The sequence below is a fragment of the Prunus dulcis genome, chromosome 8, assembly GCF_902201215.1.
Source record: "Prunus dulcis chromosome 8, ALMONDv2, whole genome shotgun sequence".
Taxonomy (NCBI): Eukaryota; Viridiplantae; Streptophyta; class Magnoliopsida; order Rosales; family Rosaceae; genus Prunus; species Prunus dulcis.
The window spans coordinates 950,459-1,007,312 of NC_047657.1; the positions used below are offsets into that span (position 1 = coordinate 950,459).

The 56,854-nt window shown below is 35.3% G+C and overlaps 4 protein-coding genes across 10 annotated transcripts; all 4 read left to right on the plus strand.

Annotated features, from left to right (window-relative positions):
• The first annotated feature begins 497 nt into the window (after positions 1 to 497).
• On the plus strand, positions 498 to 2,780 carry LOC117637649 (pentatricopeptide repeat-containing protein At1g43980, mitochondrial-like). 2 transcript variants are annotated; one of them, XM_034372586.1, is made up of 2 exons: positions 498 to 2,488; positions 2,525 to 2,780. In XM_034372586.1, exons 1-2 carry the CDS (start codon positions 736 to 738, stop codon positions 2,644 to 2,646), a joined length of 1,875 nt encoding a protein of 624 aa, XP_034228477.1. In that variant the 5' UTR covers positions 498 to 735; the 3' UTR covers positions 2,647 to 2,780. The 2 variants fall into 2 exon arrangements, with proteins under 2 accessions (XP_034228477.1, XP_034228476.1); XM_034372585.1 differs by having other exon boundaries at positions 498 to 2,780.
• Positions 2,781 to 4,330: 1,550 nt separating this feature from the next.
• LOC117637979 (inactive protein kinase SELMODRAFT_444075-like) lies at positions 4,331 to 10,782 on the plus strand. 2 transcript variants are annotated; one of them, XM_034373052.1, is made up of 11 exons: positions 4,331 to 4,502; positions 5,027 to 5,160; positions 5,699 to 5,796; positions 6,715 to 7,064; positions 7,781 to 8,233; positions 8,362 to 8,522; positions 9,330 to 9,403; positions 9,510 to 9,657; positions 9,783 to 9,932; positions 10,248 to 10,362; positions 10,519 to 10,782. In XM_034373052.1, the coding sequence occupies exons 1-10, from the start codon at positions 4,331 to 4,333 to the stop codon at positions 10,323 to 10,325; spliced, it is 1,818 nt and encodes a 605-aa protein (XP_034228943.1). In that variant the 3' UTR covers positions 10,326 to 10,362; positions 10,519 to 10,782. The 2 variants fall into 2 exon arrangements, with proteins under 2 accessions (XP_034228943.1, XP_034228942.1); XM_034373051.1 differs by lacking the exon at positions 10,519 to 10,782 and having other exon boundaries at positions 10,248 to 10,450.
• A 12,702-nt stretch (positions 10,783 to 23,484) lies between these two features.
• Positions 23,485 to 30,691, plus strand: LOC117637494 (ACT domain-containing protein ACR3). 4 transcript variants are annotated; one of them, XM_034372394.1, is made up of 10 exons: positions 23,485 to 23,827; positions 24,082 to 24,149; positions 25,081 to 25,193; positions 27,155 to 27,285; positions 27,665 to 27,710; positions 28,074 to 28,188; positions 28,387 to 28,454; positions 28,708 to 29,328; positions 29,760 to 29,864; positions 30,115 to 30,691. In XM_034372394.1, exons 4-10 carry the CDS (start codon positions 27,215 to 27,217, stop codon positions 30,457 to 30,459), a joined length of 1,371 nt encoding a protein of 456 aa, XP_034228285.1. In that variant the 5' UTR covers positions 23,485 to 23,827; positions 24,082 to 24,149; positions 25,081 to 25,193; positions 27,155 to 27,214; the 3' UTR covers positions 30,460 to 30,691. The 4 variants fall into 4 exon arrangements, with proteins under 4 accessions (XP_034228285.1, XP_034228286.1, XP_034228287.1 ...); XM_034372395.1 differs by having other exon boundaries at positions 27,177 to 27,285; XM_034372396.1 differs by having other exon boundaries at positions 23,486 to 23,827; positions 30,139 to 30,691.
• Positions 30,692 to 44,574: 13,883 nt separating this feature from the next.
• LOC117637380 (F-box protein SKP2A-like) lies at positions 44,575 to 48,729 on the plus strand. 2 transcript variants are annotated; one of them, XM_034372259.1, is made up of 5 exons: positions 44,575 to 44,784; positions 45,492 to 45,841; positions 47,057 to 47,405; positions 47,502 to 47,643; positions 48,113 to 48,729. In XM_034372259.1, the coding sequence occupies exons 1-5, from the start codon at positions 44,590 to 44,592 to the stop codon at positions 48,484 to 48,486; spliced, it is 1,410 nt and encodes a 469-aa protein (XP_034228150.1). In that variant the 5' UTR covers positions 44,575 to 44,589; the 3' UTR covers positions 48,487 to 48,729. The 2 variants fall into 2 exon arrangements, with proteins under 2 accessions (XP_034228150.1, XP_034228151.1); XM_034372260.1 differs by having other exon boundaries at positions 44,699 to 44,830.
• Positions 48,730 to 56,854: the final 8,125 nt, after the last annotated feature.

Here is a 56,854-nt window from a genome sequence, read left to right on the forward strand (position 1 = left end):
TTTACAATTTATGTTAACACTCCCCTCAAGTTGGTGCATAAATATCCAATGCATAACGAGTTGTAAAACACATTGTTTGTCATTGTCCTAGTCTTGTTGAACTAGATTAATGAGCAAACTAGAAGCTGCAGTATTCTGCTTCAACACTTTACCTAGCAACTTCTTGCCATGTCAAATGACAAGATGACCTCAAACATGTGTAAAGCTTGATGTGGAGCTCCTGCCAATGATATATATTTCTTGCTTAATCAACATTAGTGTACCATTCGATATTTAAATGACATGCTTAGAGTTAGAGAACATAAATTATTTCTCTAGTGCTGAAGATGAAACGAAGATGTAAAAGATTTAGGTTAGGCTAATTGATTAGGACAATGAGCCCGTCCCTTTACCAAAAAAATCTAGTGAACCGTCTACTTTTGGACCCAGATTTGACCAGATTGGTTTTTGAACAAATATCTCAAAAAAGTACGGCGACCTAAACTTGACAAAACTAACCGGAGACAAGACTCTGTTTTTCTTGCGCTGGAGGGAAACTTACCGTTGAAAGTGTTAATGCTTTTCACATTCAAGGCGTTCCCAATTGGTTCGTTCCCGATTGGTAGCTACGTCGATGGAACAAGAAGAAGTAGACCCAGCAGCAACATCACGTGCACAACGGTACCGTATCACTGCTTAAACACTGCATTGCTCAGAAGCAACAATTTCTGTATTTTATAGAAGCACTGAGTTTGCATGCACTCATTTTCTAAGCAATTTCATGGGCTTCATAAAACCTCACTCTCCTATTATTCTCATCTAATAGATCACTGTTTGTCACTAAAGTCTTTAAATTTTGCCAAAGTTATACATGCCCAGTTGATAAAAGTGGGGTTTAACAGCCATACTTTTCTGGGTAACCGTTGTCTCGATGTTTACTTTCGGTTTGGTAACACCCTGTACGATGCATTGAAAGTGTTTGATGAGATTACCGATAAGAATATTGTGTCTTGGAACATTTGCTTGAAAGGGTTCTGTCGATTTGGTGAGCTTCAAAGGGCACACAATATGTTCGCTGAAATGCCTGTTAGAGATGTAGTTAGTTGGAACTCGATGATTTCAGGTTGTGTTTCAGGTGGGTTTTTTGATAATGCATTCTGCCTTTTCTCAAAAATGCAAATCGCGGGTATGAGACCAAGTGAGTACACATTCTCAATTGTAATGTCGCTTGTGACGTGTTCCTGTCATGGTAAGCAAATTCATGGTCGTATGATTAGGAATGGTATGAATTTATCAAATTTGATACTCGGGAATTCTTTGATTGACATGTATGGAAAGCTTGGATGTGTGGATTATGCTTTTGGTGTGTTTTTCACTATGGAGGAGGTGGATATTATCTCATGGAATTCTTTGATATCGGGTTGTCATAGATCAGGGTATGCAGAGCTGGCACTAGATCAGTTCTTTCAGATGAGAAGCACCAAGCATTCACCTGATGAGTTTACAATATCATCTGTTATCAACGTTTGTTGTAACTTGCCTAATTTGGAAAAGGGTAAGCAAATATTTGCTTTCTGCTTGAAGGTGGGGTTCTTATCTAATAGCATTGTATCAAGTGCTGCTATTGATCTGTTCTCCAAGTGCAACAGATTGGAGGATGCAATCCGGCTCTTTGAAGAACTAGAATGGTGGGATTCAGCTGTTTGCAATTCCATGATTTCAAGCTATGCACGGCATGACTGTGTGGAGGATGCTGTGCGGCTTTTTGTGTTGACCTTGAGGGAGAACCTGAGGCCGACCGAGTTTACACTTAGCAGTTTGCTTAATTCTGCGTCCATTTTTCTTCCAGCAGAGTTGGGTAGCCAGATCCATTCTTTGGTTGTTAAGTTAGGTTTCGAGTCAGATCCAATTGTTGCTAGTTCACTTATTGATTTTTACAGTAAAGTTGGATTAATAAATTATGCCATGAAAATCTTTGCAAATGTGGGTGTGAAAGATTTGACATCTTGGAACACGATGATTATGGGCATGGCTCACAATGGTAAAGTATTTGAGACCCTGAACGTTTTCGAGGAATTGATTAGTGAAGGCATTGCACCAGATAAATTAACACTAGCCGGTGTTTTATTAGCTTGCAACCTTGGGGGTTTAGTTGATGAGGGAATGACAATGTTTTTATCCATGGAGAAGGAATATGGAATCGTACCTCAGGACGAGCACTATATGTCTGTTGTGGATTTGTTGAGTAGTACTGGTAAACTCAAAGAAGCAATAGATATAGTAGCAGAAATGCCTTACGAACCTAGTTCCATGATATGGGAATTGATTCTTCGTGCTTGTGTGATTCATGGAGACTTTAAACTCACTGAAACAGTTGCACAGAGGATGATGCAGTCGGAAGCACAGTCATCTCTACCTTATTTAGTGCTCGCTCAAGCATATGAAATGCGAGGAAGATGGGAAAGTATGGTTCGAGTCAGGAAAGCCATGAAACTTAAAGGTGTGAGGACTGTGATCGGATGTAGTAAAATTGGGATACAGAACCATGTATATACTTTTAAGGCAGACCAATTACAGCCTCACAGAGGTAAGGACATTTATTTGATATTGAGATTACTCTGTTGGGAAATGGAAGCTGAAGATTATACTGACAATTTAACAAATTAGTGCTAAGAGGAGAAGAATGAAGAAAAGCGGCAGAGTAAGAGTTCATCTTGTTCCTATTATTTTATATAGTTAACGAATATATTTTTTCCAATCTCATTTAACCATAGTTATATAAATTGTTTTGGAATGCCAAATTTGTACTGCTAGAGTTGTGCTGATATGTTACTAAACCAATATGCTAACGAAATGTCCGGTTCTCAGACGTAATTGTTTTTGCAGTGAAAGTGGCCTGACTGGTGAGTAAGGAATTTCTTGTACCATGCTGTAGTTCTGTTAGCATTGCTTGTATCATATTTTCCATTTGAAAATAAGAAATTTTACAGTAACAGATACATGCAATAACTGTGGATATAAATTCTAACAAATGGAAAAGGTTTGGGCACACCGCATCTTCCATGATGCTGCGATTTTCTGATAAATCACTGCAGTATAGGAATGTTAAACTCAGTTCCCCAAGCAAGCTCGTGCTTTAATGACTATGAGACGTTGATACATATGGGTCCCAGAGCCCAAAGCTGCCCATTTGGAATAGAGATTCTTAGGTTTATAACCTCTTTTTTTTGCTGGTCATTGACCTAAGTGTTTGCCTTTGATGAAGGCTTTAGGCGCAGCAGCAAATTGGAACAAAATATTAACATGTCTATTACTAAAGCAGCAAAACTTTGAAGATTCTGCAAAAGAGAGATGATGGAGGTGGGGGTTACACTAGAATTTTCACCAATCATCTGTGGAGTAGAAAGGACCATCAAAGTATCAAACCATTTTGATGCTCCAATGTCCTCTCGGGCACATCGATGAAATTGGAACCATTACAGAAAACAAAAATAAGCATGATCCTAAATTCCCATGGAATCCATATGGATCCTTTCGCATCATTCACATTTTCTCTAAAAAATATCCATGTACGGATTAGTTAAGTTTGTGCACCGTTTATGAAACATTCTAGAAAAAATCAGCATGATCCTAAGAATTGTTTAAACTTTTTTTTTAATTTAAATTAATTAAATAAGCAAAACAAGTTATCCATAATGGATCATACCAATAAACAAAGAGTAGTTAATTAAAACAAAATTAACCAACTAGCCTTTGGTTTCAAGTTCGATTCACATAAATTGCACAGACAATCTATATTTGTGATGGGTGAAAAAAAAAAAATTAAAACTGTGTAGTTTTAAATTTATACATTAACATTATACCAACAAAAAAAAAAAAACACAGCAGGACATGACTGGGTCAGTAATCAAAATTTAAAGATAAGTCTCCAATGCTTGATGGAATCATTGATTTAGCCGACACAGCGCTAGCTGTTAGAAAGCATAAGCCAACATAATGCCCAAGTTCCTTGCTTTCATCTGATTGGCCGTATTGAAGACAGCAATTTCGCGCCATTTTTTGGTATAATCAGAGAATATCCATGGAATTTATTCCTGGGCATCAGGCATCTACTCTCCAATGCAATAGCACAGAGAAGCTTTGAAATTAAAAAAAATTGAAAGAAATTTTTTCAGGACTCTGAACAACACTTGCCATTGGCCATGAAGTCATAATCTAAAAATGGGTTTCTTCAAGTTTAAATTTTTAACCCTTTTGGAAAATCATCTTTTAAATAGCATTTTCACCTCCAAAACATTAAAAACAAGCTTCAAATTCCCTACCTTGTTGTGGTATATTGTAAACAGTGTCCATGGCAAGCCCAATGACGCCGTCCCATGTTGTTATTGCCTATGATGCGACCAGGGACAGGGGTGAGCTGGAGTTTAAGCTCACTGTCGATAGTCTTCGAATGAGGGGTGACATTTTACATTCAGGAGATACCATCATTTTCCTGGGCGTCTTGCACAGGGTGGTTCACCCCAGTAAGTGTTTGATGAATTGTCTACATGAACTAGAGTTGTTCTTAATTGGTTTTAAATGTCTAAATTTGTTATGAATTTCATTTTCACATGATTGGTTGGTTGGTTATGAAGATGCAAATAACATAGACTTTATATTATAAATTTCGTCTTTAATTTTCCTTTCTGCATTAAAAATTTTCATCACCCATGTCCTTGAAATTTCTTTCGACAAAGCTGATTAATAATTATAAGAGGCATAACCACATACTGGAAAATCTTTATCATAGGGAGCAAGCAAGTCAAATAGACCAGAGACAACTTTGCCACCATTGATCCTACATGCACCTTCAAATATCTTCTATCTAATTGTGGTTCATTCATCCAATATGCATCTGTGTCCATGAATATTCTGCAATTGGTTTGGTGGACGCTCTCTCATTTTATCTGCAGCTGCAATAACATTAATATGAGCAAGAAATTCTAAAAGTAAGTGTGCTTGTTGCTGATATTTAGTCTCTTTGCTTTTCTTGCCTTTGTTGGAACAGTGGGATATCATTCAAAACCATCCCCAGAATTTTTTGGAACAAGCATTCGTGCAGTGGAGGAAGAAGTTACAAAGAAAGTTGACATGTATGTTAACATGCTTCTTCAAAGTGCGGAAAAGTGTGAAGATCAAGGGGTAATATATTCTCTGCGATTAAGAATTGCTATTTTAACTGTTTGATGAACTTGTGCTTTCATTATGTTCCTCGATTGGTGGAGTGGTTTACTATCTCTCAACCAGATGTGTCTAGATCTTTGGTATAGTTTCTTTCCAAAGTTGCAAAAAGTTATTTTCATTTTACCTTCTTCGTGCTAGAAAATCTTCCAATACGTAAATATGACGACATTCCTAACCTAAGAATTTGAGCTACATGTTGTATCAGAATCTGAAAGGTCGGGCTACCTTAGTAGACATATTCTATTACTTTGCAACATTATAATCAACATAGTGACTGTAAGGTGTCCATTTTTTTCTTGGTTTCTTTCTGACTTCTGTCACTATACCAAAAAAAAAGAGAAAAAGAGAAACTGAATGATGCTGCTCCAATACTGCTTTTGTTTTTGTGATTATGCAGAGTTTCCACTTTGTCACTGTTATATAAATTAAGAAATTATTTTTTATCCTAAATATATTGCTATATTGTTCACCACACTAGTTTCCATGCTATATTCAGGTCAGCGTTGAAGTCAAAGTTACTGCTGGTTTTCCCATTAAACAGGTTATTTTGCAAGAGATTATGGCCTGTAATGCAGCTTGGGTTGTGCTTGATAGGTAGTTCCTTTTTCTCTATTTGCTTATGAAAACCATTCCTTCAGAATTCAATTCCTTTCACCCATAAATTTGATTCTCTGCCCTTTAGATTATTAAGGGAATGGTTATTAAAAAAATTAAATTCGAAGATGAGACTAATTTATGATGGATCTTTCAAGTTTAGATCTCTTATCCTGTACTGCAAATGGAAACGGGTTCCGTGTCGTTATAGTCCTGTAATTTTTCCATGCAATAAAGATCACTAGAATATGGCCCGGTATATAAATATCGCCATGCTCTGGCTTTCTGGTACATGGTTTAGAAAGTACTCCAATTTAGTGTTGATGGTCATTGTGTAATATGAATGGGTACTTTCAGATTTTCTGTCAAAGATTAATTGCCTATTAAACTAAGAATCCACTGAGGCGATATTTTTGTTGAATCGAGTAAATAATTGTCGTCCTTGGTGTCAACCCAAAAGTTAAACCTTCAATTGGATCAAAACTGCTCATATAGGAGAGGTTTTCTCCCACATTTTTATCTTTTAAATATCCTTAAACTTCTTTGGTGCATGACCTCGGACTCCTTACTTCGTTGCATATTTCCATCAATAGTCTTGATGACTAATGATATTTATGGATTCTTTAGTCATTAAAGTATATCACGTTTGTACTTCGTTATTTTCTACATATACCTTCCCAGCTTATGTTGCAATAATATATATATATATATATATATATATATATATACACGCATATATCTGGAGGACTGAAAACAAATAACAATTCCAATTTGTCAAAGAAAGCCTCCCATTTGTCTTTGTACCATCCAACTGTCCATTTGTTTCTATATCCCCTGTGTGTGTTTATGAGCATGCCTCTGTTAAATTCTCTTTCTGTTTTGAATTAGCTTAAAAAAATAACTTGCAAAGTTTAACAGGCACCTTAGACGGGATTTGAGGTTCTACCTTAAGCAGGTACCGTGCAAGGTTGCAATAATTCAAGATAGCTTGGCTGTGGATATTGTGAGACCTCATACAACAGATGATACTGATACTATAGAACACAAATTGTTTTATTCATTATCCAAGCCTGTTCCGCCATTCACTTGTCCAGGTAATGGAAACAATGAGCACTCATCCATCGGTTGCCGAAGCTACTCTGTATCCGTTGGTGCACTGGAAAGCTCTGATATGCTTAATACCAACTTGATGACTTCATCCACATTTAAGCTACGAGACTATAGTCCTTTGTTGGATCTAGCGTCTTCCTCTAAGCAGGAAAATTCAGGTCAGAAGCTTGTCATAGTCCTTTATGCATATTATAATGCTTTACAAACTCAAGACATATATTGTCCCTTCTGCTATTAGTTTTTCGTCTCAGCTGCAATGTCATTGCATTATGCATAGAATCTGAGCCAGCTTTTCTAGAACTTTACTTAATGAGTTTCACCATAAGACACAAACCTCCAAAAAATATCAAATTATCAATTCATATCGTTTTTTGGCTTCTTTGGATATTAAGTTATAAGTATCACCAAACTGGAGAACAAAGTTCGTGGGTAGCTTATCAAATAAGTTTTCCTTTAACTTCTCCCTTATTTTAAATTTACACTTTTTATGAGGTTCCCATCAAAACGGTCAAGAATGCAATGATATTTCATCACTTCGACGACATGGATGCATATGGTTTCTAGATGGACTCTCTAACCATCTACCATTCAGTTTCAAATCACAAGAAGGTGCTGTAGTGGAATTTTTGCATAATCCACCGGAAGGATGCAAGAAGATATGGCCATGATTCTATTATAACAAACAAGTGCTGAATGCCTTACATGTTTATCAGAGCTTAAAATAACTCGTTGCATTAAGGTGTTTTCAAGGGAAGATATGATTTTAGCGATGACCAGGGTTATAGATCAATCCCAAAAAATTTGGTACATTGGCTTCAAATAATGTGTGTGTGTGTGTGTATTATTATATGGACTAATATTTTCTGTCTTCCAGGTGCAAAAACCAAAGGAGACAATAAACACTCCATTGTTCCCCAAATCAACCAGAAACAAGATAAAAATGTCTTCCAACACCGATCTTCAGAGGCCCCAATTCTTTGTTCCATCTGCGGAACAAGGACTGAAATGTATATCAAAGATTCTATGACATTCAGCTACTCAGAGATACAGCTAGCAACAAATGATTTTTCAAAGGAAAACTTATTAGGAGAAGGTGGATACGGTCATGTGTATAAAGGTGAGCTCAAGGACGGACAGCAGATTGCAGCAAAGGTGCGGAAAGAAGCAAGTCAACAAGGCTTTACAGAATTTCACTCTGAGGTCTATGTCTTAAGTTTTGCACGCCACAAGAACATAGTCATGCTGTTGGGCTATTGTTGCAAGGAGAATCTAAATATCTTGGTTTATGAATATATTTGCAACAACTCTCTTGAGTGGCACTTATTTGGTAAACTACTGTTAAATTTTTTTCCCAGTACACTTTTTTTTTTTCGTCATTGTTAGTTCTAATGCTGATACCATATAAACATGATTAGTGGATCTTCTTTTGTTAATTCTCTGCGGTTATTTTCTTAGATGATAACGCAGCAGTCCTCGAATGGCACCAAAGGCATGCTATCGCCATTGGAACTGCAAAAGGATTGCGTTTCCTGCATGAAGAATGTCGTGGAGGTCCTATAATTCATCGAGACATGCGACCAAGCAATATACTTCTTACACACGATTATGTTCCCATGGTAAATTAACACACAATACTCTTTATGTTTGTCTTTTTATGAGGCCCTTCAAGGAAATCCATAATACTATTTTCTGTTTCAATAAATGATTAATTATTATACTTGAGATTTGGTTGGTGGCGCTAGTTATGCTGATAATTCAAAAATCCTTTAGTAGATTTGTGACAAAATCTAGAGCCACCTGCAAGTAGGACTCGTAGGAATCATTTTGTAAAGTTTTCTATCTGCGAATAGTCCTATGCTAATGAGCAGCATGAAACATCTCTTCTCTTCCAATTCTTGACAAGTCTACTTGAGGGAGGATTGATGCATAGAAAAACAGGGGTGGCCCCCTATTTTTGTTTTCCTTGCCTGGCTGGGCCTTATTTTGTTTTCCTTCCTCTTTTAGGAATTCATTACGTAGACCCAGATTAGACTGCAAGGTTCTTAACATTGCGCTTCTTCAAAGTTAAATTTCATTTAGAGCTTATTTTGTTTTGAACATCATGACTATGTTGTAAGTGTGAATTGTGCCCTTTCTAACTCTCAGTTCTGAGTGCCCATTTCCCGATCTTCAGCATAACATTTCAATGCAACAATTGATTTGTCAGCATCTAGTAATTTCATTTTATTTTACAACGAAGGATAACCCTGTTTCTCTTTCCTTTTATGCCTTTTGGGCTTCTCCCTTTGGTTGGTTTGGAGTTCAAGCTTTCTTTTTTCTTTGAAAGTTAAAAGGTTTTGGTTGCAAGCTCTGAGTAGTTCCTACAAAAGAAACTGAAGAAAATAAAAACTATTGAAGCTAACAGAATGATTTTCTACACTTAGTTAGGTGATTTTGGCCTAGCCAAATGGAAGATGAGTGATGATCCTGTGCAGACAAGGATACTTGGCACATTAGGGTGAGGACTACTGTAAACTTTTTTCTACATTTGAGTATCACATTCCAGAAAATTGCTCTTGGTAATTTTAAATAAACAAGCGCAAGTAAGCCTCTTGTCCTTGTAGGTACCTTGCTCCAGAGTATGCAGAGAATGGTATTGTTTCTGTACGGACAGATGTATATTCATTTGGCATGGTTCTGTTACAACTAATATCCGGACGCAAGATTATTGATTCAAAACAGAAAGAAAAAGATGAATCCCTACGGCAGTGGGTATGTTGGGCTTCAAGATGTGATATATATATATATATATTTTATACTCGCTGGCAAAAACAGCTAGAAGTGCTAATTCTCTGTTCCAATCTGAATAATCTTTGTCTGTTATATGGAAATCGTAGGCAGAACCAATAATCCAGAGGCTAGCACTACATGAACTCATTGATCGTCGTATTGGAGATTCATATGACACATATGAAGTGTACCTTATGGCTAAAGCTGCATACTTATGTGTGCAAAGAAGCCCTGAAATGCGTCCATCAATGGGAGAGGTAATTAAATTTCATCTTTTGGATTTTTATTGCATTGTGCCAACTAAGTTGGAGGAAGATTAACTGATTTCGCAAGCTTCTCAATTTTGAATGTCCACGCATGCCTTTGTTTAGGCTATCATGCACATTAGGGGCTGATATATATACTCTAACCTAGTATAACAGCAATGTGATTCACATGTGAGGGCCATCACTTGAAATTCTTTGTGGTGAATGTAGTTAGAAATACCAATGCCTAAATGGAGACCCTTGTTTCATCAAAGTTTTCTGCCTCTATCCTGCATTTATATATAAATGAACGGTTTTTCACTGCAGGTTGTCCGCATTCTTGAAGGCGAAAATGACCATTTCCACCACCTAGGAGAGCACTTTGTACCTCATTATACAAAGTGAAGGATACAACGACACAGTTTATTTTCTTTCGCAGATGGTATTGCTTTTTCTATTTTTCTATGTACTGTTTGCTGCTTCTCATGTACTTTTTGATTCCTGTACATATACGTTGTAGTCATGGAAGTTTGAAATATGGCACTGAACGAATGCCTATGTGAAATTGAACTAATGCTTCACTTTGGTTCTGTCCCAGTTTTCGTACCATTTTGAAGGGAAATGCGACCATTTCTACATCCTAGGATAGCAAATCTATCCGGAGGAAGACAATGGCACACCTTGCTTTCATTTGACAGCTGATGGTTTTGTTTTTTCAGTTTTCCGTGGAAATGGTTGTATCTTCTCATGTGGTTTTGTCATTCTCCTCTTTAAGGGCCAAGTGGTTTTGGTTTTTTTATTTTCTTGGTTTTGGACAAAGGAGGCATTGTTTATAAGGCTTTGAAAATGTAAACAAGTAGTAAAGTATGGCTTAGACAAATAATAAGTTTCCCTTTCTGATGCCTTATCTAAGAATATGATCCTTTTCATCTAAATAATGGCCATGCTGACATCAGTATACTTTTCTTCCAAATTTTATGGCAAAGTAATATCTAAATTATTATATCCAAGATTGTGTTATTGTTGCCTTGTAAATCTTAGCTATTATTTACTCACTGAGTATTCCATATTAAAGCCTCTCCATGTAAATAATAACCTTTATGGAAATAGCCTAGTTTGGGTGAATCACGTTAAATTATTTGTGTTCTTTGTGATTTTACAGTAGCCTCGTTGATCAATTTTTTGCGTTCAACACAATCTTCAAAAGTTTGATTAGTTTTAGTAGCTAGAGAACAATTACATCTTAAAATGGGGCGTTAGCACCGAGTATGTAGCTCAAGTGGTTAAAATTCTCAACATCGCTTGTATAAAAATAAAACAAAATAAAATAAAAGTTGTGGCTTTACGGTGATCATAGAAAAAGGGTTATGCATTTTTTTCCCCATATTTTGGCTAATCACCAAAGCTACAAGGATAAGACTCGAAAAGTACCATTATATCGATTGATGATAATGAAATGTATGAAGATTGTGAGCAGCATATAGATATCACCACAGTTGCATGCCATGCCACCAAATTTGGAGAATGTGTTGTCGTTTCAAGTGGACAACACTGCATGGATATGGATGGATGGTGATGTCAGTAAGAGTATTAATGACATGTCCTGTGCTGCGATTGATTTCTACGTGGACCTCTTCCTCTCCATGGGAAGATTGTCTTCGAAGGTTCATGGCACCAATTGTTGTGTAGTTTGGACCAAGCAATAGTATTCACCACAAACTGTATGTGGGGAGGTGGAATATATCATTAGGGTTTTGTCACGAGTGTACGTACGGATCATCATTTGGCGTGTGCCACGAGTGTTGAAGAGGGCCAACTCGAACCCAAAATGTCAAAGTCGTTTCGACTCGATAGTTTATTAGGTAGTGTTTGGGTCACGGGCTTAAAATCCATGCCGAGCCCATGGGCCCACGGCTCGTCTTGTTTGAGCCCAATGTGGACCAACCAGCCTAAGCCAGCTCGTTTTATATTTAAAAATATCATTTGTAAGTATTTATTAGTGACCATCAATTGAATGGACCCATGTCAGCACCTTAAGAAGCGAGGGGATGATAGCTTACGTAGCCTTATTCCAGCAAGCCATGTCAGCACCTTATTCATAGCAATCTAGTCAGCCATACTATTTTGTTATAGGTGGTTAGGTTTGGTTAAGTCTGTTTTAGTCAGTGTAGGGAAAATCACATCTTTGGTTTGTGTGTGCAAGTCGTATAATCCATTGGTAATAAGATCTTGAGTGTTTCCGCACAACAAACCCATGTATAATATTTATAAAAGAATATAATTATAAAAAAAATGAGGAAAATCAGATTATTATCGAACTAAATCAATTATCCATAGTTCAATAATAAAAATATTTATTTGTAATTTAATGGTCTCAGATTTACACTCTAATAACACCTCTGAAAACATCATACATAATCCGTTGAAAAACAGCAAAATATCTTGGCGGAGAGATACTTTAAGTTGCGCCCACATTGCAGATTCCATGCATCATGTTTTGTGTCAAACATATCAAATTTACAATGTTGTGGGGGCAATCATTCAAGATCTAAGCAATTGTCAAAAGACAGATTTTAACATCATTGTCTTCAATAGTCAACTCAAATTGCCTCTAGGCTTTATGCACTCAAATTTCAATGCTCATTTTATGTTATGGCCTGAAATTAGCATAAATCCCAACTCGGCACTAGTTGACTTAAAATTGAGTAAAAAAACACTAACAAAAGAAGTAGTGGATTCAAAAGCATCCAAAAAATGGGGAGCAAGAAAAAGGAACTAGCACTTTAGGAGGTGAGAAACAATATGATTAAAGGCGCACTTCAAATTAAAAGAAAGTTAAGGTTGATTCCAACCAAACCAAAACCAAAGATGATGGATCTTCTAGGAATAATCTATATGCTTCATTAATTTATAGGATTTTTTTTAGAAATGTCACCTAAACATATACTTCAGTTTTAATTTGTCATCTTAAAGAAAAATTTAAGAAAAATGTCGCCTTAATTTTTCAAAATTCATGATTTGTCATTTGACTTTAACGCAATCTAATTTTCCATCTATTTCAAAAGGTATTTCAGTCTTTCCATTTTCAAGAGTATTTTAAAATGGAACAATCATTACAAAAAAAATTAATTAATTAATTAATTGTATTTGAAATAAATCTCACCTACATCTCATGTGCACCACCGGCGGCTCCAACCAACTCCGCTCAAATTGAAACTAAGGTATAAGTTCAGGTGACATTTCTAGAAAAATTTAAATTGGTTATGAAATCAAGGAGGAGCCTCATATTTAAAGCGACTGGAGTTCCTTGACCTACAAGGAATCCCAAGCCCATTCCAACTGGGAGCCTAATTTCAAAAAATTAGCAAATCAAAAACCTCATCCACTCAAGAGCCCAATTCACATAAGGAAGCCCAATTACAGCTGGACAACCTAACAATTAATTCACATCTTCTCTATGCCACCACGTGTCATGCAGAAGCTAGAGGGGCATTTGTGGAAGCAAAATATCTCAGACCCTAGGTCAAATAATTAAGCCAATCAATTTGGGAATTGTTTGACCTAATTATGAGTTACTTGATTTAATTGGGAGTTATTTGATTTAATTGGGATTTATATGATTCTTGCCTTAATTAGGGATTTGATTTATCAAATCCCTAATTACACCAATCTCTCCAAATTGGGGAAGAATAAGTTCTTGCCATTTGTGGAATTATTCTTTTGAAGCCTTCGAGGCTCCTATAAATACATTGTTATGTACAAGGGTTGAGGTATGTCTAAATTTCTATCTGAAACTCTGCAGAAATTCTCTCTCACAAACCCTAGCCGCCATACTCTCTCTCTCTCTCTCACACATAAGGCTCAGGCCACCACATACGGCTCCAGCCACCCCATTCTCACCCTAGAGAAATCTTCATCCTATTGTTTCGATTTGTTTTGTAGAGAGAAAGAGAAGCGAAGAAGACGATAGAATCTTAGACGCATATTCTTGTGGGACGAAAATCGCTCCCATAATTATGTGGTGGGGACTTCACACCTTCCAAATGCAACACAAGAAAATCACCAAAAGAAACTATGATAGAGGTAAAGCCAAGAGAAAGCTACCACATGGGTAGAGTAAGAGCCCACACGGGGGCAGGACACATTATTGTCCAAGGAAAATAGGGACATAATAATCGGAAGGGGCATCGAATGGTCACTTCACCGAGAGGCATGTTCTGAAATTCTCTCATTCTTTTAACTGTTTTTAGTAGTTTACCACTGTAGTTTCTGTTCTCCATTTTCTTGGCGTCTAGCTATAACATATCACACACAACCAATGTGCTCTCATTCCTCTGACATTGATAATCAAGATTAAGTCATGTCTAAGAAAACCAAATCTACAAAGAAGGTTAAAGAAAACTACTGCCCCCACTGCACTGAAACTACTACCCCTTTCAACAAAAATTGTTTTTTTCTCACATCAACACAGCTCATAGAAATTTGGATGCATACTTTCAGTGCAATTTCATATTTAAGAATCAAGCTAAATTCATGGACCCGGAACTTTTGATTAACTTCAAGGTTTTTCATTCAAACAAATAGAGGAATTGATCATTTTTGTTTTCTTATGTAAGATGACGATTATATCCTTGAAAATGTGATCACGTCTACACAACATGATCATTTTAGACCGAAAAATTTGACAAACTTAATGATAGGTATTTTCTAAACATAAATTTGAAGTCCAAGAGGGAATTTAGAGCCCATATATATATAATTCAAAGTGGGTCATAGAACTCAGTTTAAGGGATATTAACTAAATTTTGCTACTGTAACGATGCAATTGTAGTACATAACCTTGAGAATATATAAAAACTTTGGGGTTGCACTCTTGCATATGAGGAGAGCCGAGCGAAAAAATTAAGGCTTAGATTCTCTTCTTCCATGTTTGGTCCTTTGCCGTCACGAACCTATCAAACTGCGGGTCGCTGCTACTTGCTGATTCCGCATAAAATCTCTGTCTTATCTAGTCTGCTATCGACTTTATCCTTATGATGCGGTGGTGGTTAGGCTCTAGGGGCGTCTTAGGTGGATTGTCTTCTTCTTCCTAGTGATACAACGATCTTGCGCGACCTTTCTTCTCTGGATTGTTGTGCTTATGATCCAGGAAGGATTTTTCTGAGAGGTTGTGGGCTTGTTGTTTTGATATAGGGTTTTTAGTGCTTCTGGATGGATGAAGGTCAACATCGTCGAGCTGTCTTTAGGTCAGCGATTGGTCATCACTGATAGGAAAAATGTGGGTATGGTGATCAGAGTTTTTTCATTTCCCGGTTGTTTTGTTGGCTTTTCTTATAGTCTTGTACCTGTAGCCTATCAAGTGCGTGGTGCTTTTGGGAAGAGTTTGCTTTGCTTCGATGATTTCCTAAACTGGCCGAGGAGACCAGCCTTGAGGGGTCTCCATAAGCTCCCTTACTATTTCTAGTTGGAACATTTGTGGGCTTGGCATCCAACTAACATTCGTTGACTTGAATTTTCTCATCTTCAGGTTAAGTGGTTGAGTCTAGGGTGTAGTGCTTCTTTCAAAAACTCTTGCGTTGTCCATAGGACTATGGTTGTTCTTACAGGCAGTTTTTTTAGACAGTTTTTGGAAGCGTTGGTGTGCTCCCTTAGATTTTTATTCTCTTTTATTGTGTTTGTTCGTTATGTTTTCTTATTCCGCTGTTTTGAGTCTTTGCAAGCTGATTAATCCCTACACCAAGCGAATAACTATGATTGTCATCGTATGAGGTTTTCTTTCACAGGTTATAGAAGGAGTTGGTGTACTCTTATGGGGTCTGTCTTTATTGCCTTCTCTGTGTTTTTCTTCGTGTGTTTCTTGTGTCTCTGACCCTTGGTGTGTTGAACAACTCTTACGCTAGACAAAGGACTATGACTATTCTCATAGAAGGCTTTGTTTGACAGTTTGGGATGCGTTTGTGTGCTCTATTGTAGGGTCTCCTGTTTTGGTCATCTACTCAGTTTTGGTAGTTTGTTTTTCCTTTCAGGTTCTTTGTAGCAGTCTAAAGTGGCCTAAGTCGGACTCTTTTGTTAGTCCATGGCACGTGTGGTACTTTTTTCTAGCACGGGGTTTGTCCCATGTGGTTTTCCTTGGAAGGTTTTAACGAGGTCACTGTATTCATGCCGATCTATGTATGCCTATTATGGTTTATGAATGACATCTTCTCTAAATAAATAAACCTTTAGAATATGAGTAATTCTAAGGAGATCGCATTGTAGTGCTAAATATTGTGGCATAAGAACATCGTCACATAGTGTTATATAAGAGCATCCACAATGGGCTCCCTAAACCACATCCTTAGACAAATTTTAGAGAGAAATCATAAAAATGCAACTTCAACCATGCTCCCTATCCACTTCCTAAAATAGGGAGTCCTCTAAGAGCTCCTAAATCTGAGGAGAGAGAAAGAATTCCTAGTGGCTCCCTATAATTTAATGTTGTTTTATTTAATGAGTATTTCAAACCTTTATTTAATGCTAACTATTTTTTATTTTATTTTTTAATAGAGATGGACCAATCAAAAAAGAGTTATAGCATTTATGACTCTCCAAATTATTGAGTATGGTTGGAGTTGAAATTTTTTAGAGAGCTCCTAAAATAACTTTCTTATATTTTTAACTAAATTTTAGCTAAGAAATAGAGAGCATCATTGTGGATGCTCTAACATAATTGAATTGGCATTGTCTCACGTAAAAGTTATTTGCATTAGGTTCATGTACTTGAGGAGGTTTGGCGACGTCAGTGGACTAGAGCTTGGTTATTTTTACAAATTTCTTTTTTCTAATTTGGGCCCACTAGAGCACACCCATCCACCCCTTAAGTCATATAATTAAATATTAAAGGGTTAAATATTTTTTTGGTCAATGGATTTTACATGAAAATTCAATTTAGTCACTAAGAAAAAAATTTAGCCAAATTGGTCATTATGTTTCCCAAAGTTTACAATTTATAGATATTTCGTTATCTTTTGTTAAATGTAGTTTTTTTTTTTTAAGGAATCACCTTCAGTCTTCTTCATCTAACTCAACGAGTTATAGTATATTGTGCTATTAGAGTTTAGCAAATTGGGAGAAATCTTATGTTGAAATAGAAATTGTGAGCTATAAGGAAAATCAAAATGCCAAACCAAATTAAAATGAAACCAACAACTTACCAATATATTTTGGTGCTATATCACGTTGATTGTGTCCCCTTGTCATCTAAAGTCACAACACAATTCTCACGCAATTGATCCAGGCTTCAATGTAACACCCAATTTGTGACCTTATACCTCATCATTTCGATTCAACCCAAGATTTCCCCCCATTTTTGAAACCCTTATAGCACAATAACCTAACTCATTGAGTTAGAGGAAGAAGACTTGAACGTTCTTCTTGAAAATATAAAAATAAAAACAGCACTTAATGGAAGTTAACGGAAGATAATAAAATGCCTATAAATTTTGGAAACACAATGACCAATTTGGCTAAAAAAAATTATGAGTGACCACAATGAATTTTTGTGTAAAACCCAAAAACCAAAATGGTATTTAGCCTAATATTAAAATATCAAATAGAATGTGGAATTTGTAACATTATTATAAGAATATTCTTTGGTCTCATGGCTTTCATCAAATTATTCTTTTTTCCTTTTTCTGATAGATTTTTATAGGTCATCTATTTGAATAAAGAATGTATTGCGTATAAGTTATAACAGGAATTCCGAGCCTCTGCATTTATAAAGTACACATTTTTGTGTATTTCAAAATTTCTGGATCATCCAAATAATCCAATGCTTATAAATTAGCCACATCAGCTGGGATAAATTTATATTTTTTTTATTCCAAATTGATGGTAACACCTCTCTCTCTCTCTCTCTCTCTCTCTCTCTCTCTCTCTCTCTCTCTCTCTCTCTCCTTCCTCTATTTCTTTTTCGATCTTTTCATTTGAAGCTTGAACTCCTTCCTCTATTTCTTTTTCGATCTTTTCATTTGAAGCTTGAAAAAATCAGAGTCAAGACCAAAATCTTCAGCATAACAGAAATTATGTGGATTGAAATTCCTGCGCTCGAAAAATCAATTCGAGCAGTATCTTGATTAAAAGCTATCAATTAGAAGAATATTGATATGCTGCAAGGTAGCATCTAATGATTTTTTTTTTTTGGTACTTACATTTTCTATAGTTTTTCTAGGAAAACAAAAATTATATATTAAATCATATAAATCACGCTAATTGTAAACACAAAAAAAAAAAAAATTGTAATTAGAGCCATATTATTCATGAAAAGGTGAATTTCATTTAGAAAATGCTTCTCTTTTAGAGACAAATTAATGAAAAAGATTAAAATTGATATTGGGACAAATTTTGACACCAAATAAAAATATGAAGATCTATGACTATGCCTATTGGTATTGGTATGGTATAAAATTGTATATTTATTTATTTATTTTTAGTTTAAAATGTTTGGCTATATATGTTTAATATTTTTCTCCCCAAAATCTACCATGGGCTACAGCTCCGGGTAGCCCTTGCACTAGTTCCGCACGTGAATCCCAAAGGCAAAACCAACGAACACAAAGTCCAAAAGGCTGGAACTAAGAAAGAAAAATGAACAGTTCGAAGGGATACAAACAAAGGTACATATGTGAACAAAACACTAGATAGAACAAAAAATATAACACCAGAAAAAGCATGGACGGTCCAAGAAGCTTTAGGTCGGCTCTCAAAGGCGAGGAGGAGTTTGAAGAGAAACGGGGAGGATATAGATGTTTGAGACGAGAGAGATAAGAGTAATGGCGTCAAGTTACCATAAATTACCCTTATCTGGTGTGACCAAGTTATAAAAATTGGATTGCTTGGACGATCCAAACATTGCAAAGTGCGGGTAAATACGTAAACTCTAAATGTGGAGACTCAGGATCCCGTACAACAATAATCATGAAAATAATGAAGCATTATTGAATCAAATAGAAAATAAGTTGGATTTATTGGCCTAGTCGCGTAAACGGATAGAGTTGAGGGTTTCTCTAATATGTATTTTGAAAGTGATTCATTCAAGATCGTTTTAGTTTTTCAGGCTGCAATGTCGGATATACCTTTTATTGGGGATGTGGTGGAGGATGTCAAGTCGTGTTGTTATAGGTCACTAGAGATGGCTTTGCTCATATTCACTGCAATGTTCATAGGGTAGTCACCGTTTGACTTGTTTTGCTTCACATTGAGGTGATATAATGATCATCAGATATTATTTTACTCTTTGAAAATTTTAGTTATCCTTAATCAATAAATTATGCCCCTTTTCTTTAAAAAAATGTTATTATATTCCAAACCTAGTATATCAATAAGTATATATGTACAATACAATTATACAAATCATTGTGATGAACAATACGGAGAACGTATATCAACCATGTGATACCGACTCGTATTTGAAAAGACAAAAGCAAACTTTAAGAACCTATGAAATTGCAAACGTTGCTGAGGTTTTGATGGCACACAGTCACGCTAGCTATAGCCTAAGCCTATAGGCGTGGGAATTTGATTCTATTTCTCATGGTGCACATCAGCTAGCTAACTTTCCATATCTGCACAAATTGTAAAGGATAAAAAGCTCAACTTTATTTTCGGTTACACATATAAAGCCGAACTTTAACGATCAAAAGAATGATCATGTATTCTTCACCAAACTCCTATAATCGATTGTGCTCTTCAAAAAAAAATATAATAAATAAATAAATAAAGTTTTTTTTTAATTATCACAAATGGTCTCTGAAGCTTGTGAAATGATCATTTTCGTCACTAATGTTTCTTTTTGTGACACTAATAGTCCTTAAGATTACCCTCCACATATCAAAATGATCATTGTCGTTAACTTTTGTTGAATTTTCTGTTAAATTGCTGATGTGACACATGTATGGAGCCCACACATCCAATAGTATAGAGCCACGTGGCTTTAAATAAAATAAAATATATTTTAAATATTGTAAAACTTAAAATCCATAAAGGTTAAGACTCTAATATTTTTTTATTAGTTTTTTTTTTTTATACAATCGATATTTTATTTTAATCTAATATAAACTACGGGAGAGGGAGATTTAAACTCGGATGCAGAGTGGAGAGTACATTTACTTTAGCCAACTTGGCTAAGCTCATGTTTGTATTTTCTTATTAGTTAAGTTTAGGAATACTCTGAAACCCTATGAGTATTAGTAGGGATTGATTTGGTTCAGTAACCTAACCGAGATGCCCACACCAATGACCAATCGATCGGCAGTCAAAATGGCCTACCATCGAACCACAAAAGGTCAGTTACCGATTGTTTTAGTGTCGTTCAGTTTCAATTGGTAGCGCTCTGTTTCAGGATCTGGAGCTTGTCAGTGTGAGAGAGAACAATGGTCGGTGTAGTTTGGAGCTTGTACTACGAAGATGAGAGAGAGATCAAGACATATAGAGACAAAGAAGAGGGAGGGCCCTATTCTATTTGTGTTGCATTTGGTTGAACTCATTTTTTGGGTTCACGTTTGTGTAACTGGCTTTAGCCTTCTATTTATGGCATGTTATGTCACAGCCCACTCCAATTAGAAAGATATTTTCTGTTTTGGCCTAAGCCCTCAGGGTTTTGGTCCTAGGCTTAAGCTTATGATATCTTGCCCAAAACGTGTCTTTCTAGGTGAGATGACAACTGCTCTTATAAGGCACTTCACTTTTCCCTCCTTAAGCGATGTGAGATTGCTCATTGATCTTGCTTCCCAAGCTCATGGGTCTTACATGTTACTTATCCGGAATCGATATTGCAATTATTCCAATTTTTGCTTCTCATGTGTTTACTAACACGTGAGTATTGGAATGAGGATCCCAAACCTCTGCATTTTGGTATGAAAGGTACAAGAGAAATGCAAACTAACATTGGAGCTACAAACCCTCACACACAACCCCCACCTTAATTAACAATGTACAAAGGAGGATCAATTGCCCCCACTCAAGAAGTTGAGTATTCATTGATTTACCCAATTTCTCATCCATTGTACAAGAGACAATGACTAAATTGAAGACAAAGTAGCAAAGACACCTACATGTTTGTTGACATTAATGCCTCAAAGGCAATTAAGTTATAAAGGGCTACTTAATTTACTTTTGCATTTCCCTGTCTAGGAAGTGGTCCACTTCCATTTTCGTCTAAGCCATCCATCAATGATATAATAATCCAAGTGTGAGGAGTTCCTTTCACAACAGTAGCCTACCATCAAATACCATTTTTAAAAGCCATGGAAATCGGACGCAGACACTAAATGAACGGTGCATGTTGAATTGATCCAACTTTGCAGACATGATATATTTATGCAACATTTTCCTTTTGCCAAAGATAACATACTTATATTGATTCAAATAAGACATTCAAATTCCTATGGAGGAGTTGGGTTTAATTCTCGAATTTGGTGACTTTAATCTAAATTCTTTGACTTTTGTGACACATAAAATTGCATTTCTTTTTTGATTTTCTGACATTATTATAATGTTTTTTTATTTTTTAATTTATTTTATGTTGTCCGATTATGTCCATAGTATATAATTCAGGTTAGAACCTCATAAAATAAATAAATAAATATTAAATTTAATGATGACTTTAATTTGTGTTGTTTCTTTATACATAAGCCATTTGACTTTTTGAAATCTTACCCCAATCAACAATACACTATTTGACTATATTTATATGTCATGGTAAGGAACTTATTTGGCAAGTTACTGAATTGTAATTAAAACGAGAGAATTTATAGACTATATTCATTTCGTCTTGATGAAAATCGACCTATATCTAAAAAGCTCTTTTACTATTCCTATCAGTTTACATTATTGGTGGTATTTTGCTGTAAATACATTCTACAAATAACGACAACATGAACAACGGGCACAGTGCCAATTTATCTACAACATGTTCTTCACCAACCCGCCTAGTTGCTTTTTTTTTTTTTTTTTTTCCCCCCTCCCTTTTTTCGTTAAAAATAAACCTAACAATAACTGAAAATTTTAATGTATCACGCATTGGGCTTGCCCTTTTAAACACGTTCAACTTTAGCATCTGCTTAGAAAAGTCAACTTCGTTGCTTATGCATGCATTTTTCACTAAGAGCTTTGGCATCTGCTTAGATAAGTCTATTAAAAATAGGGTATATTATTATAGATGCTCTAAGAGATTTCGGGTTTTATCATTAGTATATGAGTTGTGCTACCCATAGCTACACCCATGATATGTTAATAGGAAAGAGGATATGGGTTGGTCACTACATAATAGGTGAATCTTATGTTGATTATTTGTAGTGGCGGATCTAAGATTTAATAATCGGTTGAGTGAAATTTACACACTAAATTCAACGATACGAGTGAACAAAGTCGATCGAAGTTTTCTAAGGCCCAATGCCAAATTCTAAATTGTGGCTCGTCTGTACGTACACTCAACACTAAATATGTAATTTTTAAAATAAAGGGAAGAACACTTTTGGGATTAAAAAATATCATACAGTCATTTGAACTAGAGTAAATCATTCTGACAACAACAAAAAATCATTCCTTTTGGGCTTAAAAGAACATATTAGATAATTTCTCCAACATTAAGGAACCCAATTCACAATTCAAAGCTCTTATTTCAAAAGCCCCAATTCAATTCAGAAATCCTAATTCGACAAGCCATAAATTCAATTTATCATAACAAACCAAAATTCTACAAGAGAGATGCATCAAAGAAAAATGAGAGAATGAGGAAGAAGATGACTAGAAAAAAAAAAAAAATTAAAGGAATGAGAGAAATGTGACGGGGAGAAAGAGAAAAAAGAGAAAATATTTATTGTTTAAAGGAAAGTTTCAGTCTACAAGAAAAGCATGATGTGAAAAGTTTCAGTGGAACAAGTGAAGCGTACTCTGTAGTACAATAAAGACAGAGATAAGGTGTATTTATTTATTTTGGCTAGGCTTTTTTGGGCAACAACCCACTCTACTCTATGGGTAGAACTGCCCCTAATTATGAGGTGCCTTTTAAATTATCAAGCTTGGACTAATTTCTACATATGTTACGATAAAGGCTTTTGTTGATGAGGGAAACCTAATTGAGACATATTCCCTAACTAGCAGCCTTATCGTTTATGCTCCCATTGTAATTGTGCATCATATTGTTGCTATTGGTTTATTCATAATGGTTTGTTGTTTCACAGATTAATATCTTATGTTGTATGAAAATCAATCATATTAAGACTTACACGAATGCAAGAAATAGAGAAGTGAGACAGAAAATGAAGACAACATATCTCAACTCCCAACTCAAAAACATGCTTATAAAATTTGGTGGGTGAAGCAGTGGCAGGAACTGTTTGGTGGCCGCGTCATTTATCAACTTAATAAAACTCCTTCAACAAATTTAAATGATTGGATTCATTAATTTAATATTTAAAAGGCTCTCCACCACTATTTGCCACGCCATGCCCAAGTGTTCCTTTCATTTTTTATATTTTTTATTTTAAATAAAAACAACATCCACAGAAGAGAGAGAGGAGAGAGAGAGGAGAGAGAGAGTGGTTTTCCAACGTAGAAAAGCACAGCAGAGAGAGAGTGAGCCACCACAACAAACAGACACTGCTTTACAACACCACCAACGCACTCTCTCTCTCTCTATATCACCCTCCTTCCTTCTCAATTCTCATAAATTACTCTCCACACCACCTCACCTTCATCTCTCTCTCTCTGCACCACCCTCCTTCCTTCTCAATTCTCATAAATTACTCTCCACACCACCTCACCTTCATCTCTCTCTCTCTCTCTCTCTCTCTCTCTCTCTCTCAACTTTCATCATGTAAGAAGCCTTTCAATTACTCTGCATCCAGTCTTGGACTACTTTCAGAAAGGTAACTGCAATTTTTCTTCTTCTAATTCTAATTCATTTGCTTATGAATTCATTGGGTAGTTTCTAGTTTTCCCTTAAAGAGACAAGAACAATATGTATTTTCTTAAGCTCTTGAGAATTTCAACACTAATGCTAATGCATGATGCTCTGCATCCTCTATATTTTCAAGGAGTTCAATATCAAAATAGGGATGTTCAGTCAATTGGGTTCTTTCTATTTGTCCATTTTTTATGTTCTTTAATTTTGATTTTGCAGGTTTGCTTCAGGATCTGGAGGCCATTTTTGCTTGAGCTACAAGGGTGAAGAACAGAAATGTATGCCTGGTATGTAATATTTTCTGAATTTGCAGAGTTTCAGCTGTTGAGTTTTGGATTGATGATAGGTTATGGTGCAGAGAGCTTACTCTCTCACAGCCTCACAGCTCGTTCAAAAGGAATAAGGACAAGTGGAATTTGTCTTGCAAAATTTTACTCTACGCCATTCTCTCTGATTCTTCTCTGTTTTTATAAATATTATTTTGTTTTTTAAAATATTGGAATGAACGGTCTCGATCCATTGACATCTTTCTCGGGTGGACTGATACTCTTGGACGGTGGGGATTCGGATGATGGTGGATAAAGTTTGGAATCACATCTTTATGTCACCTCAAAAAGTTTTTTTTGTTTTGTTTTCCGCTTGAGGCTCTTTTTTCCTTTTTCTCTTCCAAGTTTAATTTAAATTTATTTGCACTTGAATTTATTTGTTATTTTTTAATACAAGCGATAGTTTAAATTACAAGAGAATGAAGGTTTTTACACACACACTATCACGGTGCTATGGGTATTCGAATTTGAGACTACTAGTCTACAAATCAATACCCTTTTTCAACTAGGCTAGACTCTGTTGGCTTGAATCTTTTTGTTATTAATAGAGAAGAAGAAATTTGAATTTAGAATCTCTTTCAACATTCGGAAAATAAGTTATGTGCAATTGAATTGAGGTTCTTCAATTTTATCAAAATAATATTTATGAAGATACGCTTATAAGAAAGCTGTCGCTAAGATGAATTAACTATAATTGGATATCAAATTCATCATAAATATATATACATGTATATCAAATCGTCGTTGATAGAACTCAATTCCAATTGAAAAACTAAATTAGGTAATTAATGTGACTTATTCATGTGTGGTTGGGTATGTGTAGCAATAGTTCATTGTACCCGGCTGAGACGTAAGCAGCTGCAGTGTTGATTCTCAGTCATTTTGTTTGCAGTAATTTGTACTAAGATGTGAGAATGCTTATCAACATCAACAATTAGGGACCAGCCTGGGTTGATTCGATTTCTATCTAGAAACATCCCCTCCTATCTCTTTTGCAGCTGCAAGGTACTCCCTCTCTCTCTCTCTCTCTCTCTCTCTCTCTCTAAAATGCTTCGTTTTAACCATGATAGGACAAATCATTAGGTACATAATGATAGAAAAAGGTCTTAAGCTGAAGGCCCAAACTTGTGGGCCAACACACATCTTGAATACCACCACATTTGGTGGCCCACTTGATGACAAACTCTACAAATATAACCGTATTATTGATTTTTTCAGAAGTTCTTTTAATTTGGTTTGCATGTATATCAAAAACGAAGAATGATGAAACATTTAAAATATTAAGGGAATGTTTGGTATCTTATTTAAACAGGGAATTCAAAAACTTTGATTTTTCTTTAAAACAAGGAGTTATTAAATCTATTTTTAAGATTCAAAAACTTATTTGGTATGCAACTTGAAAACTGTTTTCAAATCTTAAAAATTTGAGAACTTATGAGTTATTGAAAAAAAACTGAAAAAACTGATTTTTTTTTAAATTTAATAATTGGGGTGTTTTTTAGTTGTTCTTGAGTTTGAATTTTTTAAAATAGGGCTACCAAATAGGTTTTCTTTGTTTTGAACTCAAATTCTGTTTTTGAGTTTAAAAGGTTAGATTCAAGTTGAATACCAAATAGGCCCTAAAAAATACTCTTATTAATGAAAATATTACAAATAAATTATTCATAAAATAAAGATAATATAGTAATTACCAATTTTTTATATTATATTTTTTTTAAATAAAAACAAAATCAGAAGATGAGTCATATTTTCATCGAACACAACTAGACCTACCTGCTAATTTACAAGTGATTAGAAAAGTTACCGTGTTTGGTATGTGTATATCAAACCAGTAAGATCCACCATTCTAGTCAAATTTGCAAAATTCCAAAAATTTGGAAATTGGAATTCCCACGACCCATCATGGGGTATTACTTGAACACCAAGATCATCGTCCCCGGAGATAGGTCATTATGGTATAACATTAATGGTAACTTTCTGTTGAAAAAAATTCAATTTTCATGTATTGGTTATTTTGGACGCATGGAAGAAACGTATTGTTTTGGCAAGTAATGCTATTATGGAATGCTAATGTGGATTACCAGTAACACGCACGCACACACAAATACAATGCATACTTTGGTAGCATAAGTTTTTTTTTTTTTTTCTTTCTCAAAAACAAAATTTGAATTTTTTTGTAATGACAAATCATTGTACAACGAGGCTTTGACATAGATGAAGAGGATATGGTCAAAATTGTGGTGATTACTTTCCATTTTGACATTATGCATTAGTGTTACCATCAAGTTAAATAGAACGTAAGACTTACAAATTTACAAGTGATTGGCAAGTTATTACCATATTCTTTTTTGCCAATGCTACAAATGTGGCTTGAAGTTGAAGTCAAGAATTTTTCGAGGAATTACAAATCCTAACAACTAAGCGCCCATTTGATAATTATTTCAATTACAAATTCATTTTAACTAAGGGCCTGTTTGATAACAATTAATGGCCTGCTGGCCTGTTTATTTGAAATTTAAACTTTTTATGCAAACAAACAAAAAAATACAAATATGCATTTTATGGTATCTGGGTTCTTTCCATTTTATCTTACCTTCTGAAAGGAGACGGACAAAACAGGAGAGGATCATTATGGTATAACATTAAAACCTTCACACTGTCTCTTCTGAATAAGTAATGTTGATTTTCAAGGGTTAGGTACTTTGGCTTGACAAAGGAAGATGTGCATGTCATGGCTTTCTTTTCTTTTCTTTTTTTCCAGAGAAGGACTTTTATTAAAGACGAACGCTTACCAATAAGAGATACAAAAATACAATGTGTAATGTATTTGCATATTTTAGCAATTCAATTGAAATGAGTATCACCATACAGGATACCTAAATTTGGTTATGTTTGCTTCACAAGTTTTTTTGCACGTGTATTCATGATTAGTGATGCTCATTTAAATTCTAACTTGGCAATGGCAGTCTGAATTCTTCTGTGTGACAGAAAGGAACTTCGGGTTGATTGGAGAAGTTGTGACTTAAATGGCTAGAGTTTGCTGGCCATACTTTGATCCTGAGTATGAGAACCTGAGCACAAGAATCAATCCCCCAAGGTATTGTAGTCTCTGCATGAACAATTTAATCAAAAGTCTGTTTGTGTTTCACAGTTTCAGTTAGCTAGTGGTCCCGTTGTCATGATTTTAGTAGGAATTTCATTGTTAATAGATTAGAATGTGTTGCGAATATGAAATCGTTCGTCGCGCTTTTGTAAACTTTGCATTTCAATATATAAAATGTTGGGTCTATACTCAATTCATTGCCAATTAGTTTTAGGTTGGATACTCAAACTGTAGTGCTCTGATACCATCAGCGCTTAGCATTTTCCGGTGCTAATAAGTGGTGATGAAATGCTGAGACTAATGAGCACATTTGTTTACATTGTATATATATCATCTTTTAGTTATTTCACATCTCTACATAAATTTTTTGCAGGGTATCCATAGACAACTCTAGCTGCAGTGACTGTACTCTAGTCAAGGTGATTTTAACTTATAACCATAAGACTTGCTGTTGACACCTGGTTCTTGCAATGAATCATGGCATGGTACCTTAAATTAGTTTCCTGGTTTTCACACAAAGAGTTAACTTGAAGAATTATACAATGCCACTAGCTATTTGCCTGTCTTGTATGGAAACATTGCTTTCTCTAATTAATACCTGGTTGCAGAATGAAATTTAGAGGCAAATTTAACTTGAAACAGAACATATGCCTTCGAACTCCTGCTGAAAAACCGTCCACAGACAGGATTTAATTTGCTTCATTTTCATGTTACATTCAGTGAACATATATTCCAGCCATCATGTTGAAATTGGTGTGGGGGGGTATGAAATGTATGTGTAGGTCGATAGTGTCAACAAACCCGGAATTCTGCTTGAAGTCGTGCAAATCTTGACAGACCTTGACCTCATAATCACCAAAGCCTACATCTCCTCTGATGGCGGATGGTTCATGGACGGTATGTAACTTTTTGTTTAATAAGTTTTTTGTTTTTTGTTTTTTTTCTTGTTAGTTATTCTCCGCTCTGGAAAGAAAGTAATTGCCATGTGAAATCTGCAGTTCTTGACTTAAACTCTTTAACAAATAAGAATTTGATTATCCCATATCTCTCTCTCAATGTGAATCAAATTAATATGACTGTTTCTTTGATAAACAGTATTTCATGTCACGGATCAACAAGGAAAAAAACTTGCAGACAGCAAAACCATTGACTACATAGAGAAGGTATGCACCTTGGTGGTTCTTTTTTGTTTTGTTTTTTTGGTGAAACCCTTGATGCTTCTTTCTTGCCACATGCATTTCTGTGCATGTATGAAATTTACAGCAATCACCTGTATGAAAATCCGCTTTATCCCGAAGTGGATTTAATAATTTTCGTTACTAGAAAATGCAGAGGCTTGTAAAACCTTGCATTAAGGGTTTGTTTCATGTGGTCATATTAAGAGCAATTGTTGTCTATGATTTGTGACATGCATAGGCTTTAGGACCAAAGGGCCATATCACAGATGTACTGAAGGCCTGGCCAGGAAAACGGGTTGGAGTGCACTCTGTTGGTGATCACACAGCCATTGAGCTCATTGGCAGAGACCGGCCAGGCCTCTTATCCGAGATCTCTGCTGTCCTTGCCAATCTTCACTTTAATGTAGTTGCTGCTGAAGTATGGACACACAATAGAAGAATAGCCTGCGTTGTGTATGTCAACGATAATTCTACATGCCAACCTGTGGATGATCCAAACAGATTATCTACTATGGAAGAGCAACTCAAGAACATCCTGCGTGGGTGTGAGGATGATGAGAAAGTTGGTCGTACAAGCTTCTCTATGGGGTTCACCCATGTTGATAGGCGGCTACACCAGATGTTGTTTGCTGATAGGGATTATGAGGGTGGTGGACTAGCAAATGAAGTTGATGACTATCCTCCCTGCTTCCAACCGAAGATCACGATTGAGCGTTGTGAAGAAAAAGGATACTCAGTGGTCAGCGTCCGGTGCAAAGACCGCGCAAAGCTCATGTTTGATATTGTATGCACACTCACAGATATGCAATATGTTGTTTTCCATGCCACCATTTCATCTGATGGACCGTACGCATCACAGGTATATGCATTTCATGCTCGTCTGATGGCCTATACGCAAGTTCTCCAAATTAAGTTTCTCCAGCAGATCATTTTTAAGTGGTTGCTTTTCTGTTTTCTTGAAATTATTCTCTGGATTATGAAAAGGAAATATTCTTTCATACAGACTACATCTATGATATACTTATATGTTAATGCAGAAGCTCATTAATTGTTACTATAATGTGCCCATCTGTGATGATCAATGAAGTCTGGTCACACCAATGTAATCTGGTATCTTGAGTTTCAAGACTGAACTCTGATGCTAAGTCTCGAATTCATTAGTTTTCTATTGGAATCAGTACTGGTGTGTTGTCTCCCAATAGATATAAGAAACCCGTTGAATTCCCATGTCTTGAATCTCCTTGAAGATTTGATTAAAGTACTTGAACTGATGCATATAGTTAATTGCAGGAGTATTTTATTCGTCACATGGATGGTTGCACCCTTGATACTGAAGGAGAGAAGGAAAGGGTCATCAAATGTATTGACGCTGCAATTCGGAGACGAGTAAGCGAGGTTAGTGAAAAATATATCCACATTTAACGCTCATTTTAGCTTTGTTAATAGGATAAGTACAATTTACAAGTAACGTTGTATGCTTGAGCTCAAGTGGCTAACAAAATGAGGGAAAAAAAATGTCTTTAAACAGAACAGTTCATTGACTACTAAAACTTTTGTAAATTTTTCCACTAGTCAGGATTATATATTTGTAAACATTAATGGATAGCGAATACAACAAAGACATGCTTTCTTGACCGTTTTAAAGGTATCAAATTACCATGAAATTCAGGATCTAAGGCTAGAGCTATGTGCAAAGGATAGAGTAGGCTTGCTATCTGACGTTACAAGGATCCTGAGGGAGAATGGGTTGTCAGTAACAAGAGCAGGCGTCACAACTATTGGGGAGCAAGCAATGAATGTCTTTTATGTTAGAGATTCTTCAGGCAATCCAGTGGACATAAAGACGATCGAAGCACTTCGTAAAGAAATCGGGCACACAACGATGTTCAATGTGAAGAAAGTACCAACAAGTTCTAAGGCACCTGAGACGAAGGGATGGGGCAAGACAAGCTTCTTCTTTGGGAACTTGTTAGAGAGGTTCCTGGCTTGACATGATGTCCATATGAACGTAAAAGGCACATTGAAAATGTATAGAAGAATAAATGTGTTCAGTAAGTTATCTGAACACAGTTTCTGCATTTGTACACTTTGTATAATATGCATGCTTGTAACTTGTAACTTTTGGTCTTTGCACAACGCCTTTCTTTTTTCACTTCTTTTTGACATTTTGATTGTACTCCTCCTCATCACTATTATGACGTACAAACATTTAGCTTTCTTAATTTCTTGTGTTAGGCAACTACTCTGTTCAACCACAAAAACTTAAGCTAATGTATAACAAGTTGGCGCCCTTCCTCATATACATCTCATTCTCCATATATAGGCATAACTTCATCAAACACCTTACAATTATTATTATTATTATTTTAGTATAAGCGATTGGAAGAGGGGGGGTTTACATATGGGTGATATGGAAGAGTTCAACCAACGAGTCTGACCAAAATATACCGATACAACTAAAATACTCTAGACAATAACCCACCTATTTTATTGCATTTAAATAAAACCCAATTTTGAATTGGATGCCAAAGTGTTCATATATTATGACATATTTACAAATCATGCCATCAACCCCTCTTTGTTGCTGGACATTTTTTTCCTTAAAAAAATCCCTTAAATTTAGGATTTCAATAATGTTTTTAACTAGTCATTCAAAGTGGTTTCTATTTTTTTAAATCCATCAATTTCCTCTGGGAGTCCCAATTTGAACCCGTGCATTAATTAGGGTTGACTATTTCTCTTTTTTCTCTTTTTTCTCTTTGATAGTTGTGACATAGCATATGTGTAACAATTTTTGTACACTTAATATATCCAACATATCTAGGTATATTATAATTTTCCAATATACGTAGATAGGTACATTATTAATATACAAAAATATGGTTATATTATTTATAAGAAAAAAATAGATTCATTATTGAATATGGTCCATTATAAGCAAATATACGTAAATAGGTACATTATTTAGTATACAATAGTACATTATTTATAAGAAAAAATAAGTGTACAAAATATTGTAGGTAAAAATAGGTATACAAAATATTTGTAGGTTCATTATTGAAACCATAACAATAGGTACATTATTTATAAGAAAAAATAGGTATATAAAATATTTGTAGGTAAATTAATGTTCCTACAACAAATTAATTTCAAATCCATAACAATTATTAAATTTTGATATAAATAAAAGGAAATAACTAACCAATTAATATGAAATTGAAACAAAATATGATCAGGTTGTCATATTTGGAAAAACATACCAATTATATATTTTGTTTACAAAATATAACCAATCATAGTGTTAAAAAAAAAAAACATAATAGGAATATTAGAACCAATCAATTTAAAAAACATACGACACTAATTACACACCAAGTTTTAATTATATAAATAAATAAAACTCACCTTATGCAAAATTGAAACACCATTATGACATTGAATAGCAAACAATTTGTTGGAAAAAAAAAGGTTAAAATGCAATTAGGGTATTTTGGGAATTGAAAAAATATAACATTTACTATGTTAGGTTTGATTAGGTAATTTACTTAAGTGGATCCTAATTATCGAGTTTTACTTATAAAAAATTGGGTTTAATTTAGAGATATTTAGTCAAATACCCATTCTTAGCACTAAAACTATAAATAAACCCTACACTATTTAATTTCTATAAACATACCCCAAAAAAACCCAAAAAATAATAGCTGGCCCTATTGAATTTAATTTTAATTATTAAATTACTTTGATACCCCATTGAGTGTTTTGGGCTGTTTTATGAGGTTTTTGGGTTGGGTTTGTTTTAAGAAATCAATGGCAGTTTTGTAATTTAAAAGAAGTTAAAAGCCTTATTGTTATGTTGTAAATGGGTTTTGGGTGTGTTTCTAAAGTCCATTTCATATAGGGTTTTTTTATAATTTAGGCTCCAATATTGGGTATTATAGTGAATCTCCCTTTAATTTATAGAAAAATAAAAGGATGGGCTGTGGTAAGAAAAAATGAATTAAAGGGTAAAACCCAAATTTACTATTGATGGGGTTTCAAAAAAAGGGAACGTACTAGGTGATTCAAAGGTTGACAGTATTCAAGGTGTCTGCTCTAGACCTTGGAAAATTGCTACTCCTCTGGAGAATATTCATATGCTTAGTCGATATTGTGAGATCATTCATTATCAACATGTTTTTAGAGAGGTGTGTGCAAGTTTTTCCTGCTCTACTCTTTGGATGTTTTAGGTGGTTGGTGTTTGTAGATGCATTTCTCTGTAGGTTTTCTATTATTTTGTGTGTGTATATATATATATATATATATATATATATATATAAAACAATAATAATAAGAGGAACAAAAATAGGAGAAAGAAAAAGAAAAAAGAAAAAGAAAAAAGAGAAAAGAAGAGAGTTGGGCATATGAAGCGGAGGAGAGGGAGAGGGGAGAGGTAGAGGTAGGAGATTGAGGCACGGGCTGGCTTAGAGAGAGGAGGAGAAAATCTTCTTTTTATGTTTTGGGGAGTGCTAGCAACTTTCTCTCTAACCTTCTCATTTGGACCTTCTCTCTTCTTCTCATGACAAGTGTCATTTTCCTTACACTTAAAACAATGTCATTAATGCATCACACAAACTAATTTTTGTTTTCCAAGTTTACCCTTATTAAATGCATTAACTTATTTTAATAACAATCTAATTTTTTTACAACTTCCTTATCACCCTGTTAAAAAATTAAATAAGAAATAAAAACTGAAGTTTTATTATAATAAAAAAATTCCAAAGAGAATGTGTGTTTTGTGTTTTGTTAAAAACAAAATAAAGATGATAACAATGTCATGTAATAAATTTTATTTTTTTTATATTCTAAAAAATGAAGTTTTTCTTATTTTTTTTCTTATTTAATTTTTAACAATGTGCTAAAGAAGTTGTAACAAAATTTGAATAAATTGAAGGAAATATAAAAGCCAATTCATTTTAAAAGGGTAATCTTGGAAAACAAAAACTAACTTGTGTGATGCATTAATGACATTGTTTTAAGTGTAAGGAAAATGACACTTGTCATGAGGAGAAGGGAGAAGGTCCAAAAGAGAAGGTTAGAGAGAAGGTTGCTAGCATTTCTCTTATGTTTTTGTCTTGGGTGAATGAATAAGGGGCTGGACAACTTCAATTTTTTAAGGAGGGTTGGGCTAGGCTACCTAGGCATGGGAAGATATCTTAAAATTTGGATCGGGCTTCAGCCCTACTTAGACAGAATTGGGTCCGTGCTTGGTCGTCGGGGATTAGACAAGTATCTCTACACATATGAGTTTAGCCGTGGTTCTAACTGAATTGCATAATTAATTAGAAGAAGAGGATTGTGAAGAAATATCCAAAGAAAACTAATAATGCGTAACATTAATGTGGCTCTCATTAATCTTATTTTCAAAGAAACAAAGAGACATTTCTTTTAAAAGGCTAATAGATTTTCTCTATTCTCCCAAGAGGAAAAAACTATTATTCATCAGCAAGGAGAGTAATAGGAATAATACATTAATAATCACTATAATTATGGATTCCAAGGATAGCACTTGTCTACCGCATGAGGCACCCCTTCAACTTTCCTGCATGCGCCATTCGGGATTATGAGCCAATCACAGTTCTTCACGCAGTAAGGTTTGTCTCTCAGTTGTATGTAAATATCAAACCAATAAGATCCACCATTCCAATCAAATTTGCAAAAATATTGTGTAGAATTCCAAAAATTTGGTCGAAACTGGAATTCCCATGATCCATCGGGGGGTATTACGTGAACACCAAGATCGTCATCCTTGGATTTACAATGAACCGTAAGGTCGACGCCTAAACGCAAATAGTTGATGATGTTGACATGAGTTACAGGATTGACGACCGCTGCATAACATGTAGTTCTTAGCATCAGAACAAATGTTAGCACCACCACAGTTCTAAAAGGGACAGCCATGCTTGCTTGTTTGTATTTTTAGTGTATGAACCAAGGGAAAACGTGCTTCTTATATATAACCTTAAACAAAGTCAAATATGTCTAGTTTTGTATTTTATAGAAACATGACCCTTTCCTTTTATGTTCAAATTCCTTAAAACACAATTCTTAGCCAAGGGAAAAGGAGACTAACAAGAGAAGGAGAGAGTCTAGGTTCTACATATTTTATTTCTGTCCGATGATTGTATTCAATTAGAATTTTAAAATATAATTTCGAGATAAATAAGTCCATTGGATTTTTAAAAGCTATTTAGGAATGTAATTTCTTATAGAATTTTATTTATGGATTTCTTTAATCATGATTTTTTTACTTTTGAATTTTAAAAGATTTTATAAGAATTGAAAGGACCACATAGATTTATATCTAGGCCTTGGCTAATTAGCTCACAATGCATGTGTGACACCTACTTTTCTCATTTGGAATCTTTTCGAAAAGTGAATGGAAAAAGTTTAATGAGATTGTTTGGACCATAAATGAAAAGTGGCCTATTAAGGCCACCTCCAGCACAAGGGCCTAACCCGGGCAAAAGGCAGCCCCAGGCCCCAAACTTGTCTCCAGTGCGCAAGGTCCAGTCCGAGCAAGGTGTGGGACCCACCAGCCTGAGCAAGCCCATGGGCAAGAATCGACTGGGCTGTTGCCCGAAGGCTGCTGACTTCAGCCGCGACGTCACGACTGACGCCAATGCTGACATAAACCAACGGGAAGAAGCCACGCAACGCTTCCCGGATGCTTCGATCAATTTTTTTTTTTTTCCATAAATCCAACGGACCAAAAAAATTCTGAATTTTTTCCCTATAAATATCTAACAATATTATTCCTTTCCATACCAAATCTTCATACAAATTCTTCTCCTTCCAATATTTTTTACTTTCCACTCAAATTTTTCTACTACTTTTCATTTGTATCAAAAAACAAATGGCATCTTCCATCGAAGCCGGAGACACATGGACAACTCAGTAAGATATTGTGTTGTGTGAGTGTTGGGTGAAAGTTGGTCATTGCCCCATCACAGGCAATGAGATAAAGTTCTCTTATAAGTGGAGAAAATTTCATGGAGAATTTTGTGAAAGATCGGGTTCACCTCGAACGGAAATGGCCTTGGTTAGTAGGTTGAAAATTTTGAATAAAGAGTGAGGGAAATGGAGAGATGCGTTGGCAAAAACGAAGGACAACATTCGAAGCGGTCAAAATCTTGCCGACGAGATAAAATATTTATAAATGCCATTTTATTCAATTTACTGTCACTTTTTTTCTTCTTGCCTATTCTTATATATATATATATATATATATATATATATATTCTTGCATTTCCAATTTGTTTATATTTTCTTGCATTTCAATTTTTTTTAAAATAGATTATGCAAACACAAATGTGGATCGGTGCCATGGGCCAAGGCAAAAAAGGTTTCATGAATCATCAATGTTGAGACGTTGTGAAGAATTGTTCGAGATTCAAAACTATTTCTACTGATCCGACGGTTGTGTTGAATGAGACGTCGCTTCACAATTCACCGACAACCGATTCGCCATTGAACTCCCCAATGGAGAGATTGGATCAATCAGGGAGATTTAATGAAAATCAAATCCCTAAGTTATGGTGATATCCCTATCTTAAGTCTAAACAATTGGCTAATTAAATGGAGCACAGTTGTTGACTTAAGGAATATTCTCATTATCCACATGGAGCCTCATGATTGGTTGTCGAAATCAGGGACGGACCTTAAGTTTGGCTAGCCTGGGCTATAGCCCAGGTGGCTTTTTTTTTTTCTAGCCAAAAAAAAAAAATTATCATAGCTCACCCAATTTAAATAACCTAGCCTCCTTTTATTCTCCTCCTTGAACAACACGTAGTCAATAAAAAGAGAAGGAAAAAAAAAAAAAAAAAAAAAAACCCACCCTATCCTTGCACTTAGAAAAGAAGAAGAAAAATGCACTTGTTACTGCTGCACTCACCGTCAAGACTCAATTCAAGTGAACCAAGTTCATATATTCGTGAGGTAAGCTTCTCTCAACTTGTTGATGTTTTAATTTGAGGATTTTTTTTTTTTTGGAGTTTATGAAGTATTAATTAGGATTTGCAATTGAAACTTATGAATTATCAATTAGGGATTTACAATTAGCGCTTATCAGTTTCAGTTTATGAATTATGAATTATCAAATAGGATTTATAATTGATTTGATTGTTCTTGCATATTAAATAAGTGTTTTTATTTATTATTAATGAAATTACGTAGTACTGTTGTGTTTTCTATCTACTTAGTACTTTGCATGTAAGGTAAATTTAGCCCACCCCATTTTAAAATCCTAGATCTATCCCTGACTGAGATATGTGTTCCCACAACTAACTCACTCGCAAAAAGAGGATTAACAGCAGATTTAACCATCTCTTCATCAAGCATGCAATTTCAAACATCAAGAAGGCTATATATACTAGCAAGTTGGTCTCGACACACAACTCTTTTCTCAAAAAAATAAAATAAAATTTTGACTTCAAACTCGATCAACACTTGATCTCATTGAACTCAAATGCATTTCTCATGTATTAGCAAGGGCGGATCCATGTACAGGGTGGAATAGGCTCCAGTCCAGTGCAAGATTTAAAGTTACTAGACTTCGGTGCAAATTTTACGAAGTTGTCCCTACTCTCACAAATATTAGCCTACCCCTCTTTGCCACATGTTGTCTCTTGGGTTGCTTTTTGTTTTTAAATTTAATAAACCAATCAAATTTTGCTGCTTATATGTCTTTTGCCTTCTCTTGTTCTCTTCTTCGTCCTTTTCTCTTCTACTTCTTTTCTCTTGTGCTGCATTTCTCTTTTTTTTTTTTTTTTTGTTTCTCTCTGCTTTATGTCTTTATTTCTTTTCTTCTTCTTTGTATTCAGCTTATTTTCTGCTTTATTCTCTTCCTCTCTTTGTGTGAATCATTGTTTGTCCCCCTCTGTCTCTCTCTTACTCTCACCGCTCCTTCTCTCACCAACTCTTTAATTGTTATTGTTAGGTTTTTAAGATTAGGGTTTGGTTTTTAAATTTTTAGAATTTTTAATTATGCTATTTGAAAGAAAAATTACTTCTCTGCTTGGGGTTCCACTCAAAACGTCAAGGTAAGGTTCTCTGTTTTTCAAGGTCAGGAAGGGGAGAGAGAAGGAGAAAGGATTAGTTTTATTTATAAAAAATATGATAGTTTTTAGTTTTTAAATATTTTAAAAGATGTTATTTTTATTTTATTTTTTTTACTTGGAGTCCCCAAAGTCAAGAAAAATGTTAGCCTACCTCTAACAAAATTCCTGGATCTGTCATTGTGTATTAGAATTTCCAATTTACAACTCTTGAGATGTCTTTTAATTTATTTGTTATGCCAACGCTTGATATAATTCCTAGTTGCTAGGCTAAGTCTCTTTAAGTTCTTCAATTTACATATAAACCTTATTGTACTGGGCTGAATAGAGAAATCTTTAGTTACAATTCAAGTTGTATTTTCACTTATTTTAAGTTTATAAATCATTTATTTATCATCAAATATTTTATAAAACCCAAAACGGGCATGCAGAACAGTTGACAACGACACATCTACAATTGTTTCAGTCAAAATTTAGTACTTAACATTGCAAGACATGTTAACAACGACACATTTCTAACATGGGAGTTCATGCTTGCTTCTAATTTTTTTGGTTTTTAATACTGGGAGGATAAAGGTTAAATATGTGTTCTTATATACCAAGAAAAAACATTCATGAATGGCAACTACTTATTGAATGCATGAAGAGGATCCTCTATATTTTGAGCATGTTTCCCACATGTTCTTTTGCCTTTGGATTAGGTTTAGATAAAATTGAAACCTCCCCTTTTGGTAATTAAAAATGAAACTAATAAATCTCTTTCCATTTAAATGTTATTTAAAGTGCAATTTTGGCAAGTTGTTATGAAATATGTACCAACCATACATGCATATTTAATATTTTTTTTACATCAATCAAATTTTTCTTTGTGACTATTTTCAATATAAACTTATAGTCGTTTCTTGACCAAAAAAACTTATAGTCATTGTTCTATTTGAACCCAAATCCTGGCCAAGGCGATCAAGGCAACAACCCAAGGCCCATAATTTTTTTTCTTTTCAAATTTGATGTTTTGTATTAGATATTTCCTTTTTTTAATGCGGAAAGCAAAAAAATTAACAGAACTTAGACCCATGAGGGCGCGCAGGCCAAAAGAGGTCCAAGTAAAAAGAGTTCACAATCGAAAAAGAACGACAACAAGGCCAAAATTTAAACGAGATCAAAGAATGACCTAAAAATGCTAAAGCATTAAGACATCTCCTTTGGAGATGCTCTAACACACATTTTCTCCTTTGGTTTCTTTATTTATTTTTCTTGTTTTTTTATGTATTTATTGCCAAACTTAGTGCCAAAAGCATGTAAATACAAATGAATTCATCATTTGCACTCAACCCATCTGGCGTGCAATGAAAGCAGCTATAAAGCAGTGGCCGCAACCTCTAGCTGGCCTCGAGTTGATAAACCAATACAATCTTTTGTTTTTGGATAACTTGACGGCCCACGCTAACTTGACGGCCCACGCAAGAGCCATTAGTAAATATGACTTGACTCTTGATTTGCCGTTAAATTTGAACCTTTTTTTTTTTTTTAATTTATTTTTAAAAATAAATTTAAAAATATTAACTTTTTTTTTTCTTCTCCAATTTCCCAACTGTCATATAAATTCTCAACATTTCATTTAGTTTTCTGTTAAATTATTTTAAAAGAATTTTTTTTTTTTAAATTGAAGAAAAAGAGGAAAACAAATTCCCTGAGACCCACGGAAACAAACCCAGCGCCAACCCCCCATCCTTCCCCCACAACCCAAAGAACCCATCCCTCCTTCTCCTTCCCTGCCCCTCCTCCTCCACCCCAGACTCATCCCTCCCCTCTTTGACGGCGGCAATAGATCCATGCTCCCACCCCCACCCCACAAAACCCAGCCCGCAACCCACCCATGAAGAGAGAAAGAGAAAAAAAAATATAAATATAAATTTTAAAGTTTTTTATTTTTTATTTAATATTTATATATTTTTTTACGTATAAAATAACAATTTTACCCTCATATTTAAAGAAAAATTGAATGAAATGTTACAGACTTAGATGTTAGGAGATAAATTAGCAAGAAAAAATGTTCATCTCCTTAATTTTCTGAAAAAAAAAAAAAGAAATAAAAGATATGAATAGATAAAAAATTAGGCATAAGTTCATAGGCCAAATCAAAAGTTAAGCCTATCAAATATTATGCTAATATTAAAATGCCGATACTAAAATACAAATTTCTTAAACTATATTTATGTACTAGCTTGCGTATGCAAAAGGATGAATTTGAACCACATCGATCTCTTTATACAAGACCCGATTGTCTTTTTCTCTCCCAAAATAGTGGTAAATGAAATGCAATTAACTATATATAAACATCGCATTTAAATAAATGTGGTGAAAATAGTATTGTACTTCAATTATAGCCATAGACTTGTAGCCGTGATTACCTATAAATCAAACAATCACTACGTTGGTAAAAGGGTGGCACATAGTTTTGACAAGAAACATTCTCGTGAATATCAAATAGAGGAAACGGAATAAAAGAATGCTTCAAGCATTCATAGGCCAGTTAGGATTTCATATATTTTATGGAATGAGGTAGAATCATTTTTCGAAAACATTATTTTTTTCAGAAAAAGGCAAAAAAAAAAAAAAGTAAACAAAATACATAAAGTATGCACTTGACCAAATAAGCATTTTATTAATTCTTTGTTGCAGTTGAAATGAAATAAGAAAATACTTCTCTTTTTATCAGATAAGTAGGAGTTTCTATATTACTATTAATAACAGCGTGATATGTGTATATAAGCTTTTCTTTTTATCTTTTTAATAAATTATTTTTATATATTTATTAAATTATAATTCACAAAAAGAAAGAGTATATTCTTATAAATAAACAGACAAATAGTATTCAATTATACACATTATTTTCCCGAAAGTTGATTGACTCATTCATTCTCCAGAAGTGACTGCAAAGAATAAAATAACGCTAATCTAATTAAATTGTCACAAGCAAACAAAATTAAGTATATAAAAATAGAATAAACGAAGTAAAAGACAACCCGTAACCGACAAGTTACTAATATATTGTTTGTGTCAACGTACCATTATGGGCACCTAAAGAGTATCAAGTAACCTACTCAATAATTGTCACTAAAATTCGGGAAAAATAAATATAAAAAATTTAACTTTTCATAGGATCAATCATGCAATCTTTTTCGTGTGTGAGGATGAAGATGAGAATCCCAACCCCCCAAAGAAAGAAGAAAAAAGAAGAAAAAAGAAGAAGACGAAGATGAGAATGTATCAAGACGAGAAGCTGCGCACAATTCATGAGCAGAGAGAGGATTAAAAGAGATAAGCCAGGCTTTTGGTTCAGAAAAAGGGAAGAAGTGTGTTCCCTCTGTGCGGAAGGTGGATGAAGAAAGAAACAAACACAAAGATATGATAGAAAATGGATATTAAAATTGGGAAGAAACAAAAAACCAAAGAGATACTTACGTGATTTAAATTTGATTTCTGACCTCCACTAGGCACCACCACTCATGCATTTTTGAAAGCTGAAGTGAAAGGAGATAAGAACGCTTCTGTCACTTTTGACCAGGATTTATTTGATTTCAATTTGTTACAAGTTGTGCGATGCCAATCATGATGCATAAATATAAAATCAATATCGGTTTGTCGCGTCTGCACCCATTTTGCAAATTGTAATTGTAAATCAATAAATATAATTGTTCTATTTGTTAGAAGATTGAATTTCCAGCTCTTTAAGCGATTAAGTTAAAGATAATATCGATAGAATAACTCTAAACAAATGATATGTCAAGATGAATGAGTTCTGCATGAGAATTCTTTTATGTGCTTAGAGACAATGGAGGGCCCCAAACCACAACTAGGTGGAGCAGGTTCCAAATCCTGATGATGGGGTTAATGGGGTACATGAACAATCAATCAAATATATGTGTGGTCAAAACAACATTGTTTAAAAAATTGTAATTGTAATTGTAAATCAAATACAATTTCCTTTTCAAATTGTGAACTAAATATAATTGTTCTATTTGAAAAAGTACACTTGTGATATTTGTTAGACGGTTCAGTTTCGAGTTTTTTAAGCAATTAGGTTGAAGACAGTATCGATGCAATATGAGGATACGATATGAACTTGTTTTATATGCAAATTGTGAACTTGGTAAGTAGGATGGCTAATGGTGGTTAGCTAAATTGGTTTAAGGTCTCTGTTTTTTTGCCAAAACATTAATATTGAGTAGCTCCCAAGTTACTGTAGTTGTCTTCTTATAACTGAAAATAGACAATGAGTGTGGTGTGGGTGATATTACAAAATATATATCGCATACTTTGCTTCCCTAATTTTCACGTTATCTGTCATGCAAAGCCAGAAAATAGTAAACTATTACTAGGATGCGACCTCCCAAGTTGGCCATTTGCTTTTGTTGCTTTTGTTGTTTGCCAACTGCAAAATGTAAATTAGAATTAAGGACGATGTTTTGCAGCAAAGTCGAAATATTAAGAGATTTCGCCTCGGTGGCATTATATAGCACGCATAATTAATACATGCAAATGAGAAATAACAAAGCAACGAAGTGGCAAGTGGCAATGTTGGATTGGAGCAGTCGTAAATTTTTTTAGGAAGAAATTAAAAACTGTGTTAGGCCGGTTAGTTAGGGTAGTATACACTAAATCTAGCCATGTTTTGGGTAGGCCGAAGATTTTCAGAAAATAAAAATAGGTAAATATGAAGCAACAAGACCAAGGAAAAGAAATAAGAAAAAAAAAATAGAGAGAGAGGGACACAAGTGGCAGAGAATCACGTGATTAGATATGAATGGTATTGAACTCTATAATTATTTTGAACTGTGTAAAATTATTTGCACATCCAATTTTTTTTACACCCTAGCCCAATTTCTTGAACACTAGCCTAGTTTTATAGCAATAGATGCTAATTGTTTTTACATGTATTCATTGTTTTTTTTTTTTCAATATGCAGTTGATTTTTTTTTCTTTCTTATTTGATGGATGCAATATCAATTTTGATGTTTATATTATTTAATCATCATATCAGTGCCATGCACATATTATAGTTTTTGGAAATTTCTTGTATCGGTGTACTCGTACATGTAACGTGCAAGTTTCGCCTATTTGACTTCCAAATTCTGAATCCACCACTAATAATATATAGATCTCATTATTATCGAGTTTGATCTCCCTGCGTATAGATTATAATAGCTATTGTTTATATAAAGAAAAAAAAATTAGAAACGTATTCGTTTATTTGTAATGGGAAAAAGTGCTTCTAATGCCTTGCTTTCCATTTGTATGCTTCGAAACAGAAAAGAAACAATTTTTTCATGTGTATGGCGTTCAATATAAGCCACCATTAGTGATTTAAGATGAAGATCATCTGGGCCCATAAAAGATTAACATGGCTTAAAAGCCTAATTTAAAGAAAAAAGGCAAACTCCATCAAGACACATAACATTCTTCACGTACTAAAAGAAATCATTTTTACTTTTGATAACTTATTTTTATATGTTCCACAAAATAAATATACTTTTGTATGTAGATGTAGTGAGGGATCACAGGGATAAACTTTCTTATACTTTATTATATAAACCCATTATTCTATATCGCTTTCATCACGTGACTATCTGATTTTAAGGATACATATATTTGATTTCATTATACTTTAATCCTCTTTTTCTTTTTTTGGGAACTTTAATCCCCTTTTATAAAGCTCATCGCTACTTTCACCTGTCCCTCTTTCTAGTCTTGAGACAAATTCATATTATTCAAATTCATCTACCTCGATTTTGACCTTATAAATCAATGTATATATAATTAATTATTAAAACTCGTGCATCTATGAAGGCATGAATACAATGAGATTGAATATTTGAATGAGGTGTAACAATTAAGCTATAAAGTATATTAATGTGTTTTAGGAATATTTTAATTTTTTATATAGTAAATTACAAATATTCTAAGTTTTATATCATTTATATTAATTGTTTCGTGATGACATGAATGGTCGAATTCTAATGAAATATGAAATATGATCCGGGTTCCGGCTTTGTACTTATATAACAAGATAATTGTATGTGTACTAAGTGAAATATTCTTTTATGAGATAGTTTGATATAGGAATTTTTGTAAAAATGTCACATGAACTTAAACATCAATTTTAATTTGTCACCTTAAAGAAAAATTTAAGTATTTTGAAAACTTAAGGTGACATTTTGCTTAAATTTTTCTTTAAGATGACAAATTGAAACTGATGTATAAGTTTAGGTGACATTTTTACAATTATCCCTTTGATATATTATCAGAATTATTTATATCAACATAAATTGATTAGGAAATATTTTTTTTGCATGTTAATACATGTGATATGGGAGTGAAAAAATCGAATTTAAAATCTCATATGTACAATATGAGTAAATACTCTTAATTACTTTAGCTACAAGTTTCCTGCGTCGTATATATTTTTAGTCCGTAAAAATATAAGTTGTGACATTTGGCGAGTAAATTTACATCCTTGTCCTAAACTTACCATTTTATCTTTGGATGTAGTGAGATGTAAAGGAATATTATTGGAAATAATGAGCAATGATAAAAAGGATAAATAGTAAAAGGGCCACTTGTGGTGAAAAGAAGGTACATCAAAGCATGTAGCATGAATCATTCATGGGTGGGATTGCTTTTGAGTGCGGTTTCGGTTATACGCAAATGGAACCTTCTAGTTCTTCTCCAGGTCTTGGAAAACTCCGTCCTTTCATTTTTCATATATTCTTTCTTTGTCACATTTCTTTTCTTTTTTTAAAGGCTTAAAGAAAAATTATATATGAAAATTTTCACTATATCATTTTTCGGTTTAAAATTTCTTTGTCACGAATCCTTTTTCCTTCATAAAGGCTTAAATGGGGTTTGAGTTTGACCCAAATGGGTCATCCACTCTCTCTGAAGAGTTCTGATCTGATCAAATAAATCAGGACCGCAGATTGTGGGTCCCACTTTTCTGGTCCCACCATCATATCAAATCAGTATTCATGGTGTATTGCCACGTGGCACCATACACGTCTTCAATTCTCTGCCCAGACGCTTCTCCTCTCTTCCTTTTATACTTATTAAAAGTTCTCTCTCTTTCTCTCTCTGTTTTTCTGTTTCTCTGCTTCACGAAATCATCAAACCGAGGCCAAAACAAAACAAGCCCACATACTCTTTTGATCAAGAACCTTATTCAGGTATATGATCAAGGCATGAACTTTCTCTGTTTTTCAAAGAATTTTTGTAAGTTGCTCTGTTTTGTTATAAGTACTTGTTCCTGATGAGTTCAATTTTTCAGTATCAGTTTTTCTTTTTTCTAAATTTAACAATTTGGTGTCATTTTGCGTAGCTATTATTTTGATTTCCTCTAAAAGTTGCACCTTTTGTGTTCTAAGTTCAAATATAATCTTTTGTGTTTCAAATTTATGTTCTTTGAAGTTGAGGTTCCATATTTCATTTCATCATCACTGTCAAGCTTGTTCCTTTCTTCTAATTTGATTTTGAGCTTGCTTGAACTGATACCAGTTCTGTCTTTCAATTTACTGAGATGGGTTTCTTTCAAAAATTAAAAAGAAAAATTGAAAGGGTCTCTTTGATTGTTGAAATTTCCTTTTTGCTTAGAAAAATTGAAAGCTGTAACTTTTACAAGCACAGGTGAAATATGCTGCATATTTCAATGTTATTATAAGCAACCTAATGGGTTTATTTATATTTACAAAGTAACAATGGCTTTTTAATTTGAACATGATTTACTCTGCTATATCTGTTACATGATTCTCTGCAAGTTTCTAAGGTGTTGACACATGGGTTTGTGTTGGTACTCTATTTTGTTGTCGTTTTTCCACACCTTTGTTTTCTCTGTATCGGAATTTGTACTGACTTATCCATGTTTCTCTCTCTTTAGCTGGTGACAGAAACGAGGAGCTTTTCTTTTATATTGTTTAAGGCGGTGGATTTTGGGCTGAGATTAGATTCTGAAATGGTAGGAAAAGAAAACTTCAAGACTGAAGACTTGAACTTGTGCTTTGAGAAACTCATGATGTTTGGTGCTGGTAGTGCTGGTGCTATTGCGCTTGGTGGTGGAAAAGTGAAAATGGAAGGAAGGGCTATTACTGATTGGAAGGATATTCCCATGGAGCTCCTGTTGCAAATCCTTGGACTTGTCGATGATCAGACGGTGATCATGGCTTCTGGAGTCTGTCGTGGCTGGAGAGATGCTGTTTGCTTGGGCCTTACCTGTCTCTCCCTCTCATGGTATATGCTTTGCCCTCTGTACATCCTTTTTTGTTGTTGTTGTGGCATCAAAACTAGTTGAAATATTTTGTTTGATGATACAAATAACGAAACAAATATGTTGACATAATGTGTGTGTAAATATTGCCCTGTCCTCTTTGATAAACCATTCTCTGTTCTTGTGTAATCCCTTTTGACAGTTTTGTTACTCTTTAGAACACGATATGATTCCTCCAATGGTTTTTATTAATTAAAATGCATCTCAAAAATTGTTTTCTGTAAGGGTATTTCAATTTGTAAGAGCGTATATAGGGTTATGTGAAAATGATGCTTTAAGTGTTCCAGATCAGACTAATTGTATTGCTTGCCCATGCTGTCTAGTTGTAAGATTACGTCTAGATTCACTTCCTGGAGTTGGTAAAATTTTATTTTGTTCCCTGCGTAAGGCTCTTTTTATCTCAGCTAATTATTTGAAGTTACTTGGAGTTACATTTTTTCTCCCAAGACAGTTATATCCTGATTTTAAGTTGGCCTCCTATGTTAGAATGGAGATATATTTATCTTCCTCAATTTTTGAAAGTCAATTCTCTCTCTTTTTTGTGACATAATGTCTGTAATTTTATGAGAGGAATTTCATCATGAATATCTTTTTGAAATAGATTTAATTGAAAGGAAAAGATGTTGATAAGGGTTGCTGCATTATGTTTATACAGTCAGTTTAAGCTGGATTTTGTTAGTATTGCGCATACAATCTCAATGTGAAATCATGGGGTATTTTGAGATCCACGTTGTTACCAACTGTGTGCGACTTACTTAGTTGTTGGTACTTCATGTTTCTGGTTATCATTAGTCTATTTATTTTCAGTTTATTTCTTCCCTCTCCCCTTACCCTTGCAACCCAACACAAAAGGAGAGAATGTAAGTACATTGATGATGCTCAACTAACAGAGTTGAAAGCTTGCTAAGGTGAATCAAAGACGGCTGAGAAAGGAGCTAAAGATTCTATGGAAATTTGGAATATCAAAAGCGTAAGACTATGCTTTTGGGTACAGGGAACTTCAAATTTTCCCAGATGCCAAATCCTTTCTCTGTTGTTTCCAGAAAGTAAATGAGTGACATGAAAAGATTCTAGAGATTGTCTATGACTTGATTTAAGCTTTGTGCATTGATTTAGAAAGAAAAAAAAGGTTCTGAATGCCAATTTAATCATTACTAGCTTGTCAATTGTCTTTTCAGGTGCACCAAGAACATGAACAACTTGGTCCTATCTCTTGCTCCTAAGTTTACAAGATTGCAGACTCTAATTCTACGTCAAGATAAACCCCAACTTGAGGATAATGCTGTTGAGAGCATTGCAAACTTCTGTCATGATCTGCAGGTCCTGGACCTCAGCAAAAGCTTCAAGCTCAGTGACCGCTCCCTGTATGCCTTAGCTCATGGGTGCCCTAATCTTACAAAACTCAACATTAGCGGGTGTACAGCCTTCAGTGACAGTGCTCTTGAGTATCTGGCTAGCTTTTGCCAAAAAATGAAAGTTCTGAATCTTTGTGGATGTGTCAGAACTGCATCAGACAGGGCATTGCAGGTAAAGATAAGATATCGAATTTTTTATTTTTATTTTTTTGTTTTTCCCCACGTCTTAACTAAGATAGTTCTATTAATACCGTAAAATCATGTGCAGGCTATTGGTCGTTATTGCAGTCAGTTGCAGTGTCTGAATCTTGGTTGGTGTGAGGATGTAAGTGATGTTGGAGTTATGAGCTTGGCATATGGATGCCCTGATCTCAGAACCGTTGATTTGTGTGGCTGTCTCCAAATAACAGGTATTTTGGTTACCGTACCTGTTCCTTGTTACAGTTGGTTTTGGCAGTCGTATTTCTCAAATCTCGTATTTGCACATGTATGTACTAATGGGTGCATTGCAAGGGAATCAATGCTGCTATTATCAAGTTGCTTAGTATTGGCTGTGCTGTTTCAGAGTTGGCAATCACTATCCATCATTAACCTTATAGTAGCGATTTAGCATTGTCTTCAGTAAAATGCCTAATGACTTAATGAAATTTTTTATTAGATGCTTAGGCTAACCTTTCAGGTCCTTTTCTTTTTATGCCTTCCATTTGCTACCAATTGACATAATTAACCCATATCCATCTTGATGAAAGAATGCGCCAAAAATAGCACTGAACTGAAAGAGAGCCCTTATAATTGGAGCATGAGGAACTGAACACAAAATGTAGTTTACCTGGTTTATGGATAGTGATCATCTCTGATGCCTTTATTCTTTCATTGCAGATGACAGTGTGATTGCTTTGGCAAACAAGTGCCCTCATCTGAGATCCCTTGGCCTTTATTACTGTCAGAACATTACAGACAGAGCAATGTATTCATTGGCCCAGAGTTTAGTGAGGAACAAGCCTGCAGCAGTGTGGGAATCTAGGAAACCCAAGAATGATGAGGAAGGGCTCAAGACTCTCAACATCAGCCAATGCACAGCACTCACCCCTTCTGCTGTTCAGGCGGTGTGCGACTCATTTCCCGCACTTCATACCTGCTCTGGAAGGCATTCCCTCATTATGAGCGGCTGTTTGAACTTGACTTCCGTGCATTGTGCCTGTGCTGTCCAAGCACACCGCACGGCTAGCGCCTTTCCTCATTCGGCTCATTGAGTAGAGGAAAGAGGATTAGGGTAACAAACAAAAGTGTGTGGAAGGGCCGAGAACCCAAAGCCGCAGTATATATGTTTGTGATGAGATGTAATCAGCAGCAAATGGGCAATGGCCTGGAACTACGGACATTAAGAAGTATCTTGACTCATGTTATCAGCTTTTGAATTATGACTTTTGCAGCATTTTGACTGCTGGAAAACAAACTTAATTTTGTTCATTTTAACAAGCATTTTGGCGTTCTCATACCCGAAGCCGATTCCGAAAATTTATTTATATTTAAATAAATAAATAAAATATTTATATTTAACTTTAAATTAACCTCTCTTTCCTAATTTTTTCAAATTAACCTCTGTTTCCTAATTCTTTCAAATCTTCTTTAGAATTTCATATTGATGTGATTTTGAATAGTTAAGTTGAATTTTATAGTTAAATTGGATGTGTTGAATAATAATTTAATATGAAACTTAAAGTTAAAATGTATGATAAATATTTTTGATGCAGAAAAAAAAAAATTGGGGCTTTGGGACGGATATGGGGGATAGTCCTCCAATGGGAATGGGAACGAGGATTCTCCGAAATCTATTAAACGGGGATAGGTTCGGGGACGGGAGAGGAGATGGAGAGCGGGACGGGGATGGTATTGTCATACACGGTCCCCACCTTGCCCGTTGCCATCCCTAAACCTAACCCTCTCACTTTAATTGGTTAATTGATTTTTTTGACTTTTTCCATTATTTACTATTAATTTGTTTGCAGCTTGGAAGTGATTTTGAAGCCTTGAATTCTCATTTTTCCGTTCTTCATGTGTTTAGACTTCAAGGCTTCAAGATTCTTTCCAAGCTGCAAACAAATTAATAGTAATTAATGGATAACTTCAAAAATGAAGTAATCCATTAGAAATGGCAAAATAGATGAAATTGGAAAACCAAAAGAAAGAAGATTGATTCCCCATTGTAGAATTGCCTTTTCAATTGGTGGACCATAAATCTCTATATCACCACTTGTCTACAGAAACAAAAAAGCAGTAATGGCAAATGGTATTGAGTGCAATTCTTTTTCACGCATATTCTACAAGACAAATCTTTCTAAGTAAAGAAACACAAACACTTAAAGAAACACAAACACTTTAAGCATACCTCGGGCACATAAACATTGCCATTTGTATTCAGTGCGATGCCTTCACTAAGCAAAGCCGATAGCATTGGAGACAAGTCTGAGTTATTGTCAGAGATATCAATTTTCCTCCCACCAACAAAAGCCTCAACCAGAGTCCTCTATACTCAACAAAATATCATAAAAGAATATCAGTCATTAGCAGTACTTGCCTAGACCACCAGCGTCTTGGCCCGATTTCTGCAAAATAAAAATAAATTTCCTAGAAGTCCCATAACACTTGTTTTGCTCGCATCCACCAGCGTTTTTCTTACAACCAAACAAATTGACTAAACGCAATTTGTTTTTAAACTAGGGCAACACTTTGGCTGGGTTGAAACCTCAAACTAGCTTTCATCCACTTGGTAACAACTTGCCAGCTTCATTGTCATAAATCAACAAGGAAATAGACAGCCTTTCTTCTATCATATTCTAACCTAGCTCCCTCCACCCAAAATGCATGAAGAACAAAAGGCAAAAAGTAAAGTTTTTTGTAAGTTATAAACCACCTGGTTCAAAGTTAAGGTTCCAGTCTTGTCACTGCATATAGTTGTGGCAGAGCCCATGGTTTCACATGCAGATAGCCTTCGTACCTACATTTATAATTCCATCGTACCCATTTAATTATATGCTTAACCACAAAGTACATGAACTACAAAATCTATGTGGGAATGAAAATGAACAAAATTACACATACCAAGGCCTTATATGCCATCATTTTTCTCATCAAGTAGGCAAGCCTGTGACATAGCCAAAGGGAAAAGAAATGAGGAATGTAGAAAGATGAATGCAAACAATAAATATATGTTTTACAATTAGAAAAAATCAAGTTCGTCAGTGTAGTAGATATTATTCTTTCTTTTATTGAGATCAGGTTACTTAGGTGAAAAGATAAAAAATAGTTCTGGCATGAAAAAACGAGCACACTTACGTCAAGGTAACAGCTAAGTGAAGCCCTTCAGAAACAGCAACCTAAAATATTTTCTTAGTAGTCAAAATCACACTTTCGTATTTACAGTAAATAACCAGGTAGACAGACACATATTGACTGCAAATAACCAAGTAGTTATTGACATTGTTAATGTATGCATTTTGAGTTTTTGTTTTGGCTTCTCTTGATAATTTTGTAATATGATTTTTATTGTTTTTATCAAGCTCAAGTTTAGATTAAGAATAGCTTCTCTAGGCGTTCTTAACTAACAACTATCCTATGGAGGTTCAAGCAAATTGACAAAGGTAAATTGTGCATTGCATCACATTGCATTAAATTGATTTCATAAAATGATGACTAGTCATCTGTTTCTCGTATGACTAGTCATCCTTGCTCTGTAGGATTTCCAGCTGGATAATCAACTTTTTTGTCCTATTCTCCTTTCTCTCTCTGCTGCCATGTGTCATTCTGATCTAGGGAATTTTTGGGTGTAAAGGCCACATAATTCCTCTTTTGGCTACTCGTCACTCTTGCGTGGAAGTTTTGGAAAGTTTTGCTTGCCATCTTTCTCTTCTTCTTCCTCAAGAGAGAACTATCTTATTTTCATCTATGAGTTTTTCCAAATTGATTTCTTTTTGAAAAACTGCATTTGAAATATGAATCTGCATCTAGCTACTTAAAACACTCTCTCATTTATATCTAGATTAGATTCAAGATTGATTTCTTCAAGAGTATGGTTTCTTGAAGAAATTGATCATTCTTCTTTGAATCCAAATTTTGGTTTCTGTCTGAGTTAGAGCTTGCAAGCTAGTGTCATGGGATGAATGAGCTAGAGAAGGAGCTGCCATTGCCATGAAGAACTGAGCTTCAAGCTTTGCTAAGTTGGAGAAGAAGATTGCACAAAGGAGGTATAGCTCATCTTCCTAAATAGATATAGGTTTTTCTTGAGCTTGCTTATGTTCCTTTGTAAGAATCTTTTTCTACTTAGTGAATTGCCTGGTCGGTTGATGAACCCCAGTTTTTCCCAATAGTGGGTTTCTGGGTGAACAATTTCTGATTTGCATCTCTGTAATTTTTCTAGGTTTGTGTTCTTGGTGGTTGACTAGTCATCGTATGATTTTTGGGTTTGTGTTCTTGGTGGTTGACTAGTCATTGTATGAATTGAGTTTGTGTCCTTGTAGTTGACTAGTCATCATGATATGTTGTTTGGTGTTTTCTTAATTATGATGATTTCACACACTTTCATCATAGTTGTTGCTAGCATAGGGGTTGTGGCATGCTCTATGTGTATTCTTGATTGTGGTTGTTCATAACTAGCAGTTGACTAGTCATAAGTGTATTTGGTCAAGGTCTAAAGTGTGTGAAGATTGTTGCGTTTTGTTTAAGTGTCGTAAAAGTTACCCCTCATCACCTAAGTACCAATTTCAGACATACTGCTGTTGAAACAATTTTAGTGGCTCCATGTATGGCATCTCCAAAGTTAGTCTCTCCGGCCTCAATCTGAGCAGTTCCTTTTGTATTTTTTGTATGGCCAGTTAAGTATCTATACAAATTATATATTGTAAATCAACTATCATGTCATAGAGAATGGGTCACTAGTGAATATCAGAATTTACCTGAGCAATAGAAAACCCATGACATGAACGACTACTTTGAGTCCAACAATAGAAATGATATTAGCCACCCCATTTAAGCGCACCTATTCATAGTCATATATGGTTCAGCACAACATGCCATGCATGAAAGGAGAATTTTTTTTCAATGTAACAGTTCGTTAAAGCTGACCTGCAAAGGGGTTTCTTCACCAGTGTCTTCTGAAATACGAGCCATGAGCAATCCCCGATCGGTATTAACCCCAACACTGGTTACTTGAAGAAACAGTAATAACAAAACAATGAAAGTTCTATTTCCACATCACACGTTCAGCAAATAAAAACGAGCCTTCCAAAAACGAAGAATCAGCAGGTAGACAAGGAATTTCAGATAAGCTCTTGATTGACTCTAGAAAAACTAAGTACCGGACATTGAAGATGAAAGATAAGAAATAATCTATCTATATATATATATATATATATATATATATATATAACCCGCACATCAAAACAGCCTTTAATAGCCTGGACATGACTGTTGAAAATTGGCTCAAATGTAGAAGAATTTTGGAGTTGCCCATGTGTGTCAATGTTAGTTGCCCATGTGAGTCAATGTTGGCTTGCTATCTTTGTCAAAATGGGTGGATTGTTTGGTAGTCATCCATGGTTGGTAGCCAACATATGAATAGTTTGAGTTTGCATTCACACTCTTGCATCTTTGGCTATAAATTGGAAGAAGATGGTTTCATTTGAAGCATCCAAACCAAGGATCTAACCAAGTGTTGAGTAGAAGAGAAAAATAGCAAGAAAGGCATTTTGCCAAAGAGAGAAACAAATTCTCTCTAGTTGTTCTTTGCTTTGTATCATTGTTTTCTCTTCCTTTGTGAGTGTGTGAGGTTGGGTGTATTTGGGTCTTTGGGAAATTGAGTGGTAAACACTATTGTATATCTCATTGATTATAGTGGAATACTCCGTCGTCTCCAAACTGGATGTAGGCAATTGCCGAACAAGTATAAATCTTGGTGTTGTTCTTGTTGATTATTTTGTTCAATTTTTCTCCTGCCTGTTGTTATTTATTTTTCACTCGCAGTTGGTTGACGCTTCCACACAACAAGTGGTATCAGAGCTCCAGTTTCTCGACTGGGGTTTCGTGGGAGTGAAAAATCTGTCGGTGCTACAGTGACGGGTGAATAGTGCACGTGAATAGTGTCGGTGCTATAGTGCCCCCGTGAATAGTGCTGTGCTACAGTAGCAGTGAATAGTGCCGGGCAGATTTGATGGCTGGAGAAAAAGTTGAAATTTTGAAGGAGAAGGAGTCGACATCGTCTTCGTCGGCACCTACATCCAATAGACATCCAATTGCCACTACAAGGTTAGAGGTTGATAAATTCAATGGCTCTAATAATTTTGGTATGTGGCAATGTGAAGTTATGGATGTGTTGTATCAACAAGAGTTGGATATGGTTCTGGAGGATAAACCAGAAGATATTGATGACAAGCAATGGACTCGAATTAATCTCCATGCTTGTGCCACTATTCGATCGTTCCTTGATAAGGAGTTGAAATACCCGTATATGAAGGAAACTTCTGCTAAGAAGTTATGGATGAAATTGGAGGAGAAGTATATGACCAAGAACGCAGAAAATCGGCTCTTCTTGAAGAAACGACTCTTCCGATTTCAATATCGTTCAGGTATTTCTATGCATGAACACCTCAATGATTATAATAAAATACTTGCTGATTTAGCAAACCTTGATGTGATAATTCCTGACGAGGATAAGGCACTATGTTTGTTAAATTCATTGCCTTATGATTATGATCATTTGACAACTACTTTGTTGTATGGAAAATCCGAGGTGAAACTGGATGAGGTGTCTGCGGCATTGGTGAATCATGAGTGTCGTAAAAAAGAACAGAAGACTCAAAATTCACAAACCGAGGCACTCGTTGCAAGGGGTCGAACAGAGGAAAGAAAATCTGGGAAGCGGGGAAAATCTCGTTCAAAGTCACAAGGGAAGTTTCCTGCTAAAGATGAATGTGCCTTTTGTCGCCAAAAGGGTCATTGGAAGAAAGACTGCCCCAAATTGAAGAACAAGGAGAAGGAGAAAGCCGGTTCTGAAGCAAATGTTGCAAAATCTGGAGATGTTGATTTCGAGTTTGCTTTGGCTAGTTCATCTGCTGATGGTCACTCAACTGAGTGGATTTTGGATTCAGGTTGCACTTATCATATGTGTCCCATTCGGGAATGGTTTTCTAGCTTCGAGGAGCTGGATGGTGGAGTTGTTTTGATAGGCAATAATAATGCCTGCAAAACACAAGGGATAGGCAAAATCTGTTTGAAGATGCATGATGGAACAGTCAGAGAATTGAGTGATGTCCGGTATGTACCGGATATGAAGAAGAATCTCATCTCATTGGGCGCTTTGGAATCCAAGGGTCTCAAGATCACCATGGAGGGTGGAGTTCTTAAAGTCGTGTACGGGGCACTGGTGGTGATGAAAGGTACAAGACGAAATAACTTGTATTTCTTGCAGGGTAGTACAGTTATTGGTGGAGCAGCTCTCACCGAAGCTGCTGACGCAAATAGCACAGACACCACAAGGTTATGGCATATGCGTCTTGGGCATGCTGGTGAAAAAGCGTTGCAAGGATTGGGGAAGCAAGGCTTATTGAAAGGTGCAAAGGCATGCAAATTGGAATTCTGTGAACACTGTGTGCTGGGTAAGCAAACTAGAGTGAAATTTGGCACTGCTATTCACCACACTAAAGGCATTCTAGATTATGTTCACACTGATGTTTGGGGACCTTCCAAGAATGCATCTTGGGGAGGTAGCCATTATTTTGTCTCCTTTGTTGATGACTTCTCTAGAAGAATATGGGTGTACACCATGAAGCGTAAAGATGAAGTCTTGAAGATATTCCTGAAGTGGAAAAAGATGATTGAAACGCAAAGCGGTCAAAAGATCAAGACTCTCAGATCAGACAATGGTGGTGAATATAAGTCTGATCCTTTCTTGAAAGTTTGTCAAGATGAGGGTATTGTGAGGCACTTCACGGTTAGGGAGACACCGCAACAGAATGGGGTGGCAGAGCGCATGAACCGTGCTTTGCTTGAGAAAGTTCGGTGTATGTTGTCTAATGCTGGTTTAGGCAAGGCGTTTTGGGCTGAGGCGATTACTTATGCAAGCCATCTCATTAATCGGTTGCCTGCTGCTCCGAATGAGGGCAAAACGCCCATGGAGGTATGGTCTGGTAAACCTTGTACTGATTACAAGTATTTACACATATTTGGTTGTCCTGCTTACTATCATGTCAGTGAAAGCAAGTTAGATCCAAGAGCAAAGAAGGCTCTATTTATGGGATTTAGCACTGGCGTGAAGGGATACCGACTTTGGTGTCCAGATGAGAAGAAAATTGTTGTAAGCAGAGATGTGACTTTTGATGAGGCTGCTATGGTAAATCATAACAAGCATGAAGGTGAAATTGAAGCAACTAAGACCATGAGTAGTTCAAAGCAGGTGGAGTTACTGAAAACTCCAGTTGTTCCAGGAAGGTCTGATACTACAGACACTAGTCCTACAGTTGATTCTGATGAAGAGGACGAGGATGATGAAGAGGAGGCACCTACCCAAGAGCCTCCACAGCAACAAGATTCTATTGCAATCAGAAGATCGAGAAGGGAGATTCGAAAGCCTGCTCGATTTACTGATATTGTGGCATATGCACTTCCCGTTATTGAAGATGATATTCCATCCGCCTACAAAGAAGCTGTCAGAAGTTCAGAGAGCGTGGAGTGGAAGAAATCTATGGATGAGGAGATGAAGTCTCTTCATAAAAATGAGACTTGGGAGCTGGTTCAGTTACCAAAGGGGGAGAAAGCAATTGGTTGCAAATGGGTTTATGCCAAGAAGATGGAATCTTTGGGAAAGGACAATGTGAGATTCAAAGCCAGATTAGTAGCTAAAGGATATGCTCAGAAGGAAGGCATTGACTACAATGAGGTATTTTCTCCCGTAGTAAAACATTCCTCTATTCGTATTTTGTTGGCTTTGGTTGCACAGTTTGACCTTGAGTTGGCTCAACTTGATGTCAAGACTGCATTCTTACATGGTGATTTGGAGGAAGAAATTTATATGTCTCAGCCAGAAGTTTTTAAGGTTGCTGGAAAAGAAAATTGGGTTTGCAAATTGCAAAAATCATTGTACGGCTTGAAGCAGTCTCCAAGACAATGGTATAAGCGATTTGATCGGTTTATGATCGGGCAGAAGTACACAAGAAGTCATTATGACCATTGTGTATACTTTCTCAAGCTACAAGATGGAACCTTCATCTATCTGCTTTTATATGTTGATGATATGCTTATAGCATGTAAAAGCAAAGTGGAGATTGAAAGGTTGAAGACTCAACTGAGTAATGACTTTGAGATGAAGGACTTAGGAGAAGCTCGGAAGATACTGGGTATGGAAATTGAAGAGGGAGATATTCTTCTTCAAAAGATTGTGACCGCTGAGAATCCTGCGGATATGTTGACAAAGCCAGTTTCGTTGCTCAAGTTTAAGCACTGCTTAGACTTAATTGGCATTTGTCAAAGTTGTTGATTGCCCCATGGGGGATTGGGAGACGACCATTGAGAGTGTTGCTTCGAGGTTTTGAGCCAAGGTGGAGATTGTTGAAAATTGGCTCAAATGTAGAA

What these genes read in the sequence shown, in the direction of transcription:
- LOC117637649 (XM_034372585.1), top strand. Translation starts at nt 736, where the DNA reads ATGCACTCATTTTCTAAGCAATTTCATGGGCTTCATAAAACCTCACTC.
- LOC117637979 (XM_034373052.1), top strand. Translation starts at nt 4,331, where the DNA reads ATGGCAAGCCCAATGACGCCGTCCCATGTTGTTATTGCCTATGATGCG. An exon ending in ATGAATCCCTACGGCAGTGG is followed by an intron (nt 9,658 to 9,782) that starts GTATGTTGGGCT and finishes TGGAAATCGTAG; the next exon opens with GCAGAACCAATAATCCAGAG. An exon ending in TGCGTCCATCAATGGGAGAG is followed by an intron (nt 9,933 to 10,247) that starts GTAATTAAATTT and finishes TTTTCACTGCAG; the next exon opens with GTTGTCCGCATTCTTGAAGG.
- LOC117637494 (XM_034372394.1), top strand. Translation starts at nt 27,215, where the DNA reads ATGGCTAGAGTTTGCTGGCCATACTTTGATCCTGAGTATGAGAACCTG. An exon ending in TGGCGGATGGTTCATGGACG is followed by an intron (nt 28,189 to 28,386) that starts GTATGTAACTTT and finishes TTTGATAAACAG; the next exon opens with TATTTCATGTCACGGATCAA. An exon ending in ATGGACCGTACGCATCACAG is followed by an intron (nt 29,329 to 29,759) that starts GTATATGCATTT and finishes AGTTAATTGCAG; the next exon opens with GAGTATTTTATTCGTCACAT.
- LOC117637380 (XM_034372259.1), top strand. Translation starts at nt 44,590, where the DNA reads ATGGTGTATTGCCACGTGGCACCATACACGTCTTCAATTCTCTGCCCA. An exon ending in TGATCAAGAACCTTATTCAG is followed by an intron (nt 44,785 to 45,491) that starts GTATATGATCAA and finishes CTCTCTCTTTAG; the next exon opens with CTGGTGACAGAAACGAGGAG. An exon ending in CATCAGACAGGGCATTGCAG is followed by an intron (nt 47,406 to 47,501) that starts GTAAAGATAAGA and finishes AATCATGTGCAG; the next exon opens with GCTATTGGTCGTTATTGCAG.